The following is a 72089-nucleotide window of genomic DNA, read 5'->3' as shown; positions in this document are numbered from 1 at the left end:
GCCTAGAGCCAAAGAATTTAGAACACACATCAATGGCTGGATCCAGACTTTCACTTCTTATAGTTCAGACTAAGGATCCCATCTTGTGCATGGTAAATGACAAATGGCTTCCTTGGTTTCTTGATAGCCCAATGAAATGAAAGAAAAGTCCAGTCCTAGTTAGCCTTGCCTTGGAGCAGTTTTGATCATGCAAACAGGCCATTAACCAACTTTGAAATTATTAAATGCAATAATCATGGTAAGAGACACCAGTGTACTTACTAATTATAACAATTTTTCTCATTAATATTTACTAGTGGAGGCAGAAGTATTAGAGAAATGATGACATGTAGAATGGAAGTATTACTGTACATCAGGTCTTCCAAAACTTATTAAACTTCTAGGTAGGTAGAGACTTCTTTTGCCTGGCATATTTCAGGCCTGACTGTCACATGAATGAATCTATCTACATAATGTTTCCAGAGACTGTATTTATGACAGAGTTTTGTCCTCTAGTAATTCAAATGAAAAGAATCCTCCCAATAGGGTCTTGGAAAAGGGAATACATAATTATTTAAAGAATCCAAAAGATTCTTTTTGCATTGTTGGCAAAAACAAAACTAAAGCTTTTGTTTTAAGTCTTCAACATGTATCAACACATTTTTAAACCATATAGAGTTGTTATTAACAAGTATATAAAATAATGCTTATAAATGATTTTTAATTTTGGCATTATATAGCATTCCTGCTGCTAAATCCAAAAAGAGTGTGAATATAAGGCATGGACTTTCAAATATTCATTTCATAGCATCAGGCTACACATGCACTGATTATTATTCATACATTTTCCCCAATAGCACAGTGTTGAGATGTGGGCACATCACCCAGAGAACACAGCAGCATGGTTGTTCCAGACACAGTGCAGGTGGAGAAACAGTTCTTCACAGATGTGGCTCCCCTCAACAGTCATGGTGGGGGTAGGTAAGCCATAAAAAGGAAACCATGAACATCTTCAGGTGGGGCAGAGTAGGGTGAGGTGAGTGTGCAGATAGGACTTCAGGGAGGGGAGGAGAGGAGTATAACAAGATGGCACAAAGACTGATATTGGAACAGGCCTACTTGTAGCCACAGACAGAAACTGTAACTGAATGTAGAAGCACCAGCTGTGGCAAATCGGCTTGGAACACATTGTCGGGGGAGCCTTGATCAGGCCACATCTGGTGATGCAGAAGCAGCATTAAACAGGGGAGAAAGAGAAAAGATGGATCTGCTATATTGCAGGAAAGGTAAGTGGGCAATGGATTTCTACTAAATATGGAATTCATATTTTAGGTCACTTTAGGATTGAGGAATTTCCTCAAGATAATTGCTTGAGACCTGTGCTACCATTTTGTAAGAGGAAATGCTTTCTTAACGTGAAATTCGATTGATGGCTCTCTAATGTGGGTGATTTTACACCCCTAAGCCCTAGCCCCTCCAGAAAATATTTGGCAATATCTGAAGACTTTTTTGATGTCTGTTGGAGAGGTGCTATTTACCACTGACATCCACTGGGTAGAGTTCAGGGATGCTACTAAAGACCCCATTAGGCACAGGTCATCCTTTTACAACAAACAACTATCCACCCTAAAATGTCAATGGTGCTAAATTTGAAAAGTCCTCGTTTAAGGTGATGGGACAGAATGTTTAAAAACCATCTTGTCTTTAAATTACACACAGAAACAGAGTCAAAGAAGTGGGTGACTAATGCAAGAACTCACAACACTGAAATGAAACACTAAATTCCTACAACCTCCAGGATTCGCTCATGACAGTCCCAAATGGAAAAAAGTCACAAAGTGGGTAATTTTGATGGCAAGGAAGATCCAGGATCAAAAGTACCAGAACATGAGAACTTTATACAATGGGAGCAAGTGGAGGGACCTCTGAATTTAGGAATCAATATGCCTACTATTATTGGGAAAACCAAATACATACAAGGATGTGCTACACTGTACAGCAAGACCTCATCATCATTTACTTTCAGCAGGCCTAAATGGGAATGAGGCCTAAATGAGAATCCAGGTAACTAACTGACTCCCATCAATGTGAAAAGAGAAGTCTAGGGCTCAAGACCAACTCAAGATGGACTCTAAGCCAAGTTGAAAACAAACTTGTCCAGTGTCACAGTTTTGTCAATGGTTTATCCCTTGAAAAGTATCATATAAACTATTGCCTTCTTCAAATGAAACAACAATTCTTTGTTGAATCTGAAGAGAAATATAGTCTTGCTATTTTGAGAGTGGGAAGAATTCAATTTTTTTCTTTCCCATCTTTGGACCACATTTCTTTGCCAGAATAAAACATACTGATGTGTGCCCCTCTGGATTAAAAAATTATGACAACTTATTTGAATTATGTCTATCTTCTTTCAAGGAATATAAAAGCAGACTCCAGTGTTTACAACATTTACGGAGCTGTTCTAGTAGCTGTTCTTAGGATCTCACTTGGTCTTGTCACATCCCCTCAGATGGTAATGCAACTAAACTTACCTCCCCCTTTAGTAAGTTTAAATTCTATGAAATTTTATCTTTTCAATTAGTTCCACTCATACACTCACAGAAGTATTCCCCAAGAAAAATATGAAATGAAAAGTTGTGGTAAGAAAATCTTTTCAAAAATTTTTAAAAAGCTAAATGTAAAAGATTTTGATACCTTGGAACAAATAACATATTTTGTGATGATTTTTCTCCTATGGATATCTGAATTCAAAAGATAAGATTGTGATTCAGGATGAGCATCTATCTAATGAGGGGGTCAGTGGGTCAGAGCAATACCGTTGGAGACCATCTCAATGACAAACTGGAGCAAAGATGGAAAAACCCAGGCTTTTTATGTTAGCTTGAAAGATTCCAAATAAAAGAACTTTGATCATTTTCTGCTATCCACATACTTTTCATTTCATTTTCAATGATTTTACTTATTTCTTTTTGTCTCAACAGAAATAATTCTTCCCCCTCTTTAATGTTTACCCCTTTGAAATATATCTTTGCAGGCCTGACCCTCCATTAGGCATTGCCTAACAGAATGATAAACTACATGTCCTCCTTTAATCTTGCCCTGTAGCTCAATCCTTTCAGCCTTTGAATTATTTTCTTAATCTTTTGAGGACTCAATGGGAAAGGCTTCATTTCTCTAGTAGTCTGCTCCAGGTGCCCTGGAAAACACAAACCTCAGGTATAGTGGCCTGATCTGGGAGGGCCCCAATCAGCAATAATATTTCAAGTGTATATGATATTGTATGATCAAAATTCTCTATCACACATATATTCCTTTTACACTCTTATGAACTCTGTAAGACAGATCAATAAAGAATGAACACCCTCTGTTATAAACAGTAAAGCAAGACCTTGTGAGTCTGTGCTCGTCCGAGATACACAGCTACTAAGGTACTCAAATCAAGTATTTGGACTCAAAGTCAGGTGAATAAGAATATATCCTTTTGCTTGTCACATTGACTTCCAGTTGGTAGATGTTCAATTCAACAGTAAACAGTTATTGCTTAGTGACACATTCCAACTGTCCCAGCTCTCAATGGGATCAGCACATACACAGGTACATGTAGACTCAAGACTAGAGATTGTCTTTCTCAGGTGAAAATACATAGATATATATATATAGTACTACCCCCAGAATTCTAACTTACCACATATGGTTTCCTCATATTCCCATTTTCACTCTTTATTCTTATGTTATCTTGCATACCTAAAGAGAGATTTTACTACCACCACTTTTGAGTTCATTTATTTAAAATATGCCTCCAGATTATTAGTATTGAAATATTTTAAAAATCATTATTCTTATGGTCCACAATACAGGTTAATTGGTTTTGCATTAGTGTTATGTTACTGGAATCCTAAAGTGTCATGGTGGGAACTGGATAGACCCTAGGCCCTTCAATATTTCACATTTTGCCTACAACTAGTTTGGAAGCCATACTTTGGGCTCTTTTCTTCAACCTTAGAGATTACTTTAATTTGAAGCACATGAAACTTAGTCACATTTACTCCCCTGGCTTATTCACTCATCTATCCATGGATTGGATAATATGAATCCCTTTTGAATCAGACACGTAAATGAGAGTAGAGAGCCTTGAGGCTACTGTACATGATAAGTCAGGGTTGGAAAGTGTCTTTCTTCATGATGGCTGTTGACTGTCCTGTCGTAGTCTCTGTTTCAGTAAACAAAGCCAAAGAAAAAGGTACACAAATGGATACTTTATTTTAGGAAGTGATCCAAGGCACAGGAATGCAGAAAAGGCAAGTACAAATGCAGAAAAGAGAGAAAGCAATTCAAAGAGTGCATTGTTTAGCTTATCATTGCTCTGGCAACTGGGAATCAGTCCTCTGCTGGATTCCTCAAAATGTCATGCATCACTTGCTCCAGAACTTTCTATTCAAGAAATAGAGCAGTTTTCTGTTGGCTCCCATGCCTCATTGGTAAGAGTTGTCACAAGAGGCGCTAAATCCCTCATATTTCCATATTTGTGTATAAGTGAGTGTGAAGGGGTTCCTGTAGATCTCTATGATCTTTGAGAATACTTATGGAAGCAATATATACCATTGGACAGCTGAGACAAAATGTTGTCGATTTACCCCTGTGTCTAGCTGTCTACTACAGCAATGGATGGAATAAAAGGGAATAGAAAAATGTGAGATGTGGCATAAGAGGTAATGGATATGTTGTCAAATAATACAGAAGCCTAAAATAGAGGTGCTTAGTCAGCTAGATGACAGCTTAGTGTACCTCATGGAGGGAAATAAAATATGCACTGTGTAGTCAAGCTATTGTTCCCATGATTCCTTGAATTCTTGAATTTATAATTAAAACACACATCACCATCTATCTTACAATATTTTAAATCAAGACAAGGGCCTAAAATAAGTAGGCATTTGATAAATATCAAGTTTTATTATCCTTTTACATTGAGGTTATCAATTCTGAGGATAATTTTGGTAGCTGGACTTCACATTAATCTTCAGATTTAATCCAAAGTTTTACAAGGATTGACCAATATAAGACATATCTGAAATTCTCTCCAAGGTAGCTAGGGAGTTTAATAGCTGGGAAGGGATGTGGGGATCCCTTGATCTGGGGATGGAGATCTGAATGTGGACATCCCTTGGAGATTCAGTGCCTCACTATCTTCTCTCTTCTCTGTCATCACTGAAGTGAAGGTAAGACTGTACAAAGCCTAATATTTATCATTTATTAACCATCTGCCTGAAATGTGCTGTCTTTCTTACCTTTGACTGATAGTTTTCAGTCTAAAAATATGTGCTAGTGGCAGCAAGGCAATCTTGGCAGATCATGTAAATAGCATTTGGATTCATTGGTGAAATATTTTTCCAATGTTAGGCTACCACCCATGTTGAAGCCATGCCAAAATGTCTGACCAACTTGGTAAACAGGGCAAATAATGTAGGTAAATAACATCATGGAGAAAGTATTTCCAAATAATATACTGAATCATTGAGTAATGTGACTGATTTTTTGGTTTTCTATAGTCATGGTGTCTTGTTTTATATCTTTACCATTGCAATAATAAGGAAAAATCCATTTCTTATTTTGGAAGCCTATTATTACTTGAATGCAAAACTCAATCATTCACTATTAGAAAACCTGGATTCTTGTCCTGCAAAAATTTTAACCATTTTCCAGTCAATAAAGTGATCTTTGGTTCTTTTTCCTCATCTATGTCATAAGGATGATAAATCTATATTACTAAGTTATTATCTCTGCATTAGTGTCAGAATTAAGTGGTCAAAGAAAAAAATATGTTTTGTAAACAGATAAATAAATGCCGTTAACAAAGCATTTTGTTTTCCCATACTTAATTGTTAATGTGTTTTAATTCTCAATTGGACTTTTGAAGAGTTGAACAGTGTCTTGGCTTTGAATTTCCATTACTTAATTTGCCCATTTCAATTAAAAAAATGCTGCTAAGTACTTAAAGCATTTTTAATTTCATACATTTTTTAAGGATTTTAATTATTTATTCATGAGAGACAGAGAGAGAGAATAAATAAATAAATAAATAAATAAATAAATAAATAAATAAATAAAAAGAGAGAGAGACAGAGAGAGAGAGGCAGAGACATGGGCAGATGAAGAAGTAGTCTCCTTGCAGGGAGCCAGATGTGGGACTCGATCTCAGGACCCTGGGAAAGCCCTGAGCTGAAGGCAGATGCTCAAACACTGAGCCACCAAGGTGTCCCATAATTTCATACACTTTTAAAGTTCTTGATGTCTCATAGGACCATGGTGAGTATACCGATCCTCACCATTTTTTATTTTCCACTGGTGGGAAGGATGCCATTTAGAAGAAATTCACCATCTATGATCACAACATGGATACTGCAGCTGCATTCATTCAGCACCTGTGCCTTTTTTTTAAAGTAAATTTTAACTTTCCTTATTCACAAAAAATGACATAGTTGACTTCCTATTATTTTTAAATGAATTTTTAAAGTAATTAAGCAATTTCTCTTAGGTCTTATTCCACACTACCAGAACTGCATGCCTTTTATGCCACAAATATTTCCTCCTTACCATTAGATACTGGTATCAACATAAGCTTTTCCCTGGTACTTCAAATGCAACATTCTGTGTTAAAATGAGATAAAAATGAACTTTTTGGCTTTTTTTGTGTTGATTTTGCCTGTTAGTTCATCCTATTTATGTCTCTTTCCCTGTTCATACCCTTAGCACACATGTCTATTCTGGAATCTTAAACTTATATACAAAAGCAAATCTCTTATCTTGTTATAGGAAACCTACTTCTTTGGCCAGTTCTCATTATGTTTCTCAGAAACATCACTGTCATACTTTATTTCTTCTTACTCATAGATTTTACCAAATGGAAGTTATTAGTATACTTTTATTGTTTATTGATATGTATTTGTCTAGTCTGTGACTCCTTGAAACATAGGTGCTTGGGTTTTGGACATTTTTTCTTCTCTTTGTCATAGCCTCTCACCAAAAACAGAGTTTTGCTATAATAGATAATCAATTTTGGTTGAGTGAATAAATCAGTGCATCAAACTGCTGATGTCTCTTACTCTGAACCATTGTCTGCCCAACCCCACTATAGCATCCATTTTGAAACTGTTAGTGTTCTCACTGGTCGTCTTATCTATAGCATTCTCTTCTCCAAATGTGTTGTTAGAACTCTGCCAGTTTAATATCTTCCTGAACCATGCCCAAGACCTAGGATGAGCAATTTCGAATTTTTCAGAGTGGTGAACTTCATTCTTCAATGTACCTCCCTCCCTTTCCTCACTCCAATTTTCCAGTTAGTTTCATGGTTAAGTAGGCTCCTGGGTCTTCCACTGATGCCTAAGAGGAAAACTCTCCTGGGCACGTCCACAGAAATAGGCTTCCTGGTGGTACACTCTGCAGCTGTCTCAATACCCAGAGTCAGGACATGTGCATTACATGAGCTTGGTAATCTGTAGTCAGATTAATCTCCCCTCTCTGCTAGCATCAGATCTGCCATTGCATGTGCTTTGGGCATGGATGCTGCTATGGAAGTGAATGGCAGCAAACTGCAATGGGGGCATTTTATTTTAGAGTTCAGTTTGTGATTGTTTTGAGGTCAGCTCAATTATTCCACTGACACTGACCCTATATAGTCAAACCAAAAAGGAGGCCACTAGATTGACAAATATTACAGTATACAGTACTTGTTCCTTAATTGTTTCTTAGGCCCTACTGTTACATATCTGGTTTCCAAGGAAAAAAAGGCCATTACTTGTTTGTAAAATATGGGAGATACATTTCAGTTCTCTAAAGTTTTCCAGCAACAACAGCCACAGACATTTTTTGAGTACCTACCATGTGTATGTGTGCTAGACATTTTCACAAAGAGTATTTTATTTTTCTAATCTGTTTCTGTGTAAAATTGGATCAGCATTATGTTCCCCAATCTCCTTTATTTTTCCCCAATCTCCTTTATATTATTATTTTTACCAAATAATTTCTCTCCCCACATCTGTCTTTCTTTTTGCATACAATATATTAAATGTTATAATGTTTATCAAACCTGGCGAATGACAAGTGCTAATATTATTACTGAAAATCTACATGCTGGATTCTATATGCTACACTTAGAGTTTGCAGGCTCTTGTGGATTACAAATTATCTTTCAGTAACATGGACACATGATATGCCAATAATTCTAAGCACCAGGAAAATGCCAAAGTACCTGCTTTGAGCAAGCATCCAGTGATATATCATAAGGACTCCACAGGGCCTATATTCAGAACAGGTTTAAGAGCTGGCTTTGGCATTTTTTTCAGCAGAGTGAGCTCGAGCAATTTCCTAGTGTCTCTGTCTGTGAGTTTCTGTTTGTATTCTGTGTGATGCCTAGGTGTCTCAGAAAGCTTTTGTGCCAAGGAAGTATAGTGTATTTTAAAGTGTGTGGTGACATGGATTGTTTGTTTTACCTTGAGATTCTACAGGAACCATAAATCACAGTGTCTCCCTGTATCCCTGTTCTCTGGCCTCAGAGGTGGGTTGATGGATCAAGTTTAGCCAATTAGACTATCCTAGTTTGTTTCTCAGTGATGTGTTCCGGAATGAGGAATTCACTAGGGCTTTCTTCTACAACTGCTTGTGAAGTCTGAAGTGTTATGTTTCTCAAACATTCAGCAGGGAAACTACTAGCCAAATGTGGCTATTAAACAGTTGCACAGTGGGGATAGAACTGGAGGGTATTATGCTGAATGAAGTAAGTCAATCGGAGAAGGACAAATATTATATGGTCTCATTCATATGGGGAATATAAAAAATAGTGAAAGGGAATAAAGGGGAAAGGAGAGAAAATGAGTGGGAAAAATCAGACAGGGTGACAGAACATGAGAGACTCCTAACTTTAGGAAAAGAACAAGGGGTAGTGGAAGGGGAGGTGGGCAGGGGGGGATGGTGTGGCTGGGTAACAGGCACTGAGGGGGGCACTTAATGGGATGAGGACTGGATGTTATACTATATGTTGGCAAATTGAACTCCAATAAAAAAGTATACAAAAAAACGAGAAGGAATTCATGCAAAAAACATTGAACTTATTGTCAAAAAATAAAAGTAAATAAAAATTTTAAAAAATAAAAATAAAAGATAAAAAACAGTTGCAATGTGACATGTGACTAGTGCAACTCAGAAATTGAATCTTAAAAAGTTAAAATTAATAAAACCACATTGGGCTAGTCACTACCATATTGGGCAGTGCAGGTCTAAACTTTCCTATTTGTTATTTTGCATATTGTGTTATTTGTTCCTTGTTGCTTTTCTAGGATTATTTTTAAAGCTTTTTTTTTCTCTCTCTCTATACCCTATTTATATAGCACTTAAGATACCTGCTCTTTGAAGGTTTTAATAATTCAACTGAGAAAACACCTTGACCCGACATTATTTTTAACTTCCTTAGTATATTCTGTAATTATAGATCTAATTATATTTTCTTTTTCTTCTTGAGTAATTTTTGTCAAGATGTTTTATGAGAAGCCATCTATTTTGTATAGACCTTCGAATGTATTTGCATGACTTGGAGAATGCTTCTCACTACTTATTTCCAAATCCATATGTTTGTAATTATTTCTGAATTCTCAGTTCTCAGTCTATAAACTTTTATCTTTTTATTTATCTAGTGACTCGTTTTGTTCTTTGTTTTCCTAATAATTCACTAAGCTTTTAAATCATGTGTGCTTGTTATTATCTTGTAAGTATCTTTTTTATAAGCATATAAGTGTTTGCTTTATATTTGCAAATGCCTTCCTCTTAATTTTTTCTTTTTCTTTTTTTTTCCAATTTAAACAAATTGAATTTCACTATTTTACACATTTCTATTCTTTCTTCTTCAGTTACCTGAATGTTTGAGGCAAAAATTTCCCTTTTACACTGGGGTTACTTACACTCTGTGGGTTTGGGTATATTTCACTTATATTAAAAAATAAACTATGAGAAGGAGAGAAATGAAAAGATTGATCATGGAGGAATTTTAAGGCAGTGAAAGTACTCTGTATAGGATTACAGTGATGAATATTTATCATTCTACATTTGTCCAATCCTCTAAGCTATACAAACACTAAGAGCAAACCCTAAGGTAGGCAATGGATTTTGGATGATTATGTTGTGTCAGTGTAGGTTCATCCCCAGTAAAAATGTAGCATTTTAGTGAGTGATGTGGATAATAGGGGAGATTATGCATATGTGAGGGAAGAGGTGAATGAGAATTCCTGCACCTTTCTCTCATTTTTATTGTAAACCTAAAATTGCCCTAATAAGTAAAGTCTTTAAAGATGTAATAAATAAATGATAAAAACGGTTCTTGTTTAACTCAAGAATTATTTGAGAGAGATAGTTTTAAATTGCATAGAATTTAGTTAATTTTTACTACTTTTTCCCACTAGTGTTCAAAAGATTGTAATATATGCTTACAGATTTTGGAATTTGTTGTGATTTTTTTGTGGCTTAATGTATAGCCATTATAAATTATTTTAAGAATGTTTTAAAAGAGTATGTTTTATTGAACGAATTATTAATCAAAGGCTCTATAGGCTTATTTATTTTATTTTTTTTCATCTAGTATTCGCTGAAAGAATTATTGAGCTTTTAGTTTTACTTTAATTTCATCCAGTTTTGAATCTATATTTTTGATGCCAAGTTGTTTGGTTTATAAAAAGATTCATAACTGTTACATATTTCTGTAGATTGCATGTATTATAATTATAGGGCACACAGCACATTTGTCTTGTACAATGCATTTGGCCTTTAATTAACTCTTATGTGATGTTAATGTCAGGACCCTGCTTAATATTTGTTTGCATCTGCCTGTGTGTCTTTGCCAATACTTATTATTTTCAATAATAATGTGTCACTTTCTTTTACATATGTCTCTTTTATACAAGAATAACGTTCCATAACATTGTTTTTCCCATTTACTCAGCCAAATTTTCCAGTTTACTTTTATCATTGTTAGAATTAACTTTATTTCCTTTGTATCTATCTTTTGTTATATGTGTTATATTTGCTATATTGCTTTTGCTTTCCTTTTTATTTTATCTTTAGTCACTTGAAATGTATAGAGCCTAAATTTTAATTTATTACTGCTGCTTGCCTTTATATTTTCTAATGAGAGACTAACATCTCAATTTCTTAATTGATCAACTTTTTAGTATAATAATTTCCTACTATGAAAGGTAATTAAATTAGTATGTTTAAATTTGTTTAACATCCTGTTTTCTTCTATTTCTCTCTCTCTTTTTTTCTTTTTAGAGAGAGAAAGAGAGAGGGAGAGAGGGGCAGAGGGGGAGGGAAAAAGAGAATCTCAAGCAGGCTCCACACCCAGCCCAGAGCCCCACAGGGCCTTGATCTAACAACTCTGAGATCACAAAGTGAGCTGAAATCAAGAGTCAGACATTTAAACAACTTTGCCACCCAGGCATGTTGCCTCCTATTTACATTGCCAGTACTCTATTTTTTCTTACACACACACATTTAAAAAAAATTTATTATGTTACAAATCTTTTCTTTAAATGTTTATTATTCTTAACATTGTATTTCTTCATAATCAACACATATTGTCTTCAATTAAAAACATTAGATCATAAACTCATCATTCTATGTTCAGGTATCTACACATTCAGGACATACTAATTGTGTAGCCTCTCTCTGTCAGACCCTACTGCTGGTGTGGGGGCACAACAGTGAGCAGTAAGGCAGAGAAGACTGCAGTCATGGAGCTTACATTTGGGTAGATGAGAAACTAGCAATGACAACATAAATAAATAAATAAATAAATAAATAAATAAATAAATAAACCAATACATTCTACATAAAAAAGTAGCACATAAAAAAAATACTAGTCAGTCATGTTTCCTTCTAGATGATTGTTAAGGGAGGCTGTTTTGAATTAAAATGCTTAGACTCAATTGATGAGAGAAAGGAGCATTTTAGTCAGCCATACAAAATATGAGGAATGGGCATTTTAAAGGGAAAACTAGTGTGGTATTTTATTGGTTCTATCAATACCTTGGTTAGGAATTATCCTTTTGTCTATTTTTCCTCTTCTCTCACTTATGTTGCATATATTTTTAATGTTTTTACATGTATATACTTTTGGATATATATATCTCGACAAATTGATTTTCTTAGTGTTATAAAATTCCCCCTTTTTTCTCTGGTAATACTAAGTGTCTAGGGTTTTATCTTGATTAACATTAAGAATAACAAATGATTTTTCATGCTTTTAAATATACATTCTTTTCCATCTTTTTACTTTTCAACTATGTGAGCCATTAAGGTATATATCCTTATATAGTTTGTTATAAACAAACTACACTGACTTTTTTTTCTTTTTAATCAGTGTAACAATCTTTGCATTTATTTGGAGTATTTAGCCCATTTACATTTAATGTATGATTTTTTTTGTGATTTAATATATCATCTTGAATTTTTTTCCCTACTGGATCATTCTGTTTCCTGTTCCTTTTTCATTATTTTATTCCTACTTCTGGCTTAAATATGTTACTTTCAATATTTTATTTTAACACTTCCATGGACTTTTTTTAGTTGTTGTTGATCCTCTGTGTATGTGTGTGAGTGTGTGTGTGTGTGTGTGTGTCCTAACTTATCTCTGTTTGCTTAGAATTAATATTGTACCACTCTGTGTAAAGTGTAAGAAACATTCAGTGGTATAATTCTACTCTTCTACCACAATTTTTGTGGTAATGTTGCCATGAGCTTTTAATTTATGTTGTATTTAACAATTTACAAAGTTATTAATTTTTTTAAAATTTCAATTGTCTATAAAGAAATCAAAAGAAAGAACAAGGTATAATATCTTATATTTGCTTTCATATTTGTCATGTTCTTTGTTTCTCTTTTTTTTCTGTAGACTCAAGTTTCCTTATGGTGTATTTCCTCTCTCAGAAAAACTTTCTTTAGCATTACTTGTAGAGCACATCAGCAGTCAATAAATTCTCTCAGCATTTGATTATCTTAAAATGGCTCTGTTTAATCTTATTTTTTAAAGGATATCTTCACTTATAGATAAACTTCTAAACTTCTGGGTATATAAACTTCTGGGTAGCTTTTTGCTTAATTTTAGTTTTACCTCTAATCCTATTATGTCTTTGTCTCTACTGTTTCTGACAAAAAGTAAACCATTAATCCTATTTTTGTTCCTTTCTAAGAAATGTGTTTTTTTTCTTGGTTTGTTTTTAAGATTTCTTTTTTGAGTTTGGTTTTTGGCACTTTTATGTCTATATATAGTTTTAGTTGCCTCTGTGAGTTTATATTTTTTAATCAAATTTGGAAAATTCTCAAATTTAATTATTTTTATATTTTTATTTAATTATTTTTATTTTTTTTCTGTTTTGATAACTCCCTTCTGTTTCTGGGACTCTGAAATTTTAATATTAAATCCCTTCATATTGGGCAGCTTGGGTGGCTCAGCGGTTTAGTGCTGCCTTCAGCCCAGGGCCTGATCCTGGAGACCCAGGATCGAGTCCCACATCAGGCTCCATGCATGGAACCTGCTTCTTCCTCTGCCTGTGTCTCTGCCTCTCTCTCTCTCTCTCTCTCTCTCTCTCATAAATAAAAAAAAAAAACTAAAATCTTAAAAAAAAAATCCCTTCACATTGCATACTGATCATTAATAACCTACCTGCTTTGCTTTCAGAAGTTTCTGTGTTCTTTAGGTTGTTCTTTAATTTGTTGGCTCTTCTTTTCTGCCCTCTACCTCTTCCTGTTAAGCAAATTGGATGAATTATACATTTCAATTACTGTACTGTTATTTTTGGAATTTCCATTCTACCTTCTTAAAATTTCTAAGTTTTCCTTTCTAATCGCCCATTATGCCTTATTTCTCTTTAAAATGCCAAACATACTTTTATTAGCTGCATTAAAGTTGTTAATCTAGCTTTGCACAGTGGTAGTATTGTAGTCAATTAGGTTTATCTGAGGCACCATTATTGCTAGTTGTAAAGTTTCTAATCTATTTCCAACATTTATATTGTATCAGAATCTATTGACTTTTTAAAAACTAATTATTGGCTATGTTTTCTACGACTTTTATAATTAGTATTTTTTAATTTATTCTGAAAATCATGGATGATACGTTGTACAGTGTTTGGAATACCTACCTTCCTCCACAGGGTAATTTTTGTTTTTATAAACAGATAAATTATTGGCAGGTTGTTTCACTCCTGTCAGGTTTGTTTTTATTCTTATTAGTGTTCGTCCACTTAAAAAAAATTATTCTTGGAACCAGCATTATGCAACCTTGGGTGTTCTCTCTGTTCAGTTGTCAGCCCACAGAAGACCTACTCTGTTAGGCCTGTTACAGTCAGAAGATCAACTTGTTTATTTTCCTTCTTAACTGTCATGGTTCTGAGTGCCAGACACAGTTGCCTCGAATGTTTTATCCATTTTTAGAATTTTTACAGCTAGGTTGTAAGTCTGATATTACTTACTCCTTCGTGCTTTTTAAATATCTATTTCTTTCTAATTCTTTATATCTTTAACTTTACGTGCATCACATTTATTCTTAAATGTCTTCCATACTAGCCTTATCAAATACAGTTCATCTACATCACTATATTCTAATCCTGTTTGTGTCTTGTTAACCATGGTATCCTGAGCTCTAGACAATCCCGTGTATAACATAAACATTCAATATACACTTATAAAATTAATTATTATTGTTTCGATATAGAGAACTTAAGGTATACAGTAAAATATGACAATAATTAAACAATCACACAGATAATACCAGCACAAATGCTGTTTAAGTATTCTGAAAGACAGATGTATGATCTCTGAATACATATAAGAAAAGAACCATGGGATGGAAAACATTTTGCTTAGAGAAGTGTGGTTTTTAGGTATAATCAAAGGATAAATAGAAATTTACCTTCCTGAAAGGAAGTAGGGAAAAACATTACAGTGAAGCATGTAAAAGAATAGACATTTCTAGGAGAGAAGAGCATTACAAACTTTTCTTCCCAGGTTGTCACCTTACCCTTCTTCCCAACTAAGTTGAGAGTATCTATGAAAAGTTTGAGAATTTTTTCCACTTTTTGGTAAGGAGAGTAAAACAAAACAAAACAAAAAACTAATTGATCATAGCTTATATTTTGATATAGTTTTGTCAAATTTGAGAGAGGCAAACTTTATGATACTGCATTGCTGTTACCATCACTTTAAAGACAGATGTGTAATGCTAATAATAATAGTGAAAATTGAGGGAAAGGATGGTTAAATTTCCATTGATAAATGATCAGTCACGTTATTATATGCCATATATATGACAAGGACTTCTGCAGTACATATCTTCTCATCCCTATTAAAAGAAACCAGTTTTCTTGGATGCAGCAATGTGTCCAGCTTAATTTGCTTCCAAATGATAGTAACATACTAGTTTTTTCCAATTTTATTAAAACAGAATTGATGTATAACATTGTATTAGTTTAAGTATACAACCTAATTATTTGATATATATGTATACTGATAGCACATTTCTGTCCATTGAGCTTTAAGTGGTAACTTTTAGGTAAAACTTCGAGGAATACTCTTTAAAGAAGGCAGAGGAAGGCACATGGTGTTCTTTTTTGTCACCTTCTTCCTTTCTCTTGCCTGGAATATTGACCTGATGGCTGAAACTGTACCAACCTCTTGTAATTAAGAAATAAAAGCCAAGAGAATTCTTTTGTTGAAAAGTATTTGAGCCATAGGATCACAAACTACAACTTCATAATTTCAAAGCTATTATTCCAAGGAAAACATAATATAGTCTCATTTTACTAAATCACTAACTTTGTGCATGTGTATGTGATGGGTGGGAGAAGGTTGTGTTACATGCAGCTAAATGCAAATTCCTGACTAATATGCCCTATTTTATATAATATTTTAATAAACCCATTAATAAAGTTTATGTGTACTCAGTTTACTGAAACTGAAACATGCCCATGGCAAACTTGTGATAAAATATAGTTTAAGGGATGCCTGGGTGGCTCAGCTATTAAGCATCTGCCTTTCACTCAGGTCATAATCCCGGGTCTGGGAACTGAGTCCCGCATTGGGCTCCCTGCGAGAAGCCTACTTCTCCCTCTGTCTGTGTCTCTGCCTCTCTCTGTGCATCTTTCATGAATAAATAAATAAAATCTAAAAATACATATATGATTTAAAACCCTAATATAAGACAGCTCTCTCTCTCTCTCTCTCTCTCTCTCTCTCTCTCTCTCTCTCTCAAATTGAATGTGACTGAGGGGAGAGATAGATTGATCAACCAAAAGATAGGTTTGGGTTGCAGGTAACCACTTCTTAAATCCAGTTTAAGTAGTATTTTACTTTTACTTGCCCCATTGTTTTTTAGTTGGAGTATAAATAAGCCTTGTAGTCAGAGTGAGAGCTTTTGTCAAGGGCAGCCTGAGGAGTATCGATGAATTTCAGATCTGGAAGCTTTTCCTTTTTTGTTGACAATGGCAATGAGAAGGGGAGAGAAGAGGTTTCAGGCTGGTTTTACATATGAATCACTTATGTATTTCGGTATCAGTTGGCAGCAGTTGCTTCACTCTTTCACCAATGGTTTTATCTGTTATTAATCTGTCATTTTTACCTGTCTTGGTCATAAAACCAACAGTTAGGGATCAGTGATATTATGGCTCTGATGTAAATAGGGCTTTTAAAGGTAAGGTCCCGCATGTACCAGTTTGTTTGGGACATTACTGAGCTTTCACTTGTCCAAGAGTAATTAGTCCCCATTTTCAGTCTCAAATATATCTATTCTGGACAATGAATAACTTGATCACTGTCATTGTAGTGAATCCTAATGTTCAAGGAGAACTCAGCTGGAAATACTGATCTATCTCCAAGTACTTGAATTCAAATTCATCCCTTTATAATACACACAATACAGTAAGGATAAATAGGGAGAAATAAAGTTTCATGGAGAGTTCCACTTAACTAAAAAAGGGACAATCTTCCTCTTAAGTACACCTTTAGGTGGAAATTCAAAAGTCATTACCAAACACTTTTATTCCTTCTCTTTTTAAGTAAAAACACTGAAAAATCAGGAATTTTCCCAATGTCTCTCAATTAGACATGAATATATTATCAGTTTTTGGCCAATAAAATGTAAGGGAAGGTCTTGTGGAACTATTTCGCTTTTCTGACAATAGGAAAGAAAATCACGTGGTGACTCACTTTCTCTGTTCTAATTTCTGTATTGTTTTTAGGCTTTGAGTCTGGTCCAGATACCTGGAACTATGGAAATAGTCTTGAGACAATGAGGGCTTATAGGTACAAGAAAGAAAAATTGATATCCTGAGGATGATAGAGTAGAAGCTGAGCAAAAATCTCCTTAGAGATACTCATTAGCTACTTTTCCAAATGTGAAATTCTCTAACTTCAGATAATCTGTTATATAAAGTAATTTAACTCTTTTTTTTGTTAAGTGACTTCTAGTTGGATGTTCTGTTCCTTGCTAGGAAAGTAAAAAATGAACGAATGTATTCTATGGGAATGATGCAAGTAGAATATATTAGGGGTCTATGGGATAGTTAGGTTTTATTTATTTTTTTTTAAATTTTTTTTATTTATTTATGATAGTCACAGAGAGAGAGAGAGAGAGAGGCAGAGACACAGGCAGAGGGAGAAGCAGGCTCCATGCACCGGGAGCCCGATGTGGGATTCGATCCCGGGTCTCCAGGATCGCGCCCTGGGCCAAAGGCAGGCGCCAAACCGCTGCGCCACCCAGGGATCCCCGATAGTTAGGTTTTAAATAAATTTTAGCAACTGCACTTAAAATTTTAGGGTGGAAACCCTAAAAGAATTGTTATTCACTCTATATCTTGTTTTATGACCTACACCCTAGGATAAAGCTATCCCTTTGCCTATTTCTTATCTCCTTAAGGAAGTTCTATTCAGAGAACAGGTATACTGACATCTGAGCTATATGCTATCAGTTTTAGAAATGGATAGAGTGGGAAGAGAAATTTAATTGGCCAAACTAAGACCCATAAGTAATCAGTAGAGAGTGAAGCAAAGAATACCTGGCTAAAGAAACAAATGTATTATAATTAGACCAATTATCCTAGATGTAGTTCATCAGCTTGTAGTGATAAAAGCTGTTAATGAGCTTTGTCACTGACAGCGTTACTTTCTAATCTTAATCCTTTTTAGGGTTATTAGCTTTAATGCTACTTGCACAGAGATAAGTTAATTTATACTGAAATTAAATTGAAAAATAACAAGTAGTGATTGTTGCATTTGAGCAGAAACTTACGAAGTTTTCTTGCTGACAAAACTTACTGAGGGCAGTGCAAAAGTATCCAGAAGTACTTGAGCAGATGGAGGAGATTCAGAACAAGAGTAACATTTGTTAAAGGAAAGGCTCATAAATATTCCTGAGGACAGTCACTCAATTTATAGTTAATATCATCTAATGAAGTGAATGATAGCTATTTTATTTGCTGTTAGGTATCCATACCCTAAGTTCTGTATGCCATCAAAAAAAAATTCTTCAACACGATAAACTTTTGAAAAAGACTCACTGAACATAATGATTGCTCTACAGCCACATGTACAGTACAGATGGTCCTTGACTTGCAATGGTTTTACTTACAATGTTTCAACTTATAATGGTGCCAAGTGATACACATTTAATAGAAACTGTACTTTGAATTTTGATCTTTTCCCAAGCTAGTGATATGTAATATGAGCAATCATATGTAATATGATTCTGGGCAGTGGCAGGAAGCTTCAGCTCTCAGTCTCCTACCCATTCACAAATGTAAACAACAAATATACCTACAACCATTCTGTTTTTTCACTTCCACAATATTCAATACATTACATGAGATAACAAGACTTTATTATGAGATAGACTTCATGTGATATGATTTTGCCCAACTTTAGTCTAATATAAGTATTTTGAGCATGGCTGAGGAAGGGTGGTCCTACTTATGTTCTTTAGTTTGGGTGTATTAAATGCATTTTCAGCTTACGATGCATTTATCAGGATGTAACCCCATGATAAATTAAAGAAGATCTGTACTAAGAAATCTTTACAAATGTGTGACTAGAATCTTTAATCATGGTCTCAATCAGCCTTATTCAACCCAAGTTCTTCATCTGAGCCTTGGAACACAGAAAATGATCAGAGTGACTACTTTCTAAGTTCTCCTAATAATGATATAGAACTTTTGCCCATCTAGATGCATAGAAGTTCATTCATTAAATGTAATAGATGAGTTAGGGCATTAAAGCTTAGTCATTTTAAGAACCACAGTTAAAAGTGTTTGATAGAGATCGGAAGTATTCTTAGAAATACAATTTCTGATCCTTGATACATTTATTTGTTTATCTGTCAATATTTATTAAATCACTAATTTGTGTATAGATTTAACTATATCTAAGTTAACTAGTATGGTGTTTAATATATAATATATAGAGCAATAGAGGGTGAACTTAACTCATTCTCATTCTACTGAAGAAGGCTTTGAATACTTCATCACTAAATATCATGATAGCCATAGTTGTGCATGTGTATACCCAGCATTGGTTTCTGTTGATAGGATACTCCAGTGAAAACTTGCAGTATTGAAACCCTTTTATCTTTTTGGCTTTAATTGGAACTTCAATAGGAAGTTTCACATAAAGTTTATTAAAAATGACTAATAAAGCAGAGAAAGTATCTGTGTCTGCTATTTTAATTTTTTTTTGAATATTTGATTTGACAGAGAGAGAGAGCGAGAGAGAGGACAAGCATGCAGACACAAGCAGGGAATGTGGCAGGCAGAGGGAAAAGGAGATGCAGGCTCAGGGAACCTGATGTGGGTCTCCATCCCAGGGTTCTGGGACCATGACCTTTGCTGAAGATAGATGCTACACTGCTTAACCACCTCAGCAATTTTTTTTTTTACAAAAGATTAAGAAATTTTCTATCAGGTTCTAATACACTAATATCTTCTTTCATGAATGAATTAAAATTTATCAAATGAATTTTTGTGTCTATTATGATCACCTTGCATTCCCCTTTATTTGTGAAGTAATGAAATATGTTGGCTCATTTTAACACCTCTATTGAGATACAGTTTACATATAGTAAATTTAGCCTATTAAAAGTATATCATTTGATAAATTATAAACATGTATATGCACTCTTGAGATCACTACCACAATCAATGATGAATGTATCTGTCACTCCTGAAAGTTTTATTGTACCTCTTTATCATTTCTCCTTCTGAACATAGCAATTGAAGACACAGTGGATGATTTTAACACACAGTAACTCTCAAATAATGCAAAAAAAAACAAGATATGGACTGGATTTGAGTAACATGAATAAATGTAACTGATACATTAATCACTATACCTCAAAACTATAGAATACATATTTTTCAAGCACACATAAAACACTTAGAAAATTTAATACTAGGCTGGACCAGAAAACAGATTCTAACAAATTTCAGATGATTGAAACTATACTGAGATGTTCCCTTATAGAAATAGAACTAAGTTAAAAGTTGATAACAAATAGAACAACATAAAATATCAGGAATAATTGGAAATTAGCTCATACACTTCTAAATGATGAATGTATAAAAGATTAACTAATAATGGACATTAGGCAATATTTTAAAATTCAAATTCAGTGAAAGAAACAGCATCTATGAAAAATTTGGAAAATAGCTAAAGATGTTTTTACAAGGACATACATAGCCTTAAATGCATGTATTATAAGAGAAGGAAGATTAAAAAGCAATCAACTACAGAAGTTAGAAATAAAATAACAAATTAGAGGTGCCTGGCTGTCTCAGTCAGTGGAGTGTATGACTCTTGATCTCGGGGTTGTGAATTTGAGCCCCGTGGTGGCTGTAGAATACACTTTAAAAAAGAAATAAAAGAAACCAAAGGAAACAAAATAAACAAAAAGAAAAAATATATATAATTAGATTAAAAAATTCTTCTAAGACAGATTTTTTTTAATGACTGATATGAAGAAGAATAATTGAGGCAGAAATATTGATTCTAATAATATTTAAAAGATACAAAAATATGAAATATGGCAATGCATTTGAAAATTGGCCAAAAAATAGATAAGGATACCTGGGTGGCTCAGTGGTTGAGCATCTGCCTTTGGCCCAGGGCATGATCCTGGAGTCCCAGGATTGAGTGCCACATCAGGCTCCCTGCATAGAGCCTGCTTCTCTCTCTGTCTATGCCTCTGCCTCTCTCTCTGTCTCTCATGAATAAAGAAATAAAATCTTTAAAAAGAAATAGATATATTCTAAGAACTAATGTAAGAAGAAATAAAGTATCAGCTTATATTATAACTCTTTAATGATTATACAATTGAATCATTCAAAAATGGAGATCTCAATGCTTACCTGCCTTCCATGGTAAATACCACCATGCAGATATATCTTCTTAGGTAACTATGAGTAGAATAGAATCTGATACCCAAATTCTGACAGGATATCTGAAAAGAAATGTAATATAGACCAGCTTCTTTCATGGATGTAGATAAATCTAATTTAACTGTCTTAGAGAAAAAAGATAGAGCATTTGATACAACTTATCAGAAATTTATGAAAAAAATAACTCTCAGAAACCAGAAATAAAAGAGTACTTTCTTTATCTTATATAAAGTTATCTGTAAATGACTAACACAAACATCCTTTTGAATGGTCTGTTTGTCAATGGGCTAAAAACCTATGCCAGCACAATGAAGCAAGTAGAATAATGAAAAGATATGTGGATTGATAGGGATTGAATTAAATGTGCAGATTGTTTGGGGTAGTATAGACATTTTAACAATATTTGTTCTTCCAATCCATAAGCATGGAATGTTTTTCCATTTCTTTGTGTCATCTTCAATTTTGTTCATAAGTGTTTTATAGTTTTCAGAGTACAGATCTTTTACCTCTTTGGTTAGGTTTATTCCTAGGTATCTTATTTCCTTTGATGCAATTGTAAAACAAATAAGATTCATTTTTTAATTTCTTTTTCTGCTGCTTCATTATTGATATATAGAATTATAACAGATTTCTGTATGTTGATTTTGTATCCTTCAACTTTACTAAATTCATGTAATAGTTATAACAATTTTTTTGGTGGAGTCTTTTATATTTTCCACATAGGGTATTAAGTCATCTACAAAGAGTGAAAGTTTGGCTTCTTTGCTGATTTCCTGAATAGCCAAAGCAATCTTGAAACGACAGCCTGAGGAAGAAAAACCTACATTTAATTGGGGTTCCTGAGGGCACCAAAAGGGACAGAGGACCAGAATATGTATTTGAACAAATAATAACTGAAAATTTTCCTAATCTGGGAAGGGAAACAGGCATTCAGATCCAGGAAATAGACAGATCGCCTCCTAAAATCAATAAAAACCATTCAACACCTCGACATTTAATAGTGAAGCTTGCAAATTCCAAAGATAAAGAGAAGATCCTTAAAGCAGCAAGAGACAAGAAGTCCCTGACTTTCATGGGGAGGAGAATTAGGGTAACAGCAGACCTCTCCACAGAGACCTGGCAGGCCAGAAAGGGCTGGCAGAATATATTCAGGGTCCTAAATGAGAAGAACATGCAACCAGGAATACTTTATCCAGCAAGGCTCTCATTCAAACTGGAAGGAGAGATAAAGAGCTTCCAAGACAGGCAGGAACTGAAAGAATAAGTGACCTCCAAGCCAGCTCTGCAAGAAATTTTAAGGGGGACACTTAAAATTTCCCTTTAAGAGAAGTCCAGTGGAACAATCCACAAAAACAAGGACTGAATACATATCATGGTGACACTAAACTCATATCTTTCAATAGTAACTCTGAACGTGAACGGGCTTAATGACCCCATCAAAAGGTGCAGGGTGTCAGACAGGATAAAAAAGCAGGACCTATCTATTTGCTGTCTACAAGAGACTCGTTTTAGACAGAAGGACACCTACAGCCTGAAAATAAAAGGTTGGAGAACCATTTACCATTCAAATGGTCCTCAAAAGAGAGCAGGGGTAGCCATCCTTATATCAGATAAACTAAAATTTACCCTGAAGACTATAGTGAGAGATGAAGAGGGACACTATATCATACTTAAAGGATCTATCCAACAAGAGGACTTAACAATCCTCAATATATATGCCCCGAATGTGGGAACTGCCAAATATATCAATCAATTAATAACCAAAGTTAAGACATACTTAGATAATAATACACTTATACTTGGTGACTTCAATCTAGCGCTTTATACACTCGATAGGTCTCCTAAACACAACATCTCCAAAGAAACGAGAGCTTTAAATGATACACTGGACCAGATGGATTTCACAGATATCTACAGAACTTTACATCCAAACTCAACTGAGTACACATTCTTCTCAAGTGCACATGGAACTTTCTCCAGAATAGACCACATACTGGGTCACAAATTGGGTCTGAACCGATACCAAAAGATTGGGATCGTCCCCTGCATATTCTCAGAACATAATGCCTTGAAATTAGAACTAAATCACAAGAAGTTTGGAAGGACCTCAAACACGTGGAGGTAAAGGACCATCCTGCTAAATGATGAAAGGGTCAACCAGGAAATTAAGGAAGAATTAAATAGATTCATGGAAACTAATAAGAATGAAGATAAAACCGTTCAAAATCTTTGGGATGCAGCAAAAGTAGTCCTAAGGGGGAAATACATCGCAATACAAGCATCCATTCAAAAACTGGAAAGAACGCAAATACAAAAGTTAACCTTACACATAAAGGAGCTAGAGAAAAAACAGCAAATAGATCCTACGCCCAGCAGAAGAAGAGAGGTAATAAAGATTTGAGCAGAACTCCACGAACCGAGACCAGAAGAACTGTGGAACAGATCAACAAAACCAGGAGTTGGTTCTTTGAAAGAATTAATAAGATAGATAAATGATTAGCCAGCCTTATTAGAAAGAAGAGAGAGAAGACTCAAATTACTAAAATCATGAATGAGAAGGAGAGATCACTACCAACACCAAGGAAATACAAACGATTTTAAAAACATATTATGAACAGCTCTACGCCAATAAATTAGGCAATCTAAAAGAAATGGATGAATTCCTGGAAAGCCACAAACTACCAAAACTGGAACAAGAAGACATAGAAAACCTGAACAGGCCAATAACCAGGGAGGAAATCGAAGCAGTCATCAAAAACCTCCCAAGACACAAAAGTCCAGGGCCAGATGGCTTCCCAGGGGAATTCTATCAAACGTTTAAAGAAGAAACCATTCCTATTCTACTAAAGCTGTTTGGAAAGATAGAAAGAGATGGAGTACTTCCAAACTCGTTCTATGAAGCCAGCATCACCTTAATTCCAAAACCAGACAAAGACCACACCAAAAAGGAGAATTATAGACCAATATCCCTGATGAACATGGATGCAAAAATTCTCAACAAGATACTAGCCAATAGGATCCAACAGTACATTAAGAAAATTATTCACCATGACCAAGTAGGATTTATCCCCGGGACACAAGGCTGGTTCAACACTCATAAAACAATCAATGTGATTCATCATATCAGCAAGAGAAAAACCAAGAACCATATGATCCTCTCATTAGATGCAGAGAAAGCATTTGACAAAATACAGCATCCATTCCTGATCAAAACTCTTCAGAGTGTAGAGTTAGAGGGAACATTCCTTGACATCTTAAAAGCCATCTACGAAAAGCCCACAGCAAATATCATTCTCAATGGGGAAGCACTGGGAGCCTTTCCCCTAAGATCAGGAACAAGACAGGGATGTCCACTCTCACCACTGCTATTCAACATAGTACTGGAAGTCCTAGCCTCAGCAATAAGACAAAAAAAAAGACATAAAAGGCATTCAAATTGGCAAAGAAGAAGTCAAACTCTCCCTCTTCGCCGATGACATGAACTGTTCATAGAAGACCCAAAAGCCTCCACCCCAAGATTTCTAGAACTCATACAACAATTCGGCAGTGTGGCAGGATGCAAAATCAATGCCCAGAAGTCAGTGGCATTTCTATACACTAACAATGAGACTGAAGAATGAGAAATTAAGGAGTCAATCCCATTTACAATTGCACCCAAAAGCATAAGATATCTAGGAATAAACCTAACCAAAGAGGCAAAGGATCTATACCCTAAAAACTATAGAACACTTCTGAAAGAAATTGAGGAAGACACAAAGAGATGGAAAAATAGTCCATGCTCATGGATTGGCAGAATTAATATTGTGAAAATGTCAATGTTACCCAGGGCAATTTACACGTATAATGCAATCCCTATCAAAATACCATGGACTTTCTTCAGAGAGTTAGAACAAATTATTTTAAGATTTGTGTGGAATCAGAAAAGATTAGCCGAATAGCCAGGGGAATTTTAAAAAAGAAAACCATATCTGGGGGCATCACAATGCCAGATTTCAGGTTGTACTACAAAGCTGTGGTCATCAAGACAGTGTGGTACTGGCACAAAAACAGACACATAGATCAATGGAACAGAACAGAGAACCCAGCAGTGGACTCTGAACTTTATGGTCAACTAATATTTGATAAAGGAGGAAAGACGATCCACTGGAAGAAAGACAGTCTCTTCAATAAATGGTGCTGGGGAAATTGGACATCCACATGCAGAAGAATGAAACTAGACCACTCTCTTGCACCATACACAAAGATAAACTCAAAATGGATGAAAGATCTAAATTTGAAACAAGAATCCATCAAAATCCTAGAGGAGAACACAGGCAACACCCTTATTGAACTTGGCCACAGTAACTTCTTGCAAGATACATCCACGAAGGCAAAACAAGAGCAAAAATGAACTATTGGGACTTCATCAAGATAAGAAGCTTTTGCACAGCAAAGGATACAGTCAACAAAACTAAAAGACAAGCGACAGAATGGGAGAAGATATTTGCAAATGATGTATCAGATAAAGGGCTAGTATCCAAGATCTATAAAGAACTTATTAAACTCAACAGCAAAGAAACAAACAATCCAATCATGAAATGGGCATAGGACATGAAGAGAAATCTCACAGAGGAAGACATAGACATGGCCAACATGCACATGAGCAAATGCTCTGCATCACTTGCCATCAGGGAAATACAAATCAAAACCACAATGAGATCCCACCTCACCCCAGTGAGAATGGGGAAAATTAACAAGGCAGGAAACCACAAATGTTGGAGAGGGTGCGGAGAAAAGGGAACCCTCTTGCGCTGTTGGTGGGAATGTGAACTGGTGCAGCCACTCTGGAAAACTGTGTGGAGGTTCCTCTAAACGTTAAAAATAGACCTGCCCTATGACCCAGCAATTGCACTGTTAGGGATTTACCCCAAAGATACAGATGCAATGAAATGCCGGGACACCTGCACCCCGATGTTTCTAGTAGCAATATTCACAGTAGCCAAACTGTGGAAGGAGCCTCGGTGTCCACCGAAAGATGAATGGATAAAGAAGCTGTGGTTTATGTATACAATGGAATATTACTCAGCCATTAGAAACGACAAATACCCACCATCTGCTTCAACGTGGATGGAACTGGAGGGTATTATGCTGAGTGAAGTAAGTCAACCGGAGAAGGACAAACAGTGTATGTTCTCATTCATTTGGGGAATATAAATAATAGTGAAAGGGAATATAAGGGAAGGGAGAAGAAATGTGTGGGAAATATCAGAAAGGGAGACAGAACATAAAGACTCCTAACTCTGGGAAACGAATTAGGGGTGGTGGAAGGGGAGGAGGGCGGGGGGTGGGGGTGACTGGGTGACGGGCACTGAGGGGGGCACTTGACGGGATGAGCACTGGGTGTTATTCTGTATGTTGGTAAATCGAACACCAATAAAAAATAAATTTATTAAAAAAAAGAAAAGCAATGCTGGAGGCATCACAATTCCAGATTAAGGCTACATTACAAGCTGTAGTTTATCAAAACTGTATGGTCTGGCACAAAAACAGACATATACACCAATGGAACAGCACAAAGAACCATAAATGACCCACAACTATATCGTCAACTAATCTTTGACACAGCAGGAAATAATATCCAATGGAAAAAAGACAATCTCATCAAAATATGGTGTTGGGAAAACTGGACAACAACACGTGGAAGAATGAAACTGTATCATTTTCTTACACCACACACAAAAATAAAATCAAAATGGATGAAAGGTCAAAATGTGAGACAAAGAAGCATCAAAATCCTAGAGGATAACACAAGCAGCAACTTCCGACATCAGCTGTAGCATGTCTCTGGAAGCAAGAGAAACAAAAGCAAAAATGAATTACTGAGACTTCATCAAGGTAAAAACTCTGCGCAGGAAAGGAAACAATCAAAGAAACTAAAAGGCAATCTTAAAAATGGAAGAATATATTTGCAAATGACATATCTGATAAAGCATTAGTATCCAAAATCTATAAAGAACTTATCAAACTCAACACCTAAAAAACGTAATACAGTCAAGAAATGGGTAGAAGACATGAATAGACACTTTTCCGAAGAAGACATGCAGATAGCTACTAGACATATAAAAAGATGCCCAACGTCACTCATCATCAGGGAAATACAAATCAAAACCACAATGAGACGCCACCTCGCATCTGTCAGAATGGCTAAAATTGACAACTCAGGAAACAACAGATTTCAGTGGGGATGGGAAGAAAGGGAACTCTCTTACACTGTTGGTGGGAATGAAAACTCATGTACCCACTCTGGAAAACAGTTTGGAGTTTCCTGCAAAAGTTAAAAACAGAACTACCTTATGAACCAGCAATTGCATTACTAAGTATTTACCTAAAGAGTACAAAAATACTGATTTGAAGTGGCACATCCACCCTGATGTTTATAACAGCATTATCAAAAATAGCTCAAATATGGAAAAAGCTCAAATGTTCATCAGCTGATGAATGAGTAAAGAATATATGTATCTCAGTCATAAAAGAGAATGAAATTTTACCATTTGAAACAACATGGATGGACCTAGAGGGTATTATAGTAAGTGAAATAAGTCAGAGAAAGGCAAATAACATATGATTTTATTTATATATGGGATTTAAGAAATAAAGCAGATAAACATATGAAAAGGGGAAAGAAGAGAGAAAGCAAGAGGGAGAGAGAGAAACAAAAGAAACTCTACAATAAAGAACAAACTGAGGGTTGATGGAGGCAAGTGGGTAAGGAATGGGTTAAATGGGTGATGGGTATTATGGAGGGCACTTGTGATGAGCACTAGCTATTATATATGAAGTGATGAATCACCCAATTCTACTCCAAAAATAATATTTCACTACATGTTAACACGAATATTACACTACATGTTAACTAGAATTTAACTAAAAACTTGAAGCATTTAAAAAAAGTTATGTGAATTGAAAACAAAACAAAACCAGCCATTAATTGCAGATTTTATTCATATAAAAATATTTAGATATATTATAGTTAATAAATGAATTTATCAATTTGATGAAATACAATGTCGATACACAACCAAGAACTATTTTTATGTTATAATAATGATCATGAAATAAGTCTGAGGGATGATTAGGTATAGCATAAAAATAGTCAATATTTAGAACTAAATCTAAAAGCTTGTGTGTAAGACTTCTACATACACAGCATTTTATTGAAAGAAATTAAAGATTTAAATTAATGGAAGAGTAATCTATATTCGTGAAACAGAAAATTTAACATTGTAAAGATGTTGATTATACTGAAATGATTTATAATGCAATAATGGAAACCTATATTGGCCATCTATTCCCAAAATAATGCTACAGGAGAAAAAAACCCTACAAAAAATAGTGACATAAGATAACAATATCCTATATAGCTTATAATTCTATATGTTGGTGTATGGCTATAGCTGGACACTCTTTATCTCAGCCAGTTTCTGTCATGCTTCAAAATTAGGTAGCTTTGTTTCCATGGATTGGCTAACTGTTGGTGTTGCTCTTATATCCCTCGAACAGACTAGTCGGGCAATTCTTTCATGGAAAGGAAGAGGTTCATAAGACCAAGTAGAAGTAAGCAAGGCCTTTTGAGGCCTAGGTTTGGACTGAGACAATGTCACCTTTGCTAAATCTTATTGGCCATGCAAATTATAAGGCTATTCTAGATTTAAGAAGAATAGAAATAAACTATATTTCTCGAGATAAACAGCAAAGTTATATTACATAGGGTAGATTGAGGGAGATCAATAATTAGGGCCAGTAAAGAAGTCAGTCTACAACAAAACCTGCTCAAAATCTCAGCAAGTTTTTTTTGTGTAAATTGAATCTATTGTGAGAGTTATATAGGTGTAACATATGTAAAATTTTATTAAGCTATATAGTTACTGATATGTGCATTTTACTCTGAGTAAATAATATTTCAACATACCCACAAAGAGAAATGAGCTATGAAAAGCTATGGTAATCTTGAGAATGAATTATGTTGGGAGATTTATTATACTATATACTAAGAAATAAAACATTTATATTAATTAAGACAGTATGTTGTCTGGTAAAGGATAAACAAACAACAAAAGAAACAACAGTATTTGCTAGCAGATGCATGTATGAACTTTTGATTTATGATACAGTTGGTAAGTAGAACAGTAAAAAATGGCAGTCTTCTCACCAAATTATATTGGATTATTTGGATATGAACATAGAAAAACAATGTAACATAACTAGGTAACCTCATATAAAAATCATTTGTGGTAAATTTTTTACCTAAATGTGAAAAATGAAACAATAAATCTTCAAGGACTAATGACCATGGAATAGGAAAACATAGAGGAATATACTAATGACCATGGAATAGGAAATGGTATTTTAAACTAGACTCAAATATCACTAACTACTAAGAAAAAAAATTTACACATCTGAACTAAATTGTAATTAAAAAATCCTGTTATCAATCGAGTAAAAAGTCAAGCTCTAAACAGGAGATATTTGCAATGTCTACGAATGTCAAAGGAATCATTCACTAAATTTTTCAAAGTCCTATCAATCAATAAGAACAGATATTAAAAAAAACAATAAAAATCTGGGCAAGAGAAGTGAAGAGGATATCCAAATGTTCAGTAAATCTATGAAAATTTGCTCAACATCATTGCCATCAGGGAAATTCAAGAATTCTAGATAGGATGTGGAAGTTCACTGAAGAACAATTTTCCTGCAACAACTAGAAAAAAAATTAAATTTCATAATTTAAAGGCATTGTAGAGGAATAGAAGCAATGAGCCTTAGAAATTAAATTTCAGGGGTGAGAGAACATCTCTGAGACAAGCTAGAACTCTCCAACTCTCAAAAAAAAAAAATTACCAGAAAATTTTCTGTTTCTGGATGCAAGTTGAGGATCCAGCTTGCTCTGGCAGAGAACCTCTGCTAAGTGTTATAGAAATATGCAAATTATTTAACAATTAATGGTGCTAGCATGACAAATTAGAAATTTGAGAGAACACAAATCATGGTCATTTTTCACTATGGGACATTTGATGAGTGCTATGGCTGTTTGGAAAGCTAGAGATTCAAGTTAAAAGATTCTGAAAGGCAGAAAGTATTAATATCTTCTGGTCTTATGCTTCTTAAGAAACAAAGACCTAGAGAATTAAAATACCAAGAACCTGACCTGGAAACTGAATGACAGATGACAGAACACTGTCTCCTGCAGTTTTCCTTCTCCCCACACCCCACTCTCAGTCCACTCCTAAAGCTGAAGTAACTGAGACCCACAAGACACAAGGATTGAGTCAAAATCCTGGTTGGGTTCATCCAAAGATTGGGGGAACTCAAAAGATTAAACCTTTCAAATTATACTGTACTCCTAACTCAGGTTAATTTAAAATTGAATTAATGTTATTAACTTCTTTCTCTTTTTTCCTTCCTAAAGAGAATTTTCATTTATCAAATACAGATATCTATATCTTAGTAGGCTCTTTTGCTACAATGTCTGGCATAAAATGTAAAATTACTAGATATGTAAAGAAGGAAATAAAACATATTTATGATCAATGAAAGAGCTGACAATATACCTAGCCCACTTAAAAATTATGATTATTAAGTTAAAGGAAATAGAAGAAAAGATGGATAACATGGTGAATTTCAATAAAGAATTGAAGCCTATATTAAAGAACCAAAGGGACATTCTGAAAATGAACAATACAATATCTAAGTTGGGAAATATGTTCAAAAATAGAATGATTACAGTAAAAGGTGTTTTAAGAAACACTAAATTTAGTTTTAAGAAAACTAAAAACAGTTCAATAAGAAAATGTCCAAAAGGAAACAGAGAGGAAAACAAATATAAAGTTAGATCAGAATTTACACATTTAGACAAGTCTAAAATTCCAATAAAGATCTTAGGTATTATTGAATCCTTTTCTTATCTATGTTTTAGTCTGTGTACATTTAAAATTTACCTTATTTCTTTTTAGATATATTTATTCATTTTAGAAAGACAGAGAGACAGCACGAGCAGGGAAGGGGCAGAGGGAGAGAGAGAGAGGGAATCCTCAAACAGTCTCCCTGCTGAGTGTGGGTGTCTCTACTGGGCTTGATTCTAGGACTCTGAGATTATGACCTGATCAGAATCAAAAGTTGGCTACTTAACCTACTGAGCCACTTACCTTGTTATTTTTTTAACACTAAAGACTCTTAGTACTATTATAAACATTTATTTAGATTTATTCACATGTTTAGTATTTCCTTTGTTTAATAAGACTTCTTTCACCTCAGGTACACATTTTTAGATATGTCATCAATTAATGTCTTTAAATACAAAATATATTTGGTCTTTTAAAATGTCATCATTTTACCCCATGTAAGGTTAAATATACTTGCAGATTTGCAATTTTTTCTTTCCATATTTTTGATATTATCAGACTGATTTGGGCCTTCTTCTAATGTTTTTGGGAGGTCAGTTCTCAGTTTATTATTTCATGATAATCTATTTTTCTCTCTGGCTTCTTATAGTTTCTCTTACTCTGGTCTTCTAACTTAAATTATGATATACCGGTGTAGGTATTTTTATTATTTTTAGTTGTTTTTTTTTAATATTGAGTTTAGAGGATTCTTTGGTTATCTTGAATCTGATGATTTGCTTCTTTCATAAATTTGGGAAAATCTTCAGTTATTTTTTCCCAAATATTAACTCTTTTTCTCATTGAGGTTTTCTCCTTAGAATTGCATTTGTCTTCAAGCTAGACTCCTTACTCATCATTGTCATTTAGCATCTTTTTTGTATGTTGTTTTCATCTTTTTAATGTCTGCAGTCTGCTGCATTATCAGACATAGCAATGCTTGGTTATTTCTCTCTTTCACTCTGTCTAATATGCTGCTTAGATTGTCCATTTTCCTTTTTTTTAATAAATTTTTATTTGTTTATGATAGTCACACACAGAGAGAGAGGCAGAGACACAGGCAGAGGGAGAAGCAGGCTCCATGCACCGGGAGCCCGACGTGGGATTCGATCCCGGGTCTCCAGGATCACGCCCTGGGCCAAAGGCAGGCGCCAAACCGCTGCGCCACCCAGGGATCCCAGATTGTCCATTTTCCAATTACATATATATTATTTATGTACATGAAATGAAAATAAAAAAATAAAACTATACATTTATCTGTATCTATATCCATGTATATATAATTGTTATAATTCTTGTCTTTTACAAATACATCTGTTAATTTGATTTTTATTCTCTCCTCATACATATAATGGAATCTTAAAAAGTCATACTAATATGTTTTTATTAAATATATTCAACTGAAATATTCAAGATCTACTGTCTTAATATATGTGATCTCACTGTTTTTTGTTTTGTTTTGTTTTGTTTTTTAATCTCTCACCAGAAGTTCTATTCATAGTGGCTTGGTTTCTTGTGTATAAGATATTTTTATTTATTATTATTGTTATTTCTATTGTGAAGTCATGATTTTTTGAAACCTTATCTGTAAAACATCTTTGATTCCTGAAGGTTAAGTTCTAAGTTATGATTTTCCAGAGAGTATTTTTTATTTCAGTTTTTCTTCACGTAGGGGCATTTAACCAACATAGGATGACCTTAAACTAAACTTTGTCTTTGAGAGGGTTTTTGCTACACAAATATTTAAATTTGTCAATATTTTTAGCAACTCGCAAAATAACTGTGCATGTGTATGAATCTATGTATGTATATTTAATTATAGTTATTTTATTATATATTAATTACCTTCCATTCAAAATCAAGGATGAAATACAGCTATCTGGTCCATCTCCCACTGTATCATTTTTTCATCAGTTCACTGTGGGTTTTGGCTTTCATAAATGCAGACTTAATAACAAGGTCTTGTATGAAATCCACGTGCATTGCATGGGTCTCTGACTTTATCTCCATTCTAACACAAAAAGACTGACTTAAATACTTAGTTCTAGGCCATCAGAGATAATCAAATACTCCAGAAAATGTACCATAGTCAATACTCAATATTGTTCTAAATTTACTTTCTTTCTCAATATTTAGCCTCTGTAAATTGTCTTATTTCATACCACATCTTATATTTTATCCAGAACTTTTTTAAGTACTATATTTCTCAAGGATTGCTCTGGTCACCAAGACCACCATATTGTTAGAACTGAAAATCTAGTTTTGTGACTTTAAAAGTCATAGCTGTCAAAAACGGAATCTAACATATAATTTAAAAATACAGAAAAAATCCCACCCCACAACAACTTCTATTTCTGAGTTCCACACTCTCCCTTCACACAAACATAAACTATAGTTTAAATGAGTACTTAATTATACACTGGTAACGTTGCTAAAGAACTTGGCAGACATTCTACTTTTAGAAGCACTCCACACAGATTTATATATCACATTTTACATAATGAAGACTTCTTTCCCACCTCTTACTAAAGCAAAGTAATAATAATGATAATAATAAGCTTCTTAAAAGAAGGATGGGGATATATCAGGAAGGTTTAGTGAGCTGAGACAAGGAACAAGTCAAGGGTGTTGCAAGTTAAAGGGTGGGTGGTGGATACACTTCAGATACAAGGTAAAACACTTAAGATTTTGTAGCCCAAATTAGATCATATTAGTGTTTAAAGCTTCTCAGATTCCCTGGATTGTTGAAGGAAAGGCACAAAAACTAAATGTATGTCTGAACTGAACTGCCTCTCCCCTGTATTGCACCCAGGTTGGGTTTCACATTTGGCTGTGCTCTCTTCCTCAATCTCCAAAATAAGGTATAATTTAGACTACTGTTTGAGTACATGGGCAATGTTTCTTATTTTTTCTTCTGGTTGAAATTAAATAATCAGAAAGACAGAGCTTCATGCTTCTAAACCTGGTTGCTATTTGGTTTCTGTTTCTGAGAATACTGACTTGCTCAAGAAAGCCTTGGGCCCTTTCATGAGCATATACTAATCTGATTCATTCTGTCTGCAAGCTTAGGCATGTGGCAAGATGTCCCCTTTACAAAAACTATCTCCTATGCAAAACATATGCAACATGGAGAATATTTCCTTTGCATTGATTATGGCAGAAGTGGTTCTATGCTTCTATGTTCCGAGTCTAGAAGACTGATAGCTTCTGTCTGGTTCTCTTGGATATCTGAGCTAACTGGAAAATGTTCCATTATTTTGCTAGAGAGATAGAACCAAAAAACCCTATGAATTCATTTATCGGAAGAGGTTCTATGTAGGATTGGCCTTGAATACAACAGCCATATACATGAAGCCATCTTGGACACTTCAAACTCACCTGCCAGTTAAAACAGCAATGAATGATTCCAATGGAAACCACATGGAACAGAAAAATTACTCATCTAAACCCTTCCCATATTCCTAACCCACAAAATTATGTAACTAAATGAAATTGTTATTTGAAAATAATTTAATAGCAACAAATGAATGAAGTGCTTATTAAGCTGAACTTACACCCTTTGTCAATAGTTAGAAAATATAATTATTTTGGATATGGAACTTCTCTTCACATTTACATTGTTGAGGAGTGAACTAAAAATTGGACATTTAGAAATTTGTGGGTTTTTTTTTTTTTTTACAAAGACATGATGATCATTTTTACTTCAGTAAAGTGGTCAGATTTGAGGTGTACTATATTCAGGCCTCATCTCCTTAGGTTTCTGCTGTTAAGTTGAGCTGTTTAAGGGAACTGGAAAACAAGTAAATAAAGAACATCGGAGAACTGTTTCAAAAATAATTTTTGGTGTGGCTACTCATACGTAAAACTGATTACAAGTAAAAAATAAGAAAGCTAATCAGATTTTGAAAAAATTAAGTTGCAAAGAACATTAGCCTCATCTGAAAGTTCTGTTATTGTTTTGGCAAGTCTTAAAATAACTCTCAATAGGAAGTGGGCTGCAGAAGGTGCACAGGTCCCAAAAAGGACATATACCCCTATAGCTATGTCTGATATGCCTGGAAAATAATAAATGTGGAGAGCCACTCAGAGACTTGCTTCTTTTCCTCCGAAAGTTTATAGCTTTTGATCTTTTAGGAGAAGATTCCTTAAATGTCGATTAATTCAAGCTGATTATGTTGAGCCCACTATATATTTACTGAATTGTTTACTTAGTTGTTCTGCCAATAACTGAAGGAGGGGAATGAACATTAACAAGTTTAATCGTAGATTTTTCTATTTCTTCCTTTGATTCTGATAGCTTTTGCTGCATGCCTATTGAAGCTCTCTTATTAGGTATATTCACATTTAGTATTAGTATATTTTCCTAGGTAACTTCCTTTTATCATGATGGGACGTTCCACCTTATTTTGGGTAATAAGCCTTGTCTTAAAATATACTTTGTTTAGTATTTTTTCTTTTTGTTAAAGTATACATGCCATATTTTTTTCTATTCTTTGTTTTCAATTTCATGTAGACAGCATATAGTCCAGTTTTGACTTTTTTTAACTCTTAATTTTAAATTTTTGAGCCTATCTGAAGCTTTCTTCCTTTAATTGGAAAGTTTGGTCCATTTATACTTAATTAGATTACATACACACTTAAATTTGTGTATCCCATCTTAGTATTGATATTTTTCAGCTCCACATGTTGTTTCTCTTTTCCTCCTAGGAAAAGAGCTAGATTTTTTTGTTTATTTAAAAAAATGTGATAAGATTTAACTTTTTACTTCATCATGTCACATTCTCTCATTTAACACATTTCCTCTAGTTTTATGTCAAAAACATCAATTTAGCCATCCTGACATATATGTCAATGGTATATGGCTGAGGGAAGACACTGCCACCATTAGTCATCCTGCTTCGCAATTGTTCTGCACATGTGTCAACATCCTTTGCCTACATTGATAAAGCAGGTGCTAATGCCATATATTGTCAAAGTCAGTGGGTCGATTCATCCAATATCAGGAAATATATCATCAAATGCCATGTGTAATCCAATGCAGCCATATGACTAGAGTCTAGTATTTCTGTTAAAGAAAAAAAAATGCAGTTAATCTAATATGGTTTATTTCTGAGGCTTTATTCTCTTCTTATTCAATATATCCCCCAAGGGCCATTTCATCTTTTTCCCATAAATTCGGTTTTTCTATAAATTAACTCCTGTGTGTACTACTCTTCTGGATAATTCCCTCTCATTTTTATCCTGCTTATCATTTCCACAGCCCCTACCATCATGCGGACCATTTCTTACCTATATTACCTTAGCCACATCTTCACATGCATCTCCTCTCCATTTACCAGCTTTTACCCCACCAGCATTAGCATCACCTGGAACTAGATAGAAGCACAAATTCTCAGGCACCACCCCAGAGTTACTGGTCACCTTGGGGTGTGATCTGGCAATCACTGATGATTTGAAAGCACACTCAGGTATTAGTACCACTGCTATTCAGTAAAGATGATTTCACATTTTCTCCTACCAACATGTAAATATAACACCAATTGCCTTTTCCCACTAATGCTGCTGATTGAACAAGAATTATACTACTCCACAGAAAATCTGGAATATTCTTTTAATCTTTATCTAAATTATCACTTACAGTTTTGAAGTAAATTCAATTTTATCTTTGTTTCTTTTGCAAACACTAGCCAAAATGAATGAATCAGCACCTGAGTATACCTTGCCACCAAAATTGACAAGAGATGATCTACTCTGACAGTCTGTACACTATGATCCATAGGCCAAATCTAGTCTATTCCTTGTTTCTGTAAATAAAATTTTATACAACACAGTCAAGCTTATTCTTTTTTTTTAATGGCTGCTTTTGATTTACCCTAGCAAGGTTGAGCAGTTGTAACAGAGACCATATAGTCTGCAAAACCTAAAATATCTGTCCTTTTACAGAAAATGTTTTTTTATCTCTAATTGACATTGTTGCCAAGTATTAATTCATCACATATTTATTAAACATATACTATTTTTAAAGATTTATTTATTTATGATAGAAAGAGAGAGAGAGGCAGAGACACAGGAGGAGGGAGAAGCAGGCTCCATGCCAGGAGCCCGACGCGGGACTCAATCCCGGGACTCCAGGATCGTGCCCTGGGCCAAAGGCAGGCGCCAAACTGCTGAGCCACCCAGGGATCCCTAAACATAACTATTAATCAGGCACTGGTTCAGGCACTGAAGTGAACAAGGGCACAGTCCTCTGCAATCATGGAACATATATCATAATAAGGGAGGGAGGCTGAAAATAAAAGTGTACCAGTAAATAATTAATAAGATAATTAATAAGATAAGAAGGTCATTGTGCTGCGAAGAAAACAAAGTGGATGCAGCAATAGAAAATGACTGTCCAGGAGATAGCACCATTGAGTTAGATGTCAGGAGGCCTCTCTAAGGAGATGGCATTGAGCTAAAACCGCTATGAAAGATGAAATTAAAAAAAATGTGCATAGTTCATGTGAAGAAAATGACCTTGATTTGTCCTAAAAACATAAAAAAGGCCAGCATGGCTACAGCAAAGTAGGTAACTGGGAAGATATGGGACCCTGCATAAATATTTGCAAGACTCTTGATCGATAACAAATTGTATTTTTTTTCATTTCCACTGAGTCTCATAGAAGGAAGTGATATTGATTAAAGATTGCTTACTATTCTTTTGTGTGTTAATGATTTATGTTGGTTGCACTGCAAGCATAAATGATTTTTATATCAATGGTGAGAAAATTAGGAACTTCTGATTAAAAATTTTTTAAAAAGAGCAAGATTAATGTCCTCTTTAGATGCAAGGTTGAAATATTGCTCCTTACTCATCTCTACCTTGATCAGGCTGTTTAAGGTGGCATCATTAAGTCAGACCTTAAAGTTTTCCACTTCCCTAAACCTAGTGATGTGAAAAAGTACAAAACAAAACTCAAAGACTATAAATAATCAAGCAAGGGAAAGATACAATAACTTGAACATGAACAAGAAATAAGTTCAAATATATATACAAATCTCCTTTTATGTTTTTTATAGGAAAAATGTTGACTGTAGGTGCACAGTGGGGGATGGTGGTTTGTTGGGAAGAGGAAAATGTGTTAATGAAACACTAAAAATTCAAACTAAGCATCCACAAGTTAGATGTTTGCTTTAGCAGCATATATACTAAAATTATAAAGATACAGAGAAGATTAACAGGCTCTGGTGCAAGGACAATATTCAAACACATGAAGTATTCATAGTTTTAAAAATGGGCAAAGAAGATGTATAGAGATCTCCCCCCAGAATGATATACAAATGTCTGACAAGCATGTGAAAAGATACTCAATCATTAGGTAATTGCAAATCAAAGCTATAATAAGCAGTCACCTCATGACTCTTGGTTACTGTTGATGGGAATGAAAAAGGGTGCAACTTCTTTTCTGGCTAATAGCATGGGATTTTCTCAAAAAATTGAAATAGGACTACTAAATGATCCAGCAAGTCTACTAAATCTAAAAGAACTGAAAGCACAATCTAGGAGAGATATTTATACACCCACATTCAGAGCAGCACTGTTGACAATAGAGTTGAAGTTGAAGCAATCCAAGCATCATCAATGGATGATTGGATACATAAAATGTTGTTTATACATACAGTATAATATTATTTAGCCCTCAGAGAAAGGAAGGCAACTTTGATACACGTTTCAATGTGAGATGAACCTAGAGGACATAATGCTAAGTGAAATAAGTCAGCCACAAAAAGATACATGTTGCATGATTCCACTTATATGAGGTATTTTGAATAGTCCAATTCAGAGACAACAAGTAGAATGGTGGTTGCCACGGGCTGGTGAGAGGGGAGAAGAGGAGTTATTGTTTAGTATATATAAAGTATTGATTTTACAGAACAAAAGGGTTTATAAGGATGGATTGTAGTGATGGTTACACAACCATGTGAATAAATTTACAGAGTTGAGATGATAGGGCAGCCCCAGTGATTCAGCGATTTAGCACTGCCTTCAGCCCAAGGCGTGATCCTGGAGACCCGGGATCGAGTCCCACGTGGGGCTCCCTGCATGGAGCCTGCTTCTCCCTCTGCCTGTGTCTCTGCCTCTCTCTCTCTCTCTCTGTGTGTCTCTCATGAATAAATAAATAAAAATCTTCTAAAAAAAGAGTTGAGATGATAAATATTATCTTATGTATATTTTACCAAAATAAATGTTTTAAAGGATATCAATAACTTGTAGGAAAAAAAGAAGACATGGTGTCAACAGATTAGAACAGAGCTTGGGGTATTTGTAGATCAGAGTAGGTATTGTTGACTTGTTAATATTACATGAAAATGTCATGCAGATAGAATTTCTCGCTCTTCAGTTGGGGGTGAAAGGATGAAGAACATAGAAAATCTTGCCCTATAAAACTGCTCAGATTGAAAAAAACTAACTTAAAAATGAGTTCCCTTTTAAGAAAGGGCCAGTGTGAAGTAATTTTACATAGATTCTTTTGTTTTCTCCTTTTCAATGTGTTGAAAAACAGAATATAGAAATTAGCAAAAGGTTGATCATGGCTATTTATGACTTGACTCTGCTCTATGTTTGAAATTAAGTTCATGTTCGTATTTATTTGAAACATCATTATCAGTATCATTTTACTTTTATTTTTTTTATTTTAAAGATTTTATTTATTTATTTATGTGAGACACACACACAAAGAGAGAGAGAGAGAGAGAGAGAGAGAGAGAGAGGCAGAGACACAGGCAGAGGGAGAAACAGGCCCCATGCAGGTAGCCTGACGTGGGACTTGATCCCGGGTCTCCAGGATCAAGCCCTGGGCTGAAGGAGGCGCTAAACCACTGAGCCGCCCAGGCTTCCCCTATCAGTATCATTTTAAAGATGAACAAACTGGGATTCCTGGGTGGCTCGTGGTTGAGCATATGCCTTTGGCTTAGGTGGTGATCCCAGGGTTCTGGGATCGAGTCCCACATCAGACTCCCTGCAGGGAGCCTGCTTCTCCCTCTGTCTCTGTCTCTGCTTCTCTCTCTGTGTTTCTCATGAACAAATAAAGAACATCTTTAAAATAAATTATAAAGGTTAACAAACTAAAGGTGAAGAGCCTGAAGAACTGTAAGTGGTAAGAATTTCCAGTGGAGTTGAATAATGATCTATTCCTGTCTGGATCTAAAACTTAAGTTCTTGGTAGTGAAACACTATATTTCTTTTCTGTAACTTCTATTAGAACCCAATTTCTCTATGCATCCACATAGACTTTGGAAATGTAGAGAATAAAAGGTGGCAATTCACAGGAAGCCGCTATTTATAAACTCACAAACCATCTCCTTTCCACATGACCCACCCAGAGAATTAATTTCTTACTGTCTTCCTCAGCATTGGCTGTAGTCAAAGACTTCGTAAATGGCTAAGCTACGGGAGACAAATCCCTGCTTTGGGTCACAAGAAGATGTAGATTCATTACCTAGCTCTGCTATATGCCAAGTACATTAATGTGGGCAAGATTCAATCGCTGCAATTAAGTTTCCTCATCTGTAAAATTATTTCGTCTACCTCATAATGTTGTTGTAACAGTTAAGGGAAATAACATATGTGCAAGTACTTTAAACAATAAAATTGCATATAAGTGGAGGCTATAATTGTCATCTAAGTCCCTGTAAATCCAGGAGGAAGGATCTTAACCACCAGTTAGAGATTACAAAGAAAACCTTTTAAGAATCCTAAAAAATAGGATCTTTCAATGTATTACCTATTGCAATAAAGCATTCAGAGATTAAAATATGAGAATATTCCTTTAATAATTTATTTTGAGAATAGTAGAGAAATAGAGCTTTTCTGTCACAGAATATTTAGTGTTCTGTCTTAATTTCTTATCAAGAAAGTACATTTTCTTTATTTTATGCATAAGAAATTATGATTTGGAATCATAGAAACCTACAGTGGGGTTTATAAATCTTTTATTTATGTGTAAAAATTAAATAATGAAAATCTTGATTCTGAGAGATTAAGTATTGTTTAATGATAGAAGATTAGGGGCCAATCTAAATTCTAATAATGTCTGTAGATGATTTTGATCAAATTCTTAAATGTTTATAACCTCCTTTTTCTATCTGTTAAAATGAAGAACAATTTGTTTGGGTTAGTTTGGGCTCTCTACAAACAGTACCTGAGACATGGATTTGGATACAATTCATTTGAAAGGTAATCACAGAAAGCAGAGTGAAGAAAACAGGACAATGAAATAATAAAGGAAGAAAAGGTAATGAAAGATGCATCTCTAAACTAGCTTCTCTGGTGGACAACTAAAGCTCAGTTGCTCTGGGGATTGTGCAAGGAACTCCATAGAATTCATCTCAAGATGATCTGTCCAAAGGGAAGAAAGCTGAGGTAATTATCCACTGACTCCTGTCCCTCATTGGTTAAGGACTGCTCCCAACCTGCATGGCTTTAAGGCTTTAGAGGAACTCTGAGAGGCAGGAAAGCAGAGAGTCACGGAACCATGCATTTGTGGGAGGTGGGTGCGGGCCAAGTGCACTGCAAACAAGTAAGCACAAGAGAATGTTTTGTACCTTATTAGTTGCTGCGATGACTACGTAAATAGATATGGGTGTACTTAGAATGGTGCTTCAAATATTGTAAAAACCATAAATGAGAGCTGATGTTTTTATTAGACTAAGAGATTTGTTTATAGACACTACTAATTGGTTGGGATTTTGCTCCGGCCCCCTAATGCCTACTCTTTTTTTTTTTTTTAATGTATGCATTCTCTCCTGTACTCTGTTACTAAGTATATCTTTCCATGATTTGCATAGGTATGTCTCTGTCAATATGATCAGTCTTCTTTTCTCCTTAGCAGTTTATACAATTTATTATCTCATCTATGAGGTCCTATTTAAATGGCAACTCATTGGAAAACAAGATCAAGTGGTTTGTTCAATCTTCTGTAATTGTGAGGACCTAGAAAAATTTTATGGATAGGAAGATGTTTAATAAATATTATGCTTTTCAACTTGGTTATAAAGTGAATGTCTTTCAATTGCCCTCACCACTGAGTTTTACCACTGTTTAAAACACATGGCCTTATTACTTCAATGAAAATTCAAATTCATAGCTCCCATTAGCATTGCAGACAATTTCTGGCCTACTTTCCCTGGATATTAATGGAAGTTTAGATCTTTTAATGAGCTTAGTACAGAAAAAATTTTGGTATTCACATAAACTACTGCCCCTCTCTTAGCCTAGGGCTACAGAGAAAACAGTCACTATGTTGGTCAGGTAACTTCAAAGATACTTAACTGTTAGAAAAGCCACTAGTTACTGCATAAACAACAAACGCACAGTCATTTTTGGTGCATTTCAATGCCAAATTTAACTTCCTGGACACAACTTTTACTTGGTCTCCTCTTACCTCCCTGATACATCCGTTTCCTCCTTATTTCATTGTTTTTCAAATTTCCAGATAACATCAGGGCTCAGCATTTGGAAAGATTCTCTTCATCAATCTCCATGCACTTGTCAGCCAAATCTTCCCTCCTGAACTTCAGGAACATGTAACTGATTATGTGTACAATATCACAACTTTGATACTGTGATAGATTAAACTATTTTTAAAAAGCCACTGATTCTACTCTGGCTTTATATGTATTTTTTTCATATATATATATATATATCTTTTCAATGTGATATTGATAGTCCTATCAAGAGGTTGAATCTTCTTTGCCCCATCGAATCTTGGTTGAATCTATAACTTATTTCATTGATCTCTTTCATGTAGCGAAAGTGATATTGTGTAAGTTGCAAGCCAAAACTCAAAGTAACTTGCAATTTTCATACTTTCTTATCTTGCCCTGAAATTTCCACATAGAAGAGTCTAGGATGGGGGTTCCTGGGTGGCTCAGTTAGTTAAATGTCTACCTGTGGCTCAGGTCATGATCTTGGTATCCTGGGATCTAGCCCTGCATCAGTGGGGGAGGGGAGGGACTGCTCAGCAGGGAGTCTGCTTCTCCCTCTCTCCCTCCCCCTCCCCCTTGCTCATACTATCTCCCTCCCTCTCTCTCTCTCTCTCTCTCTCTCTCTCACTCAAAGTAAAAAAAAAAAAAACAACAAAAACAAAAGCCAAAAAACAAAAACAAAAATAAAAACCTAGGATAGTGTATCAGAGGACAAGATCGTGTGGAGGAGAATGATCTATCCCATCTGAGACACCATAGGTCAACTATCCTGCAATTAACCCACTAGGTTATTGTAGTTACAAGTAACCCCCTATGAGGTCTGTGGAACCAGTCAACTGAGCTCAGACCCAGTTGCTAATACAAAGATTCATAAACCAAATAAACCACAAAATTTTGTAGCAGTTTGTTACATAGTTATAGCATCTGATACAGATGTTAAAGAGATATTGCCAATTTAAGATATACAAGGTTGAACCTTTGGTTATATTCCCTAAACCTAATACTCCACAGTTTCCCTTTTAGAAAACACTGGTCATTTCTGTCTTCCAATTCCTCAAGTCAGATATTTTACAATCATCCTTACCACCTTTATTTCCATTATGTCCAAGCCATCAGCAAATTTTGTCATCTTTTCCTTTCTACCCTAAATTGGAGCACTTTTCTCTGTTCTCCATTGCTTATATGCTGCTTCAAGGCAGATGATTGTAGTTAAATCCTGAATTATTTCATTGCTTCTGCCTTGATTCTCTGAAAGCTATTCTCTTCATAGTACTAAGAATAATCTTTTAAATCATAAATTATATCAGGTCCTTTCTCTTACCAAAATTCCTTCACTGAAAACAAGTTTTTGTTCCTTACAAAGTTAAATACACAATTATATGTAACTAGGCAATTCTGCTCCTAGGTATATATCCAAAATAGTTGAAAACGGGTGTCAAACAAAATTGCAAATGAATGTGCATGGAAACGTTATTCACAATAGCCAAAAGGTAGAAACAACTCAAATGTCCATCAATACATGAATGGATAAATTAATCTTCATGTATTCATATATTATTGCAATATTTTTCAGCCATTAAAAGAAATGAAGTGCTAATACATGCTACAACATGGATGAACCTAAAAAACAGTATACTAAGTCACAAAAGGTCACAGAAAGACTTCATGTATAGGAAATATTCAGAGTAGGTTAATCCACTGGACAAAAAGCAGATTGATGGTTACCAAGGGTTGAGGGTAGGAGGACATGGAGGGTCATTCCTTAATGTATTCAGAGTCTTAGTTTAGACTGATGAAAATGTTTTGAACTGGATCAAGGTGGTGGTTGCACAACACTATAATGTACTAAATGAATTGTTTACTTTAAAATAGATAAAAGGGATTAAGAGTATGCTTATTGTAATGAGCACTGAGTAATACATAGAAATGTTGAGCCATTGTACTGTACTCCTGAAACTAACATAAGACTGTATGTTCATTACACTTCAATAAAAAATATTTAAAAAATAAAATGGTTAATTTTAAGTTACGTGAGTTTCACCTCAATTTAAAAAAAATATTTCAATGGTTTCTCATGTTACACAGAGGAGCTGCCAAAAGCCTCACAAAGATGTATGTGTCCCTGTGTGGTCTAGCCTCCACTTCCGTTCTTCCTTCTTCTCTCTCCTCTCCTGCTAGATGCGTCTCTGTGTTGCTTGTCAAACCTTCCTTGTGTTCTTTTGTTTTAAGATTCATGCATCCTTGATTTCTCTTGTCTGGACAGCTTTTACCCTAGACAGTAACATAACTCACTCTCTACTACCTTTCAGTTTATTAAGATAGTATAAAAGATTAGTTTATTTAATTTTTTGGCCTATTGAGTCTGTATAGAAGCAAGAACAGTAATATGCATAATGTCAAAAATGTTGGTTACATCTAGTCCCCTTTGGAATATTTTTCCAGATCCTAAATTAGTGCATACTGACCTAAGCTGCCAAAACTTCTTAAGAAAAAGAACATGAAACCTCCAAAGGCAAACATCTACAAATTGAAAGTAAAGTTCACAAAGGAAAGCTGAGTGTCTCGATATACTACTAATGTCCCAGATACTTGGGTTATCTGTTGTTATGGTGATGGGAGGGATTGTGAAATATTGTACCAAGTACCTTAGTTTCATCTTAGTTCCATTCTTTTGACAAAGGCTATAAACATTCTGGAACCTGATTACATTGCACTGTCAGAGATCACTGAATATTTTTTCATTCTCATGAGATTTGTTTTGCTACATATTACTCCAGAAACTCAGAAAAGCTACTAAAAATAAGCATGGCCGCTAGTGGTGGTAACATAAACTGTTTCTCATGAAACAAGCCAGGTAAGTCAAGGTTTAATATCTGCAACCCAGCCTAAGGTAAGAGGGATCTTACTGGAATATAGCCTACAAACAAAAGCTAGAAGTTGGCTGTAGTTGGAATGGAGAATCTCATCTAATTAATAAACAGTGACAATCCAAATCTAGTTTAGAATATATAATCTCTCTATGTCTGTGATCTATCTATATAATCTATCTCAATATCCATATTAATAACTTTATATGCATCCTTTCTTTTACTTTTGTTCTTTCTGCCCCTATACTGATAAAAACACTACATAAATTCCTGGAGATATTTACATGTTTCTTTGGGTAAAAAGTGCTTGCTTCCACACGTTGGTAAGTATAGTAACATTATCAGTAGGTCATTTAAGGACAGATAGTGAGCCAACTCCAAACATGGGGAGAATGATGGCACTGGTGCCCACAATGCATGGGATTTATAAGGAATGAAGGCTGGTATATTCAGAGATCCTTTTTCCATCTACAAACTTCCTTCCACTTTCAAGACAATTTACTCTATTTGACTAGATATCCAGAAGTTCAGGTCTAATTTGAAATAAGTATTGCTCTTTGCATGTGCCTAGTTTCACCTTGATTTTTAAAAAAATTTCTTAAGTGAAACTAGATTTCAACTCTTGAAGTAATTCTTAGTGTATGGTGGACTGTATACCGACAGAGCTCTCCTTCAATCTTAGGGCTATAGCTGTTCTGAATGCTGATCACCAAACTACGAATGAGATCTCTATACAGACAGAACAGAGCTAATTTCCCTATTGATTTGCAATCACTTATTTTGAATATGCATAGATATTCTTTAATGTATGCTTTAAAAGTCCTTTGAAAGAAAAGAGAAAAAATATTACCAAGCTTTTGACATATGTGCTATATGCAAAACTGATAGGTTGTTTTTTAATGGTTTAGCTCGATTCACTTCTAAAACACAGAAAAACTACAAATTATTGGAGCAAAGTAGCAAGAATACTTTATAACATGCACAGTAATAATCCAATAAGCATTTTAATCAGTTTTTAAAAAGGGTTACTTTTGTTATAACAACTAGGCATTTAATAAATATTTGATTATTGAATAAGAATAAATTCAATATGACTTTGTATACTTCTCGATTCAATTCGAGTTCATTTGACTTCATTCTTTTTATACATGGTAACTTTCTCTGGTATAACTCACATTCAGAAACTAGCAAAAAAGAACTATACATCCATCAATTTACTAATTTTATCATTCATCCATTCCATCTTTTATTTGTTCAAGTGATAAATTTATTGAACACTGATGATGGCAAGCCTTGTTCCAGGTGTTGGAAATCAAGGAATATGGAACAAACAGTGGCAGCATATCATGGCATGTATTAAAATAAAGGAAAATATAAGTTGTATGTGAACTTATATTAGAGGCATCTAAACTTCACTTGGTGAATAAGATCAGGCTTTCAGAAAAAAAGTAACATCTTAGCTGCAATCTACAAAGCGAGAAGGACTTAGTCAAGTGAGTAAAGGTATTGGATGGAAAAGGATGTTTCAGACAGAAGAGAAGTAATAACACAGAGTTTGATACATTGGAGAATTGGTGAGAATTTACTGGGGCTATACCATGAAACTCAATACTATGAGGATTCAGTGTTCAAACTGGACTTCTTCAGGAGAAAGTTAGTGTTTTACAAAACTTTTTTTTTCTGTGGATAGTCACATAACATTTATTTATACTTCAACTACAACAGATTTTACAGTGTATTAATATTAATAGTTCATACTTCTCTTTGTCTCCCAAAACAAACCTTTTTAAGTTTGAACTTCATACAGGAATCATGAGATCCTAGAATAGAAGAGCATTAATGACTAACGATTAGGATTCACATCTGTTTTTATTGCTCCTATAGAATATCTGATTTCTTAATTTCTAAACCCTCTCTGTCTACATAAGTTTTCCTAAATAAGAAATATTCCCATTGGCCTTCTTGATCCTCTGACCTGGGCTAAATGTAGACTGTTTAAAAGTCCAGAATTCTCCCTAATGTAGCTTGCAAATCTGACCCATGACAAATTATCCAGGCTTCTCTAAGATGGGGAGATGTGCAGCTTGAGAAAGTGTACTTGGTAAAAGCCTTATTTCAATTAACACAAATACACTCGGAGAAGGGGTTAAGAACCTATGAGGATTTTCTAGTTAAGAAGTGGAAACCTCAAAGGCACAGAAAAATATTTCAGAGTTGGAGAAGGCATCAAAAACTCTGGGTGGGGCAGAGCATCTAGAATGGTTTGAGTCGAGTTATGGTGGAGGACTGATGGCTTGAGATTTTTGGGACAGTGAATAAGGTACACAGGGCTGGGCATCATGGTGGATTAGACTCAATTGTCCTTTGTTGCCAAGAGGGTTTAGGGGCTGAAATTTGCCTGGCTCAGACTCAGAACTGACTCTCCGTGAACCTAGAAGCTGCTTTGCCCTGGATGACCTAGCTCATAATTGCAGTTTGAAAAGAAGCCTATGAAAAGAGTGGTATTTTGAAATTTTCTATAGTTGTATGCAGGCTTGCCAATAACTATATTATGCAGTCCAAAACATGCTTAGCATGATTTTAAAACGCCCTCAGACACCTCTCCCAACTTAGCTCATTCTAGCACTTTGCTCATAAACTTTGTGCTCCATTTAGACAAAACCACTGCTTAAATCCATGACACCAATCCAGCTCTCTGCACTAGGCTCTTGCACTGGTAGGGTTCATCATCCTGATTCCTCTATTGAGGACCACTTCTAATTTCAACTTTGATAGGAAACTGCCCAGTATACTCTGTGTTCCCACAGTGCTTTGTATAACATAACATTTGTGGGTGCATGTCATTCATACACACTTTGTTCCTAATAACCAGTCTTTTTCAACTTTATTTTTTTTCTGTTTGAACCACAAGTTCACTTAAGCAATATACTCCCAAGGGGATATTCAATATTATAAGCTATTTATTCTCCTATGTTAGTAATTCGTTTGCTTCCATATTTAGGAAAGCATATTAGAATCATGGGAGTGAAACATTAAAAGGAAAACCTTGAATCTATTTTATATAATAGGCAAGTCATCTGTAAATTTTAGTGTTTTAACAAATAATAGCAAATGCTTCATAATTTAATAGATTCACCAGTAAAAGATGAGGATATATGGAATCTTTTGCTTTTGTCCTTGTGTTCCAAGCTGGATGCCATGCCTGAAATACTGTCAGAGCTTAGCACATATAAGTATAATGATTCTATGAATGAATGATGAATGAATAGAATGAATGAATGAATGAACTATTTGGGTAATTGACATTATATTTTCACATAAAGCTATGCTCAGGAAGATACTGAATTTCAAAGGAACCCAATGACACCTACATCTCTATCAACAGCTATTCTGAATAATTAGATATCTGGCACAAACCCCCAAAACCTTGAATTAAGAATTTCAAATCACAGGCCACCAAGATGAGTGCCTGTATGTATATAGATGTTGTATGTATATGGTATGTATATAGATGGTTGTGCGAGGGATATAAGACAAAAACTCCCGTATCTCTTGCTGAATTTTGTTCAGGCAAAACATAGCTATTGAGCACAGAAACTACAACTGAACTGTCATGGGAGTTACTGGTTGTGTTTACAGAACTGCTGCGGATGCTTTGTATCAAGGGCAAGTCATCAAAGGCCATAGTCAGAACTGTGACCACTGGGCCAATGTGACATAGACCTTTCAGGGGAGGGAAATGTCTTCATCACTAGCAATCCCTTTGGGCTGTTCCACTTGAGATCACTGACTCTGTCAAGGACACAATTCAGTTCCTTTGGATTAAGAACAATGTCAGTCATTAAGTGTGTGCCTTAGGTTCAGGTCATGATACCCGAGTCCTGGGATCCAGCTCCCCAGCGGGGTCCCTGCTCAGCTGCTTCTCTCTCTCTCTAATTAATTAATTAATTAATTATATATATATATATATATATATATATATATTAAAGAGCATTGACAGAAAGTGTGAAACCAGAGATTTTACAGAGAGTGAGAGGAACAGAATATCCTGCACTTTAAGTTGGTCTCAGTGTGTGGAACAAGAAAAGAGGTTCTAGAGCCTGTTACCTGACTTTGCTATCCAGCCTCCTCACCTCCTCACTATGCAACACTGGAAATGCTACTTGAAGATGCCATCCCTCTCCTTATTGTGATACATAGATAACAATGTCTGCCCTGGAAGGGTGATGTGAATGGTAGTGATGATAGTCAGTGTGTCAGACATTGCAAGTGTTTGTTAGGGTATAGCTCTCCTTAACACTGAGAGAGGATTTGGCTATATAAAGAAAAGAAGGAAAATACATAATGTATCTTCTTTGAGAAGTGATGCCTTCTCATCAATAGAAGAACTTAAATGCCTTGATGCCTAGTTAGAATACCTCCCCTTCTATCTCATGAGTGAAATACAAGAGGCATCAGAAGGCCCACCAGCTCACTCTGTGGATGAAGTTACTGCTGTCACATCCTAGTTATCCCAGGCAACAGCATGTGTTCATTAGATGCCTTATGACTTACTTCTTTGCAATGCCAAATCATTACTGCTTACTCTATCCTTTTGCTTCATTTCAAATTTTGTGACTTTATATTTTCCTGTTAATCTATTTATTTTCACCAACTCAATCAGAACTTTTCTCATCTGGTTCTACTTTTCCTAGTCTTTTCTCTTTCTGAATTGGGCACATCTGCTAAATTTCCTCAAAAAAACCTGGAGCCCAGAACTAAGGTTCTCAAAGTTTTCTGATTTGTTAATGCATTCTTGCTCATCATCAGGTTCTTTTGTGTCCATTTCTTTTTCTTTTAAGCAGCATTTTTATGAATCTACAGTTCTCAAGATGCAATGTTTCCCATGCTTTGTATTGATGAAATTAGAAACGACATTAACTAGTCTTTCCAGGTTTGAGAGAATTTTAGCTCAGCTAAGATGAAAGGGAACATGCAGGGATCTCTTTCATCATTGCTGCTCTCACAAATGTTAACCTTCTGCACCATTTGAGCTGCAAGATGTTGCATAATTCTCTACCTCAGACCCTGAGTTCTGTAGAACTCTCACCACTCCCCTCCATTTTAGCATAACCTTCATTTAGAGATTTGTAAATCTCTGCTTTGATCTTTTTGGTTCTTTTTTGCAAGTGTTCCCTGCCTAAGAGAATAATACCATTTTAAAATCTTTTAAACAATTCATTAATCATTTTGCTAATCATAAATAACAAGGCTTTAGAACAAAACAGAACCAATACCAGCCCATACTGAGATGCATTAGTTATTTATATAATTTGCCATATATTCTCATCACTCATGATGATCTTTGACCTATTTCCAAAGCCATGATTAAATCACTTTTCTTTGAATCATTCTGATTAATTTTTCATGCACAACTGGGTGACTTACCAAATCAAAAGTGACCCTAATGTCCCAATGTTTGACTTTTGCTTTTTAAAAAACTTTCCCTTCAGTTTCTTCTGGGGTATGAATTCGTATGTCCCATTTTACTCATTTTGAAGGTAGTAGACCAGTTTCCCATTCTTAATATTTTTCATGGGTATCATATGCCACACCTTTACTGATGGTTACCTTCCTGGGCAAAAGTTTCCATTGCCTTTCAAGAAATTCTTTTCTACATATTCTCCAATATTCTAACATTCTTTCATTTTCTAAGAATGAACATGCGTGGATTAGTAAACATGCTGACCTATGCTGTGAATAACTCAGGGTGATGTGGGCCTTTCAATGTTTGCCAAGTAAGGAATTCCCTTATCTTCATGTTGGCCAGAGCAATTTTTGCAATGTCTTCATTACTCTCTAATTGTCTATATTTCTTTGCTTCATTTCTCTTGTTAAAGGCAGATTTAAAAAATGAGTTCAATAACTCAGCCGTTTTAGAGCCATCATTAATTTCATGCCCTTCCTCATTCATTAGTGGACCTATTTTCTTGTGGCATTCTTTTCCTCTGGGTCTTTTTTTCTTTTTCTTCTCATTTATTTTAACCCTTTGATCACACTCTATTATGACCATTATCATGTCTTCTCTAGCAACTGAATAACATCTCAGTGGAAAATTGATTTGGTTTTCTAGATTCCCCATCATCCCTGAAATAAATGTTCCTTTAGTTTTTTCTCTGAGAAGTTAGACTATTACTGACACAATGTTAAAATCTTATTCAGAGGAAATTTATTTCTTTACTTCTTCATTTCTTTAAAAGAACGCTAAAATACGCTTTAAGTGTCTTAAACATGAGACAGCATTAATATCTTTGAACTGAAAAATTTTTAAAAGCCTAGATTTCTAAAAACAATTGATTTTTTTTTAACAAAATTGTTTTCACTTCATCACAGTTTAAATTCCTGTAGTTCAACAACCCTCTTTACTGCAGTCTGGGTTTGGTCTCATTAGCAGTCCATATTTCTCCAGAATCCAATAAAAACCATGACACTACTTATCCCCTGCTTCGTGTGGCATGCAGGTTCTTAAAACATTAAGATAGTTCTTATAATAAACAAAAATGTGAATATGAAAAATTCAAATTAAACAAAACCCACTCTTGCAATCTAATTGTTTGAATATAAATCAGGTGTTCAGTTCAATTTTTTTCAGCTCAGTATTTTTATCAGCATTGTTTATTTTCTGAGAATATATTCTCATAATAGATTTTATATTCACTTTGTCGGGATCCCTGGGTGGCGCAGCGGTTTGGCGCCTGCCTTTGGCCCAGGGCGCGATCCTGGAGACCCGGGATCGAATCCCACGTCGGGCTCCCGGTGCATGGAGCCTGCTTCTCCCTCTGCCTATGTCTCTGCCTCTCTCTCTCTCTCTCTGTGTGACTATCATAAATAAATAAAAAAAAATTAAAAAAAAGAACTGTTTATATTCACTTTGTCTTACCCGGGGCTTTACTAGTGGGTGCGTAGTCAGATTCTCCTTAGTTTTTTCATTCTTTGAAAATGCCATTTGCTTCCATCTCTTTTTCTTCATTCAACTTAAAATTGATTGTTTCTATGCTAATACCAGCAAAATAACATGAAAAAGAAATGAAACTGAAATTAGCCTGACCTGGATTTGCATCCAAATGGTTCCACTTCTAGGGGTAAACTATAGAGTAGTTTACACAAACTCTTTGAGATTCAATCTCATCTGTAAATGGGAACTATTAGTATGGCAGCAGGAAAGTTTACTATGAAGGTTAAGTAAAATAATCATAGTAACATATTTAGAAGAATGTATTGCACTTAGCAGATGTCAAAAAATGTTGCTGCTTTTTACTTTGGTTATTGCTACTTTATCCATGGATTTTGTGTGTTCCATCTTGTTTAATCTATAGTATTTTGGGGGATAGTTGAATATTGAAATAATAATGAAGGATGTAAAGCATTTAGGAAATGGGATTTTTTTTTGGTATTAATTAGTCCCAGAGTTAGGTCATTGAGACATCAGATTAGAAGCTCCAAATGATCTTAGAAATTGTTTAGTCCAACTCTCTTTTTCTAGCTGAGGAAAAACTCCTAAAGAAACCCTCAAACTTAACCAACCTAATTGTGATCTCTAATTTCCTACTGAATTCTGGAGGGAATAATTAGGGAACTAGAATAGGGAAGGGATTTCTATTCAGTAAAAGGCTTAAATTGGTGAGAAGGCTACTATAGACTCCTGTCATTATTACAGAAATCTATTCTAATGAATGATTCAGAATTTTCATGCAGAGTTGAGTGTGTCACAAATATTCCACACTGTAATTTAAAACAGCTTTTCCCATAGGTTTTTTTTTTTTTCAGGGAACATCATTTCTATACAGTATTGCACACTGAGAGATTGCCTTAACTACAAAACCATGGAGATGCTGAACTGAACTAAATGAAACAACAGACTTTCTGAAAGCTGTGAACATCTTAAAAGAAAGGTACCTCTGTGCTTGTGAAGTTCATATGCTAAGCAATTAGAGCACTGTGTGTGCACAAAGCTCATTCACCATAAACTGTTTGAGAAACACAAAGATTGCCTTTTTGTCTTTAAAACTCCAAACAGTGGCTTACCCTGTCAGTGAACTATTACAGTAAAAGAAAGAAATCAATAAAACAAAGTATTTGATATGAATACAAATAGGAATAAATAGAAGTTTTTGACCAGTTTTTTCACTTTTCTACTAGACATTTTGGTATCATGAAGAAACTGTCACTGTCACCTAAAATAATCCAACTACATTAAACTTTTAAAAACCCATCTACAAAAAACGTGAAGCTAAAGCTTTCACTTTTAATCTCTTGACATTTATGGAGCAAGACGACATGGCTGTAATGAACCACCACTGATTGTTTCATGTAATGTGGGGAGGCATCATTAGTTTATGATAACAAGGGGTGGGTTGTCAGGCTTTTCCTGAACTGATATACTGAAATCTAATTAGTCATATAACTGTTTTATTTTCCTTGGTAATGAGCATATGCCAAGGGGCTTATTGCAAAAAGGTACATCTTTCAGAAATCTAAAAAGTACATTGAATGTGAGGTACTGTTTGTTTTTTTTTTTTTTTTCAAAATTTCGTCTCCAGGACACACTTTGATTTTTATACCATAAGAGAATAATTAGAAGAGTTTTTAATTCTACAATTCTCTTATTTTTGGAGGTCTAAAAAAATCTCTCATAATGTAACATATATTACCTTGTATGAGGATCTCAGTCTTGGATATTTGTAAATACTCTGTGAACTGCTGTACATTTCCATTAACGCTCAGCAAATGCTGTTTATGCAATAGAACTTTTTAAATACCTAATAATCGGATTCCTCCTGAATTGGTAGGTGGGTAAGTAGGTAGTGAGTATTGCCAGGTTTCATATTGTCTACATTTTTATAAATGTCTAATATTCTGCCTCCACAAATAAAAGAATACATTATTAAATTCCTCTTTGGCAGCTCTTTTCTAGGATGAATCTGATTCTTTCACCCCTTTTTGACAGGATCTAATTTCTATTCTTTTCAACAGTTCCACTGACCTCCTGTGCGCTCTCTCCTATGCTGCAGAGTTTCACTTGACTGCTGATCTCCCCATCTCCATACATTAAAGATGCATTTATACTTTTTTTTACAGTGCTCTGAACATAATTACAAAAGCTTTGAATCCGGAATCAAAAACGAGCAGTTTGATCACATAAAAGCTAATTTCTGAAAACTACTACATACAGAGATTCAAAGTCAAAGGGAGGACAAACTCAGAACTCTTCAGGAGCAACCAGCAGAAAAATATTTTCTAAGCAGACCCATGGAAAAATTTATTATGTACAGTGATTCAAAATACTGGCCCCATCTACCTATTGTTTTCTAAACTCGTTGAAGTCCTATGATCCAGTCTGTTGAGTTTTTTCATTAGAGGTAACTAATGTGCCATTTCTATTGAATAATGGTATCCTTCAATTTCCCTTTGTAATTAAGGTACATGATTAACCATTTAATTGTGAAATTTTAAAAAGTAACGTAAGACAGGATTTGGCAGCCATTTAAAAAAAAAACCCAAAAACCAAAGGTACGTCTAGAGTCAAAAAGCAGGAACAAAGTTCTCATACTGTTATTTGTAAATATTTCCAATATAGAATGTGTGATGATAATCTTGTCTTTGGAGTTTAAAGTCCAAAAAGTGGAGGGACGGTAACGGTTTGCTGTGTTTGCTCCCTCAAGGGCAGTTTGACTTTCCCTTAAACTCCAAATAGAAAATTTTGTAATTTTATTGCAGAAAGAAGAAACTCTGCTGGAACCTCTCCTCCCCACCATCACTTCCCCTGATGCTAACACTTAGTTCTGCTGTCACTTTTCATGGAAGCTTTCCCTTTCATTAAAGTCCAAGACATCACTACTGTTTTTTAATATAGTCTGGGCTGCCCATGACCAAACTAGTCCAAATGATATTAGCTTCAGTTATTTCCTTGTCTGTTTCCCCATTGAACTTTGGGACTCCTCAATACATACACTATAGCTTTATCCCATCCTGTGAACACCAATTTTCCATATAACAGAAACTCAATCCTTAATATTTGAATGAATGATGTCCCAAAATTGCACAATGCAAAAGATGGCACTGGGAACCAGCTCTTCACATAGGCAATCCAATTTAATTGTGAAATTTTTATTTTAGTTTAGTTTTAAAGATTTTATTTATTTATTTATGAGACACACACACACACACACACAGAGAGAGAGAGAGAGAGAGAGAGAGAGAGGCAGAAGCATAAGTAGAGGGAGAAGCAAGCTCCGTGAAGGGAGCCTGATGTGGGACTCAGTCCTGAGACTCCGGGATCATACCCTGAGCCAAAGGCAGATGTTCAACCACTGAGCCACCCAGGCATCCCAAATTGTGAAAAATTTAAAAGTAGTAGTGATTTTTATGTAGGACAGTATCTAAGAGCCATTTTAAAGAAATAAAAGGTGTCTCTAGATTCCAATGGAAAATGAAGAATTCTCTCACTGTTATGCATAAGCTTAAGCAGCAGAAAAAATTATTGAGGTAAATGTCTAAATTACAGTTTGTTAAATGGTTTCTCTCTCCCTGAATTCTTCTATATATGCTTACAGGGTGGTGGAGCCCTCCTAAAGGCCACTTAAACTAGTTTCAATGTCTTCTAGCTTTTCCTCTGGTGAACAAATATATGTCAGATATCCATGTATTAGGATCCATGCTAAATATTATAGACATACACAAATGCATGCTTATAATTTTCAGTTTCGTAGGCAAAGTAGAATATGAGCAAACAATTCTAGTAATTCAGGATAGTAATTCAGGATAGTAATTCAGGATAGAAGTCTGTTGAACATACAAGGAAAACAAAAATGGAATTATCAGCATTACTGGGATCTAAAGCAGAGAATAAGAAATCTTTCATAGAGGAAGTAATAGTTGAATTAAGATCTGAAAACCAGGATCACTAACACACATTTAGGAAACTGAATTCTTAGTAGTGTGGCAGAGACATAGAAGCATGAAACTCTTTTGTTTAATAGAGAACTTGAAAGAGAAAGAATGAAAAAGTGCTGTACTCATAAAATTCCAGGTGAGCACAAATCACAAACATGGTTCTTTCCTAGTCTTTATTTTTACTTTATATTTTGGTGAAGAATTTAGTGCCAACTTTCAAGTAAATATGAATATAGGATTGAATTCTATGGTAGGAAGAATTTTTAAAATATACTCCCAAAGATATTCCTCTCTAATCCACAGAACTTGTGAATATGATGAGATATCATTCCTTTGAATATATTATAATAATATGGTATTACATACAGTTAACTTTGAGACAGGGAGATTATCTGGGTGGGCCCAATCCAAACATATCTATCTTTTAAAATACGGAGGCTTTTCTGGCTGAACGCTAAGATGTCAGAGATGTTCAAAGTGTGAGAACTCAGCTCAGAGTTGCTGCTTTAAAGATGGAGAAACTGGATAAGAGGAGCACAGATGGCACAAGTTGCTGAGGGAATCCCCCCAGCTGAGAAACCTCAGTCCTGCCATCACAATGAACTGAACTCAACCAACAATCTGAGTGAGAGCATGGAAGTAAATTCTTCATCAGAACATCCTAATAAAACATTAGCTCAGGTGACACATTTAAAAAATTTTATTTCTTTTTTTCTTTTCAAAATTTTATTTAAATTCTAGTTAGTTATTGTATAGTATAATATTATTTGAATTTAGTGATTCATTACATACATATAACACCCAATGCACATGATAGCAAATGCCCTCCTTGGGACACCTGGGTGGCTCAGTGGTTGAGCATCTGCCTTCTGCCCAGTGCAGGATCCTGGAGTCCCGGGATGGAGTCCCACATCGGGCTCCCTGCATGGAGCTTACTTCTCTCTCTGCCTGTGTCTCTGCCTCTCTCTCTCTGTCTCTCATAAATAAATAAATAAAATCTTAAAAAAACAAACAAACAAACAAACAAACAAACAAGTGCCTTCCTAATGCCCATCACCATTTAGCTCATCCCCCCACCCACCTTCCTCCATCAACCATCAGTTTGTTCACTATTTTAGGGTCTCTTATGATTTGTTTCTCTCTCCCTCTTTCTCTGTTCTTCTTCCCATATGTTGATCTGCTTTGCTTCTTATATCCCTTATATGAGTGAAATCATACAGTCTGCAGGATCACGCCTTGGGCTGAAGGCAGTGCTAAACCACTGAGCCACCCGGGCTGCCCATGAAATCATAAGGTATTTGTCTTTCTCTACCTGACTTATTTTGCTTAGCATAATAGGCCCAGATGAAACCTTGATTTCAGCCCTGTGAAACTTTTATGCAGAGCCCAGTCAAGCCCACCTGAATTCTGGCCTAAAGAATTAGAAGCTAATTAATGTATATTGTTTTTATTCTACTAAATTTTTGGTAATTTGTTATGAAGCAATAAAAAGTAATAAAAATTTATTGTGTATTATTTTTTTATAATGAAAATTTGAGGGCAGCCTTGGTGGCTCAGCAGTTTAGCTCCACCTTCAGTCCAGGGTATGATCCTGGAATCCTCGGATCGAGTCCCTTGTCAGGCTTTCTGAATGGAGCCTGTTTCTCCCTCTACCTGTGTCTTTGCCTCTCTCTCTCTGTGTGTGTGTCTCTCATGAATAAATAAAATCTTTGAAAAAAAAGAAAATTTGAGAATACGTTAAGTGTTCAAAAACTGTTGATTAGGCTAAGAAAGAGTAGGACACAAATTATTCATATCAGAAATGAAAAGGGGACATAACTGCAGAATCCATGAACATTAAAAGGATAATACAAAAATATTATGAACAACACTCTACCCACATATTTGATAACCTGAAATGTATCATTTCTTGAAAGACACAGCTGCCAAAATTCACACAAGAAAAAAGAGAAAATCTGAATAGATCTATATCTATTACAGAAATTGAATCAATAATTAATAGCCATCTAAAAGAGAAAACATCAGACTTACATGAGTTCACTGGTGAATTTGACCAAACATTTAAAGAAGAAATTATACCAGCTTTTCATAACCTTTTTCAAAGGATAGAAGCTGCATTATCCTAGTATCAAAACCTGGAATAGATATTACAAGAAAAAAAAAAGTACACGCAAATCTCTCTCATAAACATAGATACAAAAATCCTCAACAGAATATTAACAGATTGAACCTAAGAATGGAAAAAGAATATACACCACAACCAAGTGTCATATAAAGCTGATTAAACATTCAAAAATCAGGTAATATAATCTATCACATCCATAGGCTAAAAACAAAAATCATATGATCATATTAACAAATGTAGAAATACTATTTGACAAAATCCAATGATAAAAACTCAGTAAACTAGGAATAAAAGTGAACTTCCTCAACTTAATACAGAGGTCATCATTGAAAGGCAAATCAAAACAATGAAGTATCACTACATACCTATTAGAATTGCCAAAATTCAAAATGTTCACACAGCAAATGCTGATGAGGATGTTGAGCAACAGGGACTGTCATACATTGCTGGTAGGACTGCAAAATGGTACAGCCACTTTGGAAGGCAGTCTGGTGGTTTCTTACAAAACTAAACATACTCATATCATATGATGCAGCAAATGTATTCCTTGGCATTTACCCAAAGTAGTTGAAATCTTATGTCCGCACAAAAACCTGCCTATGGATGTTTATAGCAGCTTTTTCATAATTGCCAAAATTTGTAAGTAATCTTTCAGTAGGTGAATAGGTAAATATAATTTGTGGTACATCAATACAATGAAATATTATTCAGGACTAAAAAAATAGCCCTTTTGAGCCAAGAAAAAAACATAGTGGAACCTTAAATGCATATTATTATGTGAAAACGCCAATGTGAAAAGGCTACTTACTTTATGATTCCAACAATATGACATTCTGAAATAAGAAAAAAACTATAAAGATGGTAAAAAGATCTCCAAAAATGGCTGTCAGAGATTGATGTGGGTTTAGGCAAAAAATAGATAGAGTACAGAGGATTTTAGAACAGTGAAAATACTCTATACTAATACCATAATGATGGATAGATATCATTATACATTTGTCCAAGCCCATAATATGCACACCACCAAGAATGAATCATAAACTATGGACTTTGGGTGATTATGATGTGTCATTGTAAATTTATTAATTGTAACAACATACCACTGTGGTGGGGAGTATCATAATGAGGAAGGCTATGCATATGGTGGCAGGGACTATATGGGAAATTTCTGAAACTTCTCAATTTTGCTGTGAAATGAATTTTCCCTAAAAATAAATTATCAAAAAATTAATGAGAAAAAATATTGATTATATTAATGAAAGAATTGAAAGGATATATTACGCATTCTATTTGTCTCACTCAGCATTCATTCCTCTTCTTCTTTGGTAAAATAACTGAATCTGTTTGGATGGGTAGCTAATGTGACCAAATTTTGGCCAACTGCATTTAAAAAGAAGTGTTATTCTGAGAAGTCTTCCTAAAGATAGGGATTATATACTTTTTTTTGTCTTTTCTCCTTTCTGCTGTATGTCTTTCTGAAACATGATATGATGGCTTAAATTTATCTTGCACCACAAGGTGATACTTACAGCATCTATTGATATATTATCTACTAATGTATCCATTGGTGCACTTATATAAAATACCCTAAAAACTTAGTGTCTTAAAAAACAAACATATAATTATATATCTCAATTTTGTGATCAGATGATTTTTCTGTTCCATAGAGCATTGTTCGAGGTCTCCCATTGAAAATTAGCTGGACAGCAGGGCTGGTTTGCAAGAACCATGACAACTTACTCTCATTTCTGGCACTGTGATACAAATGGCTAAAAGGTGAAACCCAGCTGGGTCCCTTGCCTTTATATAGTCTCTGAGCTTGTCTGGATGATCTCTCCAGTACGATAGTTGGATTTATTACATGACAGCTCAGGGCTCTAAGAACAAGTGTTTCAAGAAGGAGGAGGTAGAAACTGACAGTACCTTGAGGCATGGGTCTGAAATCGGCACAGTGTTATTTCTGCCATACTCTATTATTCAAAGAAGTCACTTATTCTGCCCAGATGCAAGGAGAGGGGACATAGACCTCATCTCTAAATAGGAGAAGTATGAAGAATTGGTGCCATTATTGATCAGCCATAGGTGACCTAAGGATGGCAAAGAAGAGCTGGAACAGGATGGGTCTCTGACAAAAGCTTCTAAGCTCACTCTATGCTGCTTACATCTGGATTTATTTTATGTTACAGCAAGATAAATGCCCCATTAGGGTTTCTTTTTACACTAGACTGGCATGACAGTGTAATTCCCTGTTAAATGCTGTATTAGCAAGGTTGAGTAATAATTCAGCATGATGCTAACATAGCACAAGTTTAAATTGCTAACTCAATGAAGCCTTCATTTTGTTTTACATTGCTCTAATCATTGTAATTCTTGCAATAAAATATTAGAATCCCGTAAAGATAAAAAGAAACATGAGTATAATTCCCACATTTCCTACTCTTGGCTAAATGTACATCTTCAGAAGGAGGTGGTTCTCTGGCTTTAGTATCAGCACTTATCAAAGGAGATTCTCAGGAATCTTTTCAAAAGATTTTCAGAAAACTTTCACTCAAAAAAAAAAAAACTTTCACTCAGAGTATAAACAGTGTTGATTCTTCCCTCATTCTTCTGGTTCCTTTAATATGAGAATCAATAAATTATTAAGCCTTCTCTCCAAAATCGTGAAACCCCTTTTAGCTTTTCTCTCTCTTCCTTTCCCAAATCTTGTTATAATACTTCAGTTTACATCCCTAGCTCTGAACATACAGTTTGTAATACATCACCATTTTTTTTTAAAGTAGGCTCCACACCCAGCGTGGAGCCCAATGTAGAGCTTGAACTCAGGACTTTGAGATCAAGACCTGAGCTTAGATCAAGAGTCAGGCGCTTAACTGACTGAGCCACCCAGGCACCCCCAGTTTATAATACATCAAACTGTGTGTTCCCACCATATTAACCATCACACATGCACACATATACACAGAAAAACACACACACTTTAACATTGCCACTCATCTACTCAAAAAACTTAGAAGCTTTCATTGCTTATAAGGTCATTTTATGGCTTTGAAAGGATTACAGAACATCAGATGAATATATATAGACAGCAGATTTTGTTTTATAAATACAGTACAGTACTATCAATTTATTTTTTCTTCCTTATGATTTTATTAAAGATTTTATTTATTTATTCATGAGAGACACAGAGACAGTAGAGAGAGAGAGAGAGAGAGAGAGAGAGAGAGAGAGGCAGAGACACAGGCAGAGGGAGAAGCAGGCTCCATGGAGGGAGACCTACATGAAACTTGATCCTGCGTCTCCAGGATCAGGCCCTGGGCTGAAGGTGGCGCTAAACCACTGAGCCACCCAGGCTGCCCTCCTTATGATTATTTTTTTAAAGATTTTGTTTATTTATGTGACAGAGAGAGTAAGCACAAGCAGGGGGAGCAGCAGAGGGAAATGGAGAAGTAGACTCCCCACTGAGCAGGGAGCCCAATGTGGGGCTCAATCTCAGGATCCCTGCTGGTATCATGACTTCCAGGTGCCCTTCCTGATCATTTTTTTAATAACATTTTCTTTTCTCTAGCTTCTTTTATTGTCAGAATATAGTATATAATACATATAACATACAAAATATGTGTTAATCAACAGTTTCTGTTACTCAGAGCTTCCAATCAACAGTGGACTATTAAGTTCTGGGGGAGTCAAAAGTAAACTGACAAATTTTTATTATGTTAAGTGTTATTGTGAATTGTTTACTATATAATTTATTTCCTCAGTTTTAAAGAAAGAAATATTCAATTTTTACATTGTCAAATCTTTTTGACAAATTTTTACATTATCATTTTTCCTGTTTGTTCTATGATTAAAACAGCCTCTTAAACATGATCTGACAATATCTTCCAATTTTTCAAAGAGTTAAATAATTATACCAACAGAATTTGTTGGATAAATTATCCTTAACTCATTGATTTCCAGAGTCATACTTTATATACATTAATTTATCTTATACTAATTTCTATATGCTATATATTGATTTCAAGTTATTATATCAGACCCATGCTATATTTTGCTCTAATTTTCCAAAATCTACTAAAATGAGTAAATTCCTTACCATTCTTAAAAATGGAAAAAAGAATTTTATTGACCAATACATTCAAGTATTTCCTTTCCTTCACCAATATAATACAAAACAGATCAGCAACATGACCAGCAACACAACATGGTGTGTGCTGCTCTTGTTAGCATATACAGACAATCCAAAGCACATGAGGAGTGCTCAAACAAAAATCAACACCAAGGTGCCTGGGTGGCTCAATTAGTTAAGTGTCAGACTTTTAGTTTGGGCTCAGGTCATGATCTCAGTGTGATGAGATTGAGTCCCATGTTGGGTTCCCTACTTAGTATGGGGTCTACTTGAGGTTCTTCCCTCCTCTTTCTCCCTCCCCCTTTATTGTCCCCCTACTACACTGTCTCTTTAATATAAATAAATAAAATCTTTAAAAAAATCAACACTGCTCTAGGAGAGTCATCCACATGAAAGGATGAGATAACAAACTTAATGACATAAAGTATTTATAGTCATGAACACAGCATCAAAATGACGACAGGACTTTTGAATGAGCATGGAGATTGAAGATAATACTACATTATCTAAAATGTTCTTTATAGTGTGAAATATAAATTAAATATTAGATATTTTAAGTATATGTTTGTATATATATATAACATTAAATATAAAGGTAGGAGGAAAGATTAAAGAAATAATACAATTTTCTGGTTTTTGATAATATGGAAAGTTATTCATGTTAGCATTTAAGATATAACAATTACAAAATAGAACAAAACTAAAACAAAATAATAGAATATCTTAAAATTGTCAGTAAGATGACAAAGGGAAAGGGTAGTATCTACACAAATGCATAAAAAGAAAGAAATAAACAAAGCCCTAAAATAATTTGTCCTGAGGACATTTGCCAAACCAATGGAATACAAGATGTCTTTTAAACTTCAGTGAGTACAGAGAAGAGAGGAAAATCCTAAAGCCTAGCCAAAGTGAGTTTAATAGGAGACAGTTCCCCCAAAACTTTAGCTCCAAAGACTATACTTTTGAGTCAGAGTAAACCATAATTAAATATTCTCTAAATTCTAAGATAGATATGAAGGAATTTGTTCTTTCTGTAGGTTCTGTGGAAGAATCTGTTTCTTTTTTCCAACATCTAGAGGCCTTCTCATTTTTTTTTTACTCCATCTTCAAAGCCAGCAGGCTAGCATCTTCTCTCTTATCCGACCTCTGCTTCTATCCTCACATCTTCTTTTTATGACTCTGACCCTCTTGCCTCACTCTAATAAGGACCTCTGTGATTACATTGGGTCTACCCAGAAAATTGAGAATAATATTTCTATTTCAGAATTTTTAACTCAATTATATTTGCAAAGTTTATTTTCCCATCTAATAAGATAACATATTCATAGTTTCCAGGGATTAAGACATTGCTATCTTCAGGGGTCATTGCTTAGCTTATAATAGGAGGCAATCCAAAAATATTCAAGTAATGTATTAATTTAAGTGACAGTAGTTACCTCTCAGGAGGTACTTGGGTATCCTCTTAGGTATCTGGAAGAAACTCATGCAAACATTTCTGGAAAAACACAGCTTTATTGCAGCCCTCAAACATAAATATGTTTCCAAAAATACCAATGACTTACATTAAAAATTCATCAAACATGCAAGAAAGCAGGCACCATGAAAAAAAAACAGCAGAAATAACATACATAAGAAATAGATATCAAGTTATGAGAGCACAATCTGAATGTAATTAAAGCCATTAATGGTACAATTAAATACAGTTAAAAAGGTAAATGTTTTGTTATGTATATTTACCACAAACAGATAAAAGAGAAATTATAAAACAACTATAATGAAAAGTTCAAGGAAATAAGAAGCAAATTTGAAAATAAATGCAGAGATTAGAAACTATAAGAAATTACATAGATGATTAAAAAGGAATTATAAAACTTCTAGAAATAAACTACAAAGCAATTGAAATTTAAAAAATATAAAGCCTTGTGCACAATTAAAGATAGAGTTAGGAAAATGAAAGAAAAACAAAGAGACTGGAAAGAGAATCTGATTTTGAAATGACATTATGGGACAACCACAGACCCACTTCCCAATGAAACAATCATAACTGCTGAAATTTGTCTATCTATTTATTTAGTTATTTATGAAAATTATTTAAAAAAACAACTATTTAAAGTCTCTAGAAATTGTTTTCAAAAATACAAAAGATAAAGAACATTTGTTCAAGAAAATCTACAGTATCTGAGTAAGAAAGAACTGATGTGTATGGGACATGAGCCCCAAGCTGCTACTACTATCACCTCCAGGTCCACTTAAGGTGAGAGTGACCAAGAAGACCATTTTCATCCTATCCTCCCAGATCTTTGTTATAGACATTAAATTCTAGATGAGCACAGCTGAGAGTAAGAGACTCCTGTCCTATACCCTTCCTCCACTCATGAAGTGAAATCTTTCCTCCAGGAGTGTCAGACCAGTATATTAGGTCCTCAGTTAACCTCTCTCCAGCCCCTCATAGTATGGAAGCCATGCTGGGAGAGACATGCTAAGGAAACCAGCGGCCACTGTCCCCGCCCAGCTCCCAAATCATAATGCACAGTTGTCACTCCAAGAGAAGCTAGCCATTGATCATGTTCTTAAGTCCAGAGTAGTAAAATAGAGATTTTGCTCAGGGTGAGACAGAGGCCATAAGAACAGAGAGCTCTGAAGCCCCCATCATATCAATGGCTAACTTTATTAGAATAGAGTATAAAGAAATTCAAGAAATTCAATGCCTATGAAAATAATGGAGAATTTTTGTGTTAAGCAATTAAAAGAAAGCTGGTAGCTTCAAGAGAATACCTAGCTAAACTCTAGGCCAGCTATTTTGCCAGAGAAAACAGGAGAAAGAGGCAACTAAGAGCCCTTTGGGGTTGAGAAAAAAAACCTCAAAGACTGGCCTCAAAATTACCACCATGGAGGGGATTTAATTTATGGAACTCAAATTATAGAGCAATGTATGTCCTGGAACATTATCAAAATCAATAAGCAATCAGCTGGCAATTAATGGAATCTAACAGCTTTATGTGAGACCAACAAAGTCAGACAGTTTAATGGAGAAATCAAGGACAGAGATAACTAAAGACAGTCCTGTTGAAAGCAATCATCCCAGGGTAACTATGCATATGTCAAGGCTGTGCTTCCAGAGGAGTGACTTTTCACTAAACCAGTAGAGCAATAAGCAAACAAACAACAACACCAACCCCCAGAGGAATGGGCATAACTATTCAAATTACCACAACATTTTGTTTAAAACCTCCAGTTTTCAACAACAAAAACCACAAAGCACTAAAAGAAACAAGAACATTTGACCCATGCATGAGGGAAAAAATGTAGGGAACAAAATTTGAGTGTAAGAGTACCCCTATGTAGGATTCAACTGACAAAACTTAAAAGCAGTTTACCATAACTATGTTCAAAGAACTAAAGAAAACTGTGTTTAAGAATTAAAGAAAGATATAGTGACAGTGTCTCATTGAATAGATAACTTCAATAAAGTAATAGAAGTTACAAAAAACTGTATTTAAGATGGTAGAGAAAGAATTGGTGAACTTAGAGATCAATAATTATGTGACTTGAAAAACTAAAGAAAGAAAATGAAAATGAATAAACACCTCAGAGCAATGTGGGACTTCATTTAGCTTACGGACATGTTCATACTGGGACTAGCAGAAGGGGATAGAGAAAGAAATAGATAAAATAGTCAAGAAATAATGGTAAGAAAGCCTTCCAAATGGAATAAAAAACATTAACCTGCAAATGTAAGAAGCAAGAAAAATACCAAGTAGGTTAGCAACAATGGAATCCACACCCAGACCTATCATGGCATAGATATTGAAACACAGAGAACATCTTGAGAGCAGTGAAGGATGTCTTTTAGTACATAAAAAACAACAACAACAACAATCCAATAAGATTAACAGCTGATTTCACATCAGAAATAATGTAGATCACAAGACAGTGGAATGACATATTCAAACTCCTACAAGAAATAATAATAATAATGAAAAAGCTACCAAAATTCTTATATCCCAGAAAACTATCTTTTAAAAATGAAGACAAAATACATAACTCTAGGCTAATAATGTGTAAAAACATTCCAGTAGAGGGACATCCCCTGACATACCTGATGACTACTTCTATCTGATGATTACTTCCCCAAACTGTCACAGTCATCAAAAACTAAAAAATAAAAGATTTGATAAACAGTCACCACTAAGAGGAGCCTAAAGAGACAGTACATTACAATGTAATTTGTCCCAATATCCTGAATGGGATTCTGGGACAGAAAAAGAACATTTAGTTAAAAACTAAGAAAATCTTAATAAATTATTCAATTTTGTTAATATTTATATAGATGATATATATTAATACTGGTTTATTAGTTGCAACAAATATAACATACTAATATATGACATTAACAAAACAAACTGAAAAACATAAAGGCAGAAGGTATCCATTCCTAGATGAAACTGATAGCACTCAATGCTAGCAGACCCATTGAATGAAAAACGTTAAAGGAAGTACTTCAGAATGAAATTAAGTAGCACCAGACAGTAATTAAAATCGATATATATGTATATATAAACAAACAAAAAGAACAAATAATAAAAACTATGTCCATACAAATATGTATAACATACCTGCAATATGGATGTTTATAACAGCTTTATTGATAATTACCAAAACCAGAAAGCAACAAATATGTCCTGCAGTGAGTATATGGATAAAATTTTTTCTACATCTATGCATGGTATATAATTCAGTGCTAAAAATAAGTATCATTCAGTGCTAAAAATAAATGCTATCAAGCCATGAAGGACATGGAGGAAACTTAAAAGCATATTACTAAGCACAGCAAGTTAATGTGAAAGTCCATTTAGGGCAGCCCAGGTGGCTCAGCAGTTTAGCACCACCTTCAGCCCAGGGCCTGATCCTGAAGACCCAGGATCGAGTCCTGAGTGGGGCTCCTGCATGGAGCCTGCTTCTCCCTCTGCTTGTGTCTCTGCCTCTTTCTCTTTCTCTCTTTCTGTGTGTCTGTCATGAATAAATAAATAAATAAATAAATAAATAAATAAATAAATAAATAAAATATTAAAAAAATAAAGCCCATTTATTACATGGTTCTAATTATATGACATTCTAGAAAAAGTAAAATTAGGGAGACAGTAAAAGAATCAGTGATTGCCAGATGTTGGTGGCAGAGGAATAACTGGATAAAGCAGAGGATTTTTAGGGCAGTGAAAATACTCTATGATACCACAGTGATGAATATTGTTATTATACATATACCTATGCCCATAAAATGTACAACGCCAAGAGTGAACTGTGATATAAACTATGGAATTTTGGTGATCATGATGTAGGTTTGTCAACTGTAACAAATATACCACTCTGGTAGGGAATATTGATAAATGGGGAATCTGTACATTTTGGGGAGTGGTTGGTAGGCATATAAGAAATCTCTGTGACTTCTCCTCATTTTAAAAATGAACCAAAAACTGCTCTAAAAAATAAAGTCTTAGTAAAAAAATAAATTAAATCACATACACACATACTTATGAGATATAGCTAAGGCAGTGCTTAGAGGGAATTGAGAAACTCTAAATGTCTGTACTAAAAAGAAAGAAGAACTCCAATCGATAATTAAACCTTTTTACCAGAAGACACTGAAAAAACAGAGGAAACAATATGTAATGCAAGCAGAAAGAACCAATAATAAAGAGTAGAGTAGAAATTAATAAAACAGAGAATTGGAAAAAAAAAAAACCAGTAGGGAAAATCAACAAAATCAAAAGTTGGTTCTTTGAAAAGAACAACAAAATTTTCAGCTAGACTGTACAGAGAAAGAAAGAGAGAGAGAGAGAGAGAGAGAGAGAGAACTCAAATGACTAGAGCCAGAAAACATTGATACATAACTTAAGGAAATAAAGTTTAAATTTTATTTAAAAAGTATAAGGTAATACCATGAACAAACGTACAAAAAAATGGAAAAATTAGAGAAAAAAACCCTAATTCCTAGAAATAAGCAAATATCAACTGATTCAAGAAATAATACAAAACATAAATAGTCCTATAACAAGTACAGAGGTTTTAAATCCTTGGGCAAAACAAACAAACAAAAAGAGGCCCAGACTTAGATGGTGTTACTGATGATTTCCACCAAATATGTAAGGAATTAATAACTTCTTCACAAATTCTTCCAAAAAAAAAATAGAAGAGGAGGTAAAATTTCTCAAGTCATTTGATGAGTTGTCCTATCCTGATACCAAACAAGACCAAAACATTATTATAAGAAAACTACAGATTAATATCTGCCATCAGTATAGAGGAAAACGTCCTCAACAAAATATTAGCAAACCAAATCCAGCAACCTAAATAGACACCATTAAGAAAGTGGAAAGGCAATGGAATGGAAAAAAAAATACTTGGATAATATGTATATGATAAAGGAATTGCATCTAGAGAATATAAGACAAATTTTGATCAATAATAGGACACATACCCAATCATAAAAATGGACAAAGGACTTGAATAGAAATTTCTCCAAAGAAGATATACAACATAAAAAAGGAAGAGATGATTAGGAAACAGAAATGGAGTCTCTTACACTACTGATGTACTGATGGTACAGTCATATTGAAAAACAGTCTGTCCATTCCTTAAAAAACTTAAAAATTATCATAGGGCCAAACAATTTCATTCTTATATGCATGCAGCCAAAAGACATGAAAACATATTGACATAAAAACTTATAGACTGGGCATCCCGGGTGGCTCAGTGGTTTAGCGCCATCTTCAGCCCAGGGCCTGATCCTGGAGACCCAGGATTGAGTCCCACGTCAGGCTCCCTGCATTGGAGCCTGCTTCTCTCTCTGCCTGTGTCTCTGCCTCTCTTTCTCTCTCTGTGTCTCTCATGAATAAGTAAATAAAATATTAAAAAAAAACAACTTGTAGACATATCTTGCATTAGTTTTCTAAGGCTGCTGTAACAAATACTACAAACTATGTGACTTAACTAATAGAATTTTTTTTTTTTTTAATGTCTGGAAGTTAGAAATCTGAGATCAAGGTATAAGTCAGGCTGTTTCTGAAGCCTCTCTCCTTGACTCATAGCTGATCATCTTCCTTGGGAGTTTTCACATGGTATTGCTAATCCCTCTCCATTTCTGTGTCCTAATCATCTCTTCCTGTGAGGACATCAGTCATATTGAGTTATAGCCCATCTCAAGGAGCCCATTTTAACACATTTACTTTTTTATAGGCCCTATCTCTAAAAGCAGTCACATTCTGAGATATGAGGTGCTAGGCCTTCAACATATGAAAAGGGGACCCAATTCAACCCATAACAAATATTCATAGTAGCATTATTCATAACCAAAGTGGAAATAATCCAAAGGTCCATCAACTGATTAATGGATAAATAAAGGTGGTATATTTATACAAGAGATTATTTGGTAATAAAAGGGAATGAAAAATTGATGCATGATACAACATGGATGAACACTGAAAACATTATTCTTAGTGAAAGAAGAAGTTACAAAGCCTTCCTATTGCCTAATTTCATTTTTATTAGATGCCCACCATAGTGAAATCTATGGAGACAGAAAGTACATTACTAATTGCCTGTGACTGGGGGTCATTTTAGAGGAAATGAGGAGTGATGATTAATATTTACAGGGTTTCTTTTGGGGTTGAAGAAAATATTTTAAAATTAATTATGGCAATGTTTGAACAACTCTGTAAATATACTAAAAACTATGAAATTACACACTTTACATTAGCAACATTTGTGGTATGTGAATTATATTTCAATAAAGTTGTATACATTAGAAGAAAAAGAAAGCTGATAGAAGACCAAGGATACCTGAGTAAAGGGAGTGATAGATAGTAAGTATAAGCCCAGATAGATTTCTAGTCAAGAATAGGAAATAAAATGTGATCAAAGCAATATTTTAAGTGTGCAAGGCAAAGTTTCCAAAACAAATGATAACAGCAATAGAAAGACTTCATAAGGTCAACAAATCCCACATTGAACGCAGTAAAAAGAAAACCATAGCTAGACCATCATAATGAAACTGCAGCTACCAAAGACAAGGAGACATTTTGAAAGAAGTTAGAGGAAGGAAAAATACAGATTATTTCGAAGTCACGATATTCAACTTTTAATTGTTTTGTTTAATATGCAAGCTTTTAGTTATTGAGAAAACCTAGACCCAAAAAACATGAATAACTTTTCCAAAATCTCATAACTATAAAATTTTTCAGGAATAGTTCACAATTATATTATGTTCATACAGAATCTATCTACCCTAACTCATTGTCTAAAATGTTATTTTTTGAGTAAAAAAAGTATAGTGGAAATTCAAAACATATGACTGTTTTTTTCAATCCAAATGTTAAGCACCGATTACAATGGTTATTTTCCTATTCTTTCATGTGAAATGGGATATTTTCAAAGTATGAGCCTAGTTGGTGTTTTCCAAGTCCTCTGTTCAAATATCAAATGCTTGTGGTGTCACTAGGAATTTTCTGGTAGCTATGTATCTAACTTGTCTCTATTTCCATTTCTTTTAGCTGTAAAAAAGAAAGAATAATTCACCTGTATATTTTCTCATAATGTAAATTTGAAAAAAATAAATATTGAGGTCAAATAGTTATGCTTATATTTACAAAGCACTCATCAATTTACCATGTTCTTCCTGTGTGACGGAGGTCCTTTAAATTATTCTAAACCTAAACATTATTGAAAAGCATCAATTATTAATACACCATTGTCAAATAGATCAAACGTTTATCTTATAAAACTCCCTGATGGGTTTTGGAATGTGGAATAAAAATATGTCGAATAGAAATACTCTCTCAAGCTAACAGGAATGCTTCTGGTCATCAGAGTGAACCATAATTAAGAGGACAACAGATGGTTAATAGGGGCTGCTGTTTCTATGAGGATACTAAGCTATAGGACTTACTTGACAATTACTGGAAAAGCAAATACAAAAGACTGGTCTAGATAATTTCCCAAGTTGAAAAAAGAGAACAAAAAGAAATTAAAGGAAAATGTACAAATTACCTCTTACCAGAATTCTCTAGAACATGTTAATTTTTTAGCCTAGTGTTTATTCTACTCGGCATGACCTCCACTGTGACAAAACTATCTTCTCTATGCTTTCAAATTATTTGGAACATCAGTGGCTAATAATAATAGCAGGCATGGCTATTGCATTATATATCAAGGTTGATTAGGGTT

The 72089-nt window shown here is 34.7% G+C and overlaps 2 non-coding genes across 2 annotated transcripts; both read left to right on the top strand.

Moving 5' to 3' along the window:
• Positions 1-13934: 13934 nt before the first annotated feature.
• LOC129507413 (U4 spliceosomal RNA) lies at positions 13935-14070 on the top strand. Its single transcript, XR_008663987.1, has one exon. It is a non-coding gene; the product is annotated as a U4 spliceosomal RNA (small nuclear RNA).
• A 24449-nt stretch (positions 14071-38519) lies between these two features.
• On the top strand, positions 38520-38621 carry LOC129507439 (U6 spliceosomal RNA). Its single transcript, XR_008664007.1, has one exon. It is a non-coding gene; the product is annotated as a U6 spliceosomal RNA (small nuclear RNA).
• Positions 38622-72089: the final 33468 nt, after the last annotated feature.

The sequence above is a fragment of the Nyctereutes procyonoides genome, unplaced genomic scaffold (assembly GCF_905146905.1).
Source record: "Nyctereutes procyonoides isolate TBG_1078 unplaced genomic scaffold, NYPRO_anot_genome, whole genome shotgun sequence".
NCBI lineage: Eukaryota > Metazoa > Chordata > Mammalia > Carnivora > Canidae > Nyctereutes > Nyctereutes procyonoides.
This window is presented reverse-complemented; position numbering and strand designations above follow the sequence as displayed.